The sequence below is a fragment of the Pseudophryne corroboree genome, chromosome 2, assembly GCF_028390025.1.
Source record: "Pseudophryne corroboree isolate aPseCor3 chromosome 2, aPseCor3.hap2, whole genome shotgun sequence".
NCBI lineage: Eukaryota > Metazoa > Chordata > Amphibia > Anura > Myobatrachidae > Pseudophryne > Pseudophryne corroboree.
Window position 1 is genome coordinate 958731834 of NC_086445.1, and position 72089 is coordinate 958803922.

Below are 72089 nucleotides of genomic sequence, written 5' to 3' on the forward strand. Positions count from 1 at the left end.
TTGCCTTCGCCGCGCTACTAAGCTCTGATCGCACAGAAGAGGATGAAGAGGAAGAAGAACTGCTATACCCCCTGTATGAAGAGGAAGATGCACTCCCCCAACTTATATCAGAATCTTCCTCCAACTCACCTGAAGTCCCGGACACAGACGGTAATGCCTCCCCTTCAACTAGGCCGTCATCAAGGTCCTTCCCTTCTGCCGAGTCTGAAAAAGATGGAAGAGCCGCACCAGAGGCCGCAGCCCCACTGGCGGAATTTGAAGCCAACGAATTCCCCCTGGGGTCCCTAACACCGTCGGCCGTCGTGTTGCCCCCTAGTAAAGCTGTGGCAGCTCCTAAATTGCGGCAGGCTTCCAAAAACTGCGCCATGGCAGGGCCGGAAGTACCAGGCACAGAAATGCTATCCACCAGCGAAGGCACCGCATGAGCACTCCCCGTGGACACGGCCGACATAAAAGGCGCCAACGCAGCGGCCATAACTGACACCGCCGAAGAAACGGCAGAGGGGTCAAATGCCTCGGCTGCACTTACTGCAGCCCCTGCCCCAGCACCTCTGCCTACACTACGCTGTCCTGCCTGCCTCATAACAGAACTGGAGCCCCCTACTACCTGATCCCTTGCTCCCCCTCCTACTCGTTCCGCTAATGCGGACTGCCTAGGCCCCACCCCCCTTCCAACTGGTCCCAGCCCATTGCCGCCAGCCCTTGACTCCCCAGCTGCACTGTCTGCCTGGGAGCCTCTCCTGCCAGAATGTGGAGAGCTCCCAGGCAAACTCCCATGCTCACTGGCTGGCTGGCGCGCGCGTGCCCCCGCACAGCCATAGCACCGGAGGACCGGCGGCCACTGTGCCTCTGCCCGGCACCACCCGTCCCCGCAGCCAGGGATGCCTCCGCACCCCTGACTGAGTGCTCCACTGAAATGCGCCTTGCGCGTACAGGTACAGCCGCGCGCACCCGCCCCGCCGCGGCCGGAGAGGGAGTCCCGCCAGCGGGCTTCCCCGCTGTACTCCGCCACCGGCTGCGTACCAGCTGCCTCTCCACTTCCCCCTCACCACCACCCGCTGCCCCGGACTGATCGTCCGGAGCCCGCGGGAGCAGAGGGGGAGAAACAGCGCTACGAGCCGCTGCGCGCCCCCATACACGGGCACGCGCAGCGCCGCTGCCAGCACCACTCGCTGTGAGCCCAGGCCAAAGGGGGATGCCAAACTGGAACCTGGAGAGTCCAGGTAATGGGCAGGGGTCCGGGGCAGACGCTGGGGACGGGACATAGCGGCCAGAGAGCTGCTCTAACCTACCTAACTAGCCACCTAAGCCTAACTCCAACCCTCACACTACTCAAGAGGCTGACCCAGCCCCCTCACCAGACTAATCATACCACTAGCCCACCCCTACACTCTATTCCTATAGGACCCTATAACTTCCATTTCTAAAGCTCAAAAAACAGGCCTGACCCCAGCCTATGGGGGTTTAACCCACTCCTTTCCTATACTGTCAATTTGTTTCCTAACTTTCAACAATGTTTGGCTGCGCACATATCCATCTATTACAGTAGCTCAACATCACTATTTTCCTGTGCAGGGAGAGAGGTAAAGTACCAGCCAATCAGCTCCTAACTGCCATGTTACAGGCTGTGTTGGAAAATGGCAGACTCTGGTTGGCTGGTACTTTATCTTTCTCCACTATACCTCTCTCCAAGACTTAGTAAAATAGACCCCTATTTATTGTAAGAAAGGTGTACAATCCAATTGTAAGTCGTGAGTACAGAAAAATTGTTATCCGAATCCTTGCAAAGACTATATATATATATTCTATATAATATATATAATATATATAATATAATATATTTCTGCATATTAATCAAATCATTTTTAATTACCTCTTTTTATAATCATATCAAACCATTCCCCATGCTTTCCGTCTCTGAACCCGCTCTATGGAGGGGATTTTATTACAAAAGATGTGCAATTGCGATGTGTGACTGCGCATATCACTCGGAACTACTGTAGCTCAACTTCGCAAATTTCCCTGTGTGCTATGGGGTGTAAGCCAAATTTTGCAATGCTGGGAGTCATGAATGCTGGCAATATGGTCAGAACTACCAGAAACTTATGCCCATCGCTCCAAATTCCCAGACCTAAATTAGATATGTTGTTCATATATTTTGGAACCCAAAACTTGGCCCTCCAATTAAAGTTTAGGCTGTAGGATAGAAGAGGATACGTTAGTAACACTGAGATTGTTAGAACAGTGGGGTAAATTTACTAAGATGGGAGTTCTATTTAAGATGGGATGTTGCCCATAGCAACCAATCAAATTCCAGGTATTATCTTCTAGAAGGTGCTAGATAAATTAGAAATAGAATCTGATTGGTTGCTATGGGCAACAACCCATCTTAAATAGAACTCCCATCTTAGTAAATTTACCCCACTGTGGGGGTCACTCCGAGTTGATCGCTCGCTGCCAATTTTCGCAGCGCAGCGATCAGGTGAAAAAATGGCATTTATGCGCATGCGTATGGGCCGCAATGCGCATGCGCGACGTACGGGTACAAAGCTCTTTGTGGTTGTGCTCAGGTTCTAGAGAAGTTTTCCTTCGCACTGACGGCCGCAAGAAGATTGACAGAAAGGGGGCGTCTCTGGGTGTCAACTGACCATTTTCAGGGAGTGTTTGCAAAAACGCAGGCATGTCTGAAAAAACGCAGACGTGGCTGGGTGTTCGCTAGCACATATGAATTTTTTATTAAGTTATTTTTAACTAATGCAAGCCAAGGTGAGCGCTGAACTATTTACATCCTGACATTCATACATCTCTCTTATAAGTGGTGTCCTGTAGTACATTCACTTACAGTTCACAGCAGCTACCAGCTTGATAGGTTACGTGGGAAATCAGCGCAGTTCTTATATAACCATTCTTCAGCTAGTCAGCCTGGGAGCGAGAACAGCAGCTTAAGTGGAAGAAACATTGTGGTGCTGGTGGGTAAGAGTATAATCAACAAGTACTCTTCTTTCTTGAAAGTAAATAAAAAGAATTAAGCACAGGCCTCTATACTAGTTCTACCATCTGAGGCTAGTTTCGATAAATAATCCCCTGGGTTCTATAACAAAAATACGACTTTTTAAACATGGGGCGAGGCTAATGAGCGTTCTATGCCTTCTTCACAAACAAAACATTCGTCAGCCAGCCCTTGGGCAGATGTACAGTAGAGCAACGTTCTCTGTTTAAACATATGTGCTCACTCTAATTAAAGGCTGTCATTGGTGTATTTGAAACACATTAGCTGTATATTAGATCTGTCTGCAAATTAAGCTCCTTTACATTGCTCACTTATGGAAACAGCCATTTAGGCTAATCAGACGATAACAAACTCCCAGGCTAATCGTATTGTTCCACCCATTTAAAAATCAAAGCGTTGTACAAACATTTTGTTCTTAGTTTAAATCAATATGTGTATATAAAAAAAAATATTGTCATAAAAAAATGAAATTGATGTTACCTGTAATTATCAATTAACACAAATTGAAAATGTAGCATTGTTGAGAAAATGCACTGGGAGCCGCCATGCATATTCATGTCGCATTAACGTTAACGGGCACAGATGTGCTATTTTTATATCAGGGGTTTACTGAGGTTGAGCTAATGGTTTCTGATTTTTTTTTCTTTTCTCGTTAAAAAAAAAAACCTTAAATGATGCTACAAATTGATACTAATAAATTAGTATATACATAAAAGAAGTTTCAATTTCCGTGCTAAAAGCAAACCATTACGCGCTGCATAATGGATTTCAGAAGGCCAACTGATAAGTGGTTGTATTCAAATATTTTCTATTGGCCTTTGTGCTCTTATCTTTCCAGAAGCAGCACTGAATATAACTGCAGTTTTCCCACTAACCTTTGCCATTACATCGTCAGCGGTAAATGGGTGACCATTTACACGGCCATACTTTTTTTAATTACTATTTTCTGAGCTGCGGTTCAGATAAAATGCCCAATCATTACAAAGAGAGGAACTTGATAAAGCTTTGGAATGTTGCTCTCTCTTGTCTAGGAAAACTAAGTTCTTTGACACAATAGCAAATACTTTCATAGAAAAAAGAGAAAATGCGGGTGTACACTCCAAACATTAAGAACACTGGCAATCAGAACAATTATAATAAACTACGCAATTTAACATGGAGTAAAACTGAGCATCATTATATGGGCAAAATATGGGCCCACCTACCTCGGCCAGGTGGCCTCATCAGGTGGGTCCCTAACATTACAAAGGTTCAAGTCCACTTGCCAGATTGCCAGTGTTTTTTAGTGTTTGGAGTGTGCACCTGTATTTTCTCTTTTTTTCTATGTGTCACTACAAGTCTCAGCATGGCCGTACCTCTTATTATGTTTAGAGTGTGCAGTCCAGCCCCCCTCCCTCCCTTTGAATACTTTCATAGTAAATAAAAAAATCCAGATAGCATCATCATTTGCATATTTGACTTAGCAGCTGCGAATGCCAGGACCGTAACTAGGGTGTTGCGTCATGTGCATCCACACAGAGTGCAAGACAGGGGAGGGCGCTGGCATAACACAGCAGCTACTCGCTGAGATCAGTGCTCCTGCTCAGGAAAGCAGGGATAAAGTCAGGAGGCACATTCTGTTTGTTTCCCCCCTTTCCTCTTATGAACAAGCAACATGATCTACATGTAGCAGCTGGCCCCTCCCTTGTATCAGTAAGAAACCTAATTCTATTTGTACTGTACCACTATTGTGGATCTCTGGATTCTCCTCTCTCTCTACCCCGCATCTGTCCTTCCTTTTACTGCTTCTCCCTGTCTCCACCCTTCCCGTACCTCTCACTTCCCCTACACCTCTCCCCTCTACACTCTGTCACTTTCACTCCACCCCAGTTTTCTGCCACTCCTGTCCCAACCACCAGCAGCCAGTAATAAACAGGCAGCCTGCACCAGCAGCAGACAGAGTCAAACTAAGAGGAGCCAGCCCCCAGTCTACAGGACTCACAGAGTCTGTGAAAGTAAGTGCAGCCTGAGGGAGGGAGAGGGTGGGGGGGTTGGATCTGCTGCGTGGGTGGTGGAGGGGGAGGCACAGAATGTGTGATGCTTGATTTGGAGAGGTAAGAGCAGCAGGGGAGCATGAGGTGAATCACTGAGCACAGACCCTATGGAGTGTGTCTTGTATTGGGGTACAGGGGAGCACACAGTATGGGATGTGGGAATCAGGGGAACACGCATTAATTTAACACCCACTGCCTCTCCCTAGTCACCCACTGCTTCCCCCTAGTCACTGTCTGCCTCTCCCTTGTCACCTAGTGTCTCTCCCTAGTCACTGACTGCCTCTCCCTGTTAGCCTCTACCTCGCCTTGTCACCCTCTGTCTCCATCTAATCACCTACTGTACTGCCTATCCCTAGTCACCCTCTGTCCCCCACTGCCTCTCCCTAGTCACCTAGTTTATCTCCATAGTCACCTAGTGTTTTTTTCCCTAATCACGTACTGCATCACCCTGTTACCCTCTGCCTCTTCCTGTCACCCTCTGACTCTCCCTGTCACACTCTGACTCCCTTGCCACCCTCTGCCCCCCACTGCCCCCTTCTCTGTGTCTCCCTCTGCCTCGCCCTAGTCACCCATTGCCCCTCAATAGTCACCCACTGCCTCTGAGTATGCATTACGGAGGCGTGCATCAAGGTCACACCCCTTCTCAATGAAACCACACCCCATTTTGGAGCATTTGCTGTATCTATTTAAATTATGGGGTGGGGGGCTGTACCAATGCTCTTTGTTGCAAAAGGCACCAAAATATTTAGTTACACCTCTGGCAAATGCATTTGCGTACATCATCTCTGAATCAGGCACACAGTCCACTCGGTTTACATTTTTACAGTGTGCTGAAGACTGAGAAAGCTGTACCTGGAGAATCTGTTATATATTTATTCAAAAACATGAATTAAGGGACAATTAGCCATTACAATATGTCTACTTTATAAAGTAAAAAAAAAAAGTATGTTATATGCTGAGGTTTATATATAAAATATATTTAATATTCTTCTTGTTCATCATCTTCTTTTACATAATAATGCAGATAATGATCTGTTCAGTCAAATTTAGCACCCAATATGAGGCAGGCAAAGGAAACCTGCTAAAATAACTTTAATAACAGTTAGGAGGTAAAGCAAAAAAAGGAGCAATTCTCTGCTTTGTCTCCATGTTGCAATGCAGGTGGGGCAGATGTAACATGTGCAGAGAGATTTGGGTGGGGTGTGTTCAAACTGTAATCTAAATTGCAATGTAAAAAAAAAGCTGTCTAACATTTGCGGGCTACATGCAAAAGTATCCAGGATTTACCCTGCACAGAAAAAATATAATTGTATTTGCTCCCCTTGTATAACTACATGGTTTGTTACAGACACAAAGTTACTTGTTTTTTTTTTTTCGTTTGTTTGTTTTTTTGCTTTACTTACAAACATGAATCAGGGCATTGCACTTCAACATGGGGGTATATTTACTAAAATTCGTATTTTTCCGAATGAGGTTAAAGTTCAATCACGAATGACATCGAAAGTGTAAAATTGCAACTTTTTGAATTTATTACGACTAATTTACTAAGCTGTCGTATTCTGCATTTTCGTATTTACCGATGTCGATGTCATTCGTAATTTTTTGGCAGTGTTTTACGGGAGTGAATTGTAAAACACTGCCGACTTTAACACAATGAATCTCGGCCGGATCTGTGAGATCCCTGCTGGCCTTCATTGTGCACCTTTCGTAAAAAATAAAACATTGTTAAAATTAAAAAAAAAAATGCGTGGGGTCCCCCCTCCTAAGCAAAACCAGCCCCGGGCTCATTGAGCCGGTCCTGGTTGAAAAAATCTGGGTAAAAAATTGACCGGGGTTCCCCCATATTTAATCAACCAGCACCGGGCTCTGCGCCTGGTCCTGGTTCCAAAAATACGGGGGATAAAAAGTGTAGGGGTCCCCCGTATTTCTGAAACCAGCACCGGGCTGGTTTTTTGGCAAATTTAACACTTTCCCACCCCTTCCCACTGATAAACATGCACGGATCTCATGGATCCATGCATGCCTATCAGAACACGGTAAAAAAAAGCAGGTCTGTTTTATTTTAGCACTTTTTCACGATTGGTATTTTTTCACGGCAGTGTTTGGCTATTGTCGGCAGTGTTTGTGAATTACACTTTTTAGTAAATGACCGAGTTCTACCAAATTACAGGCGTATTTGACCGATGGTGTATTCATTCATATTTTTTTTCTTGGACTTCCAAAAAAATACGAATGCCCTCATCACTGCCGTGATTTGAGTTTAGTAAATTCCCGAGATGACACTTTGAAGAAAAAACACCATCTCGGTCAAAATCGGGACCTTAGTAAATATACCCCATGGTTTGTTCCAGGAGCAAATTACTCCTCTCTCTGTCTCTATGTAAGTTCCATATTAGCTTTTGGTTTGATTATTGATTTTCAGCTGTCAGAAAGTTTGCATTCTTTCTAATATACTGTACTTCATAGAATTTATGTTTAATAAATATTCAGTTTATATTTATAAAGGGCTGTATAAATGGTAAGCAAAGCAGTGGCTTATAAAGGGCAAATACTGAAATTTCTAATTTACTGAACCTTTATTCATATTAATAGATATCCAAACACACTAGTCTTAAAACGACATCCAGAGCATGATGTATTGGTGTAATTCTTCATTAAAGGTACACTAACCCTATTTATTAATTAATTTATTTATTTATTTTTGACATTCCCATGTAAATAAATGTGTATAAAGATTTTTTGAGCTGGGGAATTTATTGTACTTGGACTCGAGCTTATTGTAGGAGCTGGACTGGAAGCTACATGTAGGAAGCTGGGAGGCTTTATTAAGTATTAGGTTTCTCAGCATGGAGTAGTAGTGAGGAGTGTACTAGGTACTGGACAGGAGGCTTTTTGTATAAGGACAGGGTAGAATGGACATAGCTGGGACCAGTAATGCATAGTGAGTGACCGGACTGGAACTGGTAATGCATAGTGAGTGACTGGACTGGAACTGGTAATGCATAGTGAGTGACCGGACTGGAACTGGTAATGCATAGTGAGTGACCGGACTGGAACTGGTAATGCATAGTGAGTGACTGGACTGCAGCTGGTAATGCATAGTGAGTGACCAGGCTGGGACAGCAATGCATAGTGAGTAACCAGACTGGAACTAGTAATGCATAGTGAGTGACCAGACTGGAACTAGTAATGCATAGTGAGTGACCGGACTGGAACTGGTAATGCATAGTGAGTGACTGGACTGCAGCTGGTAATGCATAGTGAGTGACCAGGCTGGGACAGCAATGCATAGTGAGTAACCAGACTGTAACTAGTAATGCACAGTGAGTGACCAGACTGGAACTAGTAATGCTTAGTGAGGGACTGGACTGGAGCTGGTAATGCATAGTGAGTAACCAGACTGGAACTAGTAATGCATAGTGAGTGACCAGACTGGAACTAGTAATGCATAGTGAGTGACCAGACTGGAACTAGTAATGCATAGTGAGTAACCAGGCTGGAACTAGTAATGCATAGTGAGTGACCGGGCTGGAACTAGTAATGCATAGTGAGTGACCGGGCTGGGACGGTAATGCATAGTGAGTGACCAGACTGGAACTAGTAATGCATAGTGAGTAACCAGGCTGGAACTAGTAATGCATAGTGAGTGACCAGACTGGAACTAGTAATGCATAGTGAGTGACCAGACTGGAACTAGTAATGCATAGTGAGTGACCGGGCTGGAACTAGTAATGCATAGTGAGTGACTGGGCTGGGACGGTAATGCATAGTGAGTGACCAGACTGGAACTGCATAGTGAGTGACCAGACTGGAACTAGTAATGCATAGTGAATAACCAGGCTGGAACTAGTAATGCATAGTGAGTGACCAGACTGGAACTAGTAATGCATAGTGAGTGACCAGACAGGAACTAGTAATGCATAGTGAGTGACCAGACTGGAACTAGTAATGCATAGTGAGTGACCAGACTGGAACTAGTAATGCATAGTGAGTGACCAGACTGGAACTAGTAATGCATAGTGAGTGACCAGACTGGAACTAGTAATGCATAGTGAGTGACCGGGCTGGAACTAGTAATGCATAGTGAGTGACCGGGCTGGGACGGTAATGCATAGTGAGTGACCAGACTGGAACTGCATAGTAAGTGACCAGACTGGAACTAGTAATGCATAGTGAATAACCAGGCTGGAACTAGTAATGCATAGTGAGTGACCAGACTGGAACTAGTAATGCATAGTGAGTGACCAGACTGGAACTAGTAATGCATAGTGAGTGACCAGACTGGAACTAGTAATGCATAGTGAGTGACCAGACTGGAACTAGTAATGCATAGTGAGTGACCGGGCTGGAACTAGTAATGCATAGTGAGTGACCGGGCTGGGAAGGTAATGCATAGTGAGTGACCAGACTGGAACTGGTAATGCATAGTGAGTGACCAGACTGGAACTAGTAATGCATAGTGAATAACCAGGCTGGAACTAGTAATGCATAGTGAGTGACCAGACTGGAACTAGTAATGCATAGTGAGTGACCAGACTGGAACTAGTAATGCATAGTGAGTGACCGGGCTGGGACGGTAATGCATAGTGAGTGACCAGACTGGAACTGGTAATGCATAGTGAGTGACCAGACTGGAACTAGTAATGCATAGTGAATAACCAGGCTGGAACTAGTAATGCATAGTGAGTGACCAGACTGGAACTAGTAATGCATAGTGAGTGACCAGACTGGAACTAGTAATGCATAGTGAATAACCAGGCTGGAACTAGTAATGCATAGTGAGTGACCAGACTGGAACTAGTAATGCATAGTGAGTGACCGGGTTGGGACGGTAATGCATAGTGAGTGACCAGACTGGAACTAGTAATGCATAGTCAGTAACCGGGTTGGAACTGGTAATGCATAGTGAGTGACCGGGCTGGAACTGGTAATGCATAGTGAGTTACCAGGCTGGGACGGTAATGCATAGTGAGTAACCAGACTGGAACTAGTAATGCATAGTGAGTAACCGGGCTGGGACGGTAATGCATAGTGAGTGACCAGACTAGAACTAGTAATGCATAGTGAGTAACCGGGTTGGGACAGTAATGCATAGTGAGTAACCGGGCTGGGATGGTAATGCATAGTGAGTGACCGGGCTGGGACAGTAATACATAGTGAGTGACCGGGCTGGAACTGGTAATGCATAGTGAGTGACCGGGCTGGAACTGGTAATGCATAGTGAGTGACCGGGCTGGAACTGGTAATGCATAGTGAGTGACCGGGCTGGAACTGGTACTGCATAGTGAGTGACCAGACTGGAACTAGTAATGCATAGTGAGTGACCAGACTGGAACTAGTAATGCATAGTGAGTGACCGGGCTGGAACTAGTAATGCATAGTGAGTGACCGGGCTGGAACTAGTAATGCATAGTGAGTGACCGGGCTGGAACTAGTAATGCATAGTGAGTGACCAGACTGGAACTGGTAATGCATAGTGAGTGACCGGGCTGGAACTGGTAATGCATAGTGAGTGACCGGACTGGAACTAGTAATGCATAGTGAGTAACCGGGCTGGGACAGTAATGCATAGTGAGTAACCGGGCTGGGACAGTAATGCATAGTGAGTAACCGGGCTGGGACAGTAATGCATAGTGAGTAACCGGGCTGGGACAGTAATGCATAGTGAGTAACCGGGCTGGGACAGTAATGCATAGTGAGTAACCGGGCTGGGACAGTAATGCATAGTGAGTAACCGGGTTGGGACAGTAATGCATAGTGAGTAACCGGGTTGGGACAGTAATGCATAGTGAGTAGAGATGAGCGCCTGAAATTTTTCGGGTTTTGTGTTTTGGTTTTGGGTTCGGTTCCGCGGCCGTGTTTTGGGTTCGAACGCGTTTTGGCAAAACCTCACCGAATTTTTTTTGTCGGATTCGGGTGTGTTTTGGATTCGGGTGTTTTTTAAAAAAAACACTAAAAAACAGCTTAAATCATAGAATTTGGGGGTCATTTTGATCCCAAAGTATTATTAACCTCAAAAACCATAATTTACACTCATTTTCAGTCTATTCTGAATACCTCACACCTCACAATATTATTTTTAGTCCTAAAATTTGCACCGAGGTCGCTGTGTGAGTAAGATAAGCGACCCTAGTGGCCGACACAAACACCGGGCCCATCTAGGAGTGGCACTGCAGTGTCACGCAGGATGTCCCTTCCAAAAAACCCTCCCCAAACAGCACATGACGCAAAGAAAAAAAGAGGCGCAATGAGGTAGCTGTGTGAGTAAGATTAGCGACCCTAGTGGCCGACACAAACACCGGGCCCATCTAGGAGTGGCACTGCAGTGTCACGCAGGATGTCCCTTCCAAAAAACCCTCCCCAAACAGCACATGACGCAAAGAAAAAAAGAGGCGCAATGAGGTAGCTGACTGTGTGAGTAAGATTAGCGACCCTAGTGGCCGACACAAACACCGGGCCCATTTAGGAGTGGCACTGCAGTGTCACGCAGGATGTCCCTTCCAAAAAACCCTCCCCAATCAGCACATGATGCAAAGAAAAAGAAAAGAAAAAAGAGGTGCAAGATGGAATTGTCCTTGGGCCCTCCCACCCACCCTTATGTTGTATAAACAAAACAGGACATGCACACTTTAACCAACCCATCATTTCAGTGACAGGGTCTGCCACACGACTGTGACTGATATGACGGGTTGGTTTGGACCCCCCCAAAAAAGAAGCAATTAATCTCTCCTTGCACAAACTGGCTCTACAGAGGCAAGATGTCCACCTCATCATCACCCTCCGATATATCACCGTGTACATCCCCCTCCTCACAGATTATCAATTCGTCCCCACTGGAATCCACCATCTCAGCTTCCTGTGTACTTTGTGGAGGCAATTGCTGCTGGTCAATGTCTCCGCGGAGGAATTGATTATAATTCATTTTAATGAACATCATCTTCTCCACATTTTCTGGATGTAACCTCGTACGCCGATTGCTGACAAGGTGAGCGGCGGCACTAAACACTCTTTCGGAGTACACACTTGTGGGAGGGCAACTTAGGTAGAATAAAGCCAGTTTGTGCAAGGGCCTCCAAATTGCCTCTTTTTCCTGCCAGTATAAGTACGGACTGTGTGACGTGCCTACTTGGATGCGGTCACTCATATAATCCTCCACCATTCTATCAATGTTGAGAGAATCATATGCAGTGACAGTAGACGACATGTCCGTAATCGTTGTCAGGTCCTTCAGTCCGGACCAGATGTCAGCATCAGCAGTCGCTCCAGACTGCCCTGCATCACCGCCAGCGGGTGGGCTCGGAATTCTGAGCCTTTTCCTCGCACCCCCAGTTGCGGGAGAATGTGAAGGAGGAGATGTTGACAGGTCGCGTTCCGCTTGACTTGACAATTTTGTCACCAGCAGGTCTTTCAACCCCAGCAGACTTGTGTCTGCCGGAAAGAGAGATCCAAGGTAGGCTTTAAATCTAGGATCGAGCACGGTGGCCAAAATGTAGTGCTCTGATTTCAACAGATTGACCACCCATGAATCCTTGTTAAGCGAATTAAGGGCTCCATCCACAAGTCCCACATGCCTAGCGGAATCGCTCCGTGTTAGCTCCTCCTTCAATGTCTCCAGCTTCTTCTGCAAAAGCCTGATGAGGGGAATGACCTGACTCAGGCTGGCAGTGTCTGAACTGACTTCACGTGTGGCAAGTTCAAAGGGCATCAGAACCTTGCACAACGTTGAAATCATTCTCCACTGCGCTTGAGACAGGTGCATTCCACCTACTATATCGTGCTCAATTGTATAGGCTTGAATGGCCTTTTGCTGCTCCTCCAACCTCTGAAGCATATAGAGGGTTGAATTCCACCTCGTTACCACTTCTTGCTTCAGATGATGGCAGGGCAGGTTCAGTAGTTTTTAGTGGTGCTCCAGTCTTCTGTACGTGGTGCCTGTACGCCGAAAGTGTCCCGCAATTCTTCTGGCCACCGACAGCATCTCTTGCACGCCCCTGTCGTTTTTTAAAAAATTCTGCACCACCAAATTCAAGGTATGTGCAAAACATGGGACGTGCTGGAATTTGCCCATATTTAATGCACACACAATATTGCTGGCGTTGTCCGATGCCACAAATCCACAGGAGAGTCCAATTGGGGTAAGCCATTCCGCGATGATCTTCCTCAGTTGCCGTAAGAGGTTTTCAGCTGTGTGCGTATTCTGGAAAGTGGTGATACAAAGCGTAGCCTGCCTAGGAAAGAGTTGGCGTTTGCGAGATGCTGCTACTGGTGCCGCCGCTGCTGTTCTTGCGGCGGGAGTCCATACATCTACCCAGTGGGCTGTCACAGTCATATAGTCCTGACCCTGCCCTGCTCCACTTGTCCACATGTCCGTGGTTAAGTGGACATTGGGTACAACTGCATTTTTTAGGACACTGGTGAGTCTTTTTCTGACGTCCGTGTACATTCTCGGTATCGCCTGCCTAGAGAAGTGGAACCTAGATGGTATTTGGTAACGGGGGCACACTGCCTCAATAAATTGTCTAGTTCCCTGTGAACTAACGGCGGATACCGGACGCACGTCTAACACCAACATAGTTGTCAAGGCCTCAGTTATCCGCTTTGCAGTAGGATGACTGCTGTGATATTTCATCTTCCTCGCAAAGGACTGTTGAACAGTCAATTGCTTACTGGAAGTAGTACAAGTGGGCTTACGACTTCCCCTCTGGGATGACCATCGACTCCCAGCGGCAACAACAGCAGCGCCAGCAGCAGTAGGCGTTACACGCAAGGATGCATCGGAGGAATCCCAGGCAGGAGAGGACTCGTCAGAATTGCCAGTGACATGGCCTGCAGGACTATTGGCATTCCTGGGGAAGGAGGAAATTGACACTGAGGGAGTTGGTGGGGTGGTTTGCGTGAGCTTGGTTACAAGAGGAAGGGATTTACTGGTCAGTGGACTGCTTCCGCTGTCACCCAAAGTTTTTGAACTTGTCACTGACTTATTATGAATGCGCTGCAGGTGACGTATAAGGGAGGATGTTCCGAGGTGGTTAACGTCCTTACCCCTACTTATTACAGCTTGACAAAGGGAACACACAGCTTGACACCTGTTGTCCGCATTTCTGGTGAAATACCTCCACACCGAAGAGCTGATTTTTTTGGTATTTTCACCTGGCATGTCAACGGCCATATTCCTCCCACGGACAACAGGTGTCTCCCCGGGTGCCTGACTTAAACAAACCACCTCACCATCAGAATCCTCCTGGTCAATTTCCTCTCCAGCGCCAGCAACACCCATATCCTCCTCATCCTGGTGTACTTCAACACTGACATCTTCAATCTGACTATCAGGAACTGGACTGCGGGTGCTCCTTCCAGCACTTGCAGGGGGCGTGCAAATGGTGGAAGGCGCATGCTCTTCACGTCCAGTGTTGGGAAGGTCAGGCATCGCAACCGACACAATTGGACTCTCCTTGTGGATTTGGGATTTCGAAGAATGCACAGTTCTTTGCTGTGCTGCTTTTGCCAGCTTGAGTCTTTTCATTTTTCTAGCGAGAGGCTGAGTGCTTCCATCCTCATGTGAAGCTGAACCACTAGCCATGAACATAGGCCAGGGCCTCAGCCGTTCCTTGCCACTCCGTGTCGTAAATGGCATATTGGCAAGTTTACGCTTCTCCTCCGACAATTTTATTTTAGGTTTTGGAGTCCTTTTTTTTCTGATATTTGGTGTTTTGGATTTGACATGCTCTGTACTATGACATTGGGCATCGGCCTTGGCAGACGACGTTGCTGGCATTTCATCGTCTCGGCCATGACTAGTGGCAGCAGCTTCAGCACGAGGTGGAAGTGGATCTTGATCTTTCCCTAATTTTGGAACCTCAACATTTTTGTTCTCCATATTTTAATAGGCACAACTAAAAGGCACCTCAGGTAAACAATGGAGATGGATACTAGTATACAATTATGGACTGCCTGCCGAGTGCAGACACAGAGGTAGCCACAGCCGTGAACTACCATACTGTACTGTGTCTGCTGCTAATATAGACTGGTTGATAAAGAGATAGTATACTCGTAACTAGTATGTATGTATAAAGAAAGAAAGAAAAACCACGGTTAGGTGGTATATACAATTATGGACGGGCTGCCGAGTGCCGACACAGAGGTAGCCACAGCCGTGAACTACCGCACTGTACTGTGTCTGCTGCTAATATATAGACTGGTTGATAAAGAGATAGTATACTCGTAACTAGTATGTATGTATAAAGAAAGAAAAAAAAACCACGGTTAGGTGGTATATACAATTATGGACGGGCTGCCGAGTGCCGACACAGAGGTAGCCACAGCCGTGAACTACCGCACTGTACTGTGTCTGCTGCTAATATAGACTGGTTGATAAAGAGATAGTATACTCGTAACTAGTATGTATGTATAAAGAAAGAAAAAAAAACCACGGTTAGGTGGTATATACAATTATGGACGGGCTGCCGAGTGCCGACACAGAGGTAGCCACAGCCGTGAACTACCGCACTGTACTGTGTCTGCTGCTAATATAGACTGGTTGATAAAGAGATAGTATACTCGTAACTAGTATGACTATAAAGAAAGAAAAAAAAACCACGGTTAGGTGGTATATACAATTATGGACGGGCTGCCGAGTGCCGACACAGAGGTAGCCACAGCCGTGAACTACCGCACTGTACTGTGTCTGCTGCTAATATATAGACTGGTTGATAAAGAGATAGTATACTCGTAACTAGTATGTATGTATAAAGAAAGAAAAAAAAACCACGGTTAGGTGGTATATACAATTATGGACGGGCTGCCGAGTGCCGACACAGAGGTAGCCACAGCCGTGAACTACCGCACTGTACTGTGTCTGCTGCTAATATAGACTGGTTGATAAAGAGATAGTATACTCGTAACTAGTATGTATGTATAAAGAAAGAAAAAAAAACCACGGTTAGGTGGTATATACAATTATGGACGGGCTGCCGAGTGCCGACACAGAGGTAGCCACAGCCGTGAACTACCGCACTGTACTGTGTCTGCTGCTAATATATAGACTGGTTGATAAAGAGATAGTATACTCGTAACTAGTATGTATGTATAAAGAAAGAAAAAAAAACCACGGTTAGGTGGTATATACAATTATGGACGGGCTGCCGAGTGCCGACACAGAGGTAGCCACAGCCGTGAACTACCGCACTGTACTGTGTCTGCTGCTAATATATAGACTGGTTGATAAAGAGATAGTATACTCGTAACTAGTATGTATGTATAAAGAAAGAAAGAAAAACCACGGTTAGGTGGTATATACAATTATGGACGGGCTGCCGAGTGCCGACACAGAGGTAGCCACAGCCGTGAACTACCGCACTGTACTGTGTCTGCTGCTAATATAGACTGGTTGATAAAGAGATAGTATACTCGTAACTAGTATGTATGTATAAAGAAAGAAAAAAAAACCACGGTTAGGTGGTATATACAATTATGGACGGGCTGCCGAGTGCCGACACAGAGGTAGCCACAGCCGTGAACTACCGCACTGTACTGTGTCTGCTGCTAATATAGACTGGTTGATAAAGAGATAGTATACTCGTAACTAGTATGTATGTATAAAGAAAGAAAAAAAAAACACGGTTAGGTGGTATATACAATTATGGACGGGCTGCCGAGTGCCGACACAGAGGTAGCCACAGCCGTGAACTACCGCACTGTACTGTGTCTGCTGCTAATATAGACTGGTTGATAAAGAGATAGTATACTCGTAACTAGTATGACTATAAAGAAAGAAAAAAAAACCACGGTTAGGTGGTATATACAATTATGGACGGGCTGCCGAGTGCCGACACAGAGGTAGCCACAGCCGTGAACTACCGCACTGTACTGTGTCTGCTGCTAATATAGACTGGTTGATAAAGAGATAGTATACTACTAATATTATATATACTGGTGGTCAGGTCACTGGTCACTAGTCACACTGGCAGTGGCACTCCTGCAGCAAAAGTGTGCACTGTTTAATTTTAATATAATATTATGTACTCCTGGCTCCTGCTATAACCTATAACTGGCACTGCAGTGCTCCCCAGTCTCCCCCACAATTATAAGCTGTGTGAGCTGAGCACAGTCAGATATATATATACATTGATGCAGCACACTGGGCTGAGCAGTGCACACAGATATGGTATGTGACTGAGTCACTGTGTGTATCGTTTTTTTCAGGCAGAGAACGGATATATTAAATAAAACAAACAACTGCACTGTCTGGTGGTCACTGTGGTCGTCAGTCACTAAACTCTGCACTCTCTTCTACAGTATCACAGCCTCAGGTCAATCTCTCTCTCTCTCTCTCAACCCTAATCTAAATGGAGAGGACGCCAGCCACGTCCTCTCCCTATCAATCTCAATGCACGTGTGAAAATGGCGGCGACGCGCGGCTCCTTATATAGAATCCGAGTCTCGCGAGAATCCGACAGCGTCATGATGACGTTCGGGCGCGCTCGGGTTAACCGAGCAAGGCGGGAGGATCCGAGTCTGCTCGGACCCGTGAAAAAAACATGAAGTTCGTGCGGGTTCGGATTCAGAGAAACCGAACCCGCTCATCTCTAATAGTGAGTGACCAGACTGGAACTAGTAATGCATAGTGAGTAACCGGGCTGGGACAGTAATGCATAGTGAGTAACCAGACTGGAACTAGTAATGCATAGTGAGTAACCGGGCTGGGACAGTAATGCATAGTGAGTAACCGGGCTGGGACAGTAATGCATAGTGAGTAACCGGGCTGGGACAGTAATGCATAGTGAGTAACCAGACTGGAACTAGTAATGCATAGCGAGTAACCGGGCTGGGACAGTAATGCATAGTGAGTAACCAGACTGGAACTAGTAATGCATAGTGAGTAACCGGGCTGGGACGGTAATGCATAGTGAGTAACCAGACTGGAACTAGTAATGCATAGTGAGTAACCGGGTTGGGACAGTAATGCATAGTAGGTAACCAGACTGGAACTAGTAATGCATAGTGAGTAACCGGGTTGGGACAGTAATGCATAGTAGGTAACCGGTATAGCGCAGCAGAGACACCACAACAGAAAACACAGGAATCTGCTGGACCAGGAGGTCGCCTGTAAAATTGACACTGTATTGGCAGCTACCACTTGTAAAGAAAGTATTTATATAGGCTCTCGAGTGCTCTAATTGGCTGCCAGGGTCAGCTGTGCAAAGGAGGGATTCCATTAATTCCCAAAAAGGCGGCACCCATACACCGGCGACACCTATCCCAGAATGCTGACTGCCCGACCTATAGGAGGGAATGCAGGTAAGTCCTGGACACTGGGGAGCATCTAACAGCAGAGAAGACGACTGTGCTGCTGTGAGTAACTGAGCTTGCTGCTCTGAGGTGTGACATTTTTACAATATGTTTCTATGTACAGTGTGTACTAGTGCATGCTACACATAGCTTATTTCAAGCACCGCTATTCATAAGAGCTTAACTTACAGTACATATACAGTATAATCAGAGGGCTAGAATGTTAACAGAAGCACCATGGTCCTTCATTTTAAAGTTACAGCGACACAAATACACAAAGAAAACTCAGATTCTTCCTTTTTGTTTCATGCCGTATAATTCAATTACTGCTCACCATATTCTTACAGAGTAATTGTACCGTTACGCATCCTGAACTGCCCATTACTCACATTATAATATATCACACATCTACTGTAGTTGGCAATAATTGAATAGAATTTTTTAAGAAAATGGCTTGTTTAATGATTGGTTGGCAACCATGGATGTTTCCAATGGTGATGTTTTTGCTAATCGATCCCAGCAATGCCACCATGGCAGGCTTGTTTCCGATGGCTGCTTTCTGATGGCTGCTGATGTCACTCTTGCCATGTAAACCAGGAAGGAAAAACTCTGTGGGGGGTGTTGTGTGTAGCGTGGATCGTACATGGTCTGTGAAGGCTCTTCTTCTTCCTGTCACAGGACGGCAGAGGAACAGGGAACCCCCAAATACCCAATTTTAGGCGGACACCAGAAAGTAAAGTGACAGTTGAATTTATTGATCTGGAACACTTCATCACTGGAAACTTTTCAAATGCACAGTAAAGGGGTCAATAACTGGTGCAATATAAAGTGATCTTTCAGTTGTGTAAACCAATGTGGGTAGCAATACAGTAATACAGTAGTACTCTGGACCATGGGGTCATTCCGAGATGGTCGTAGCTGTGCTAAATTTAGCACAGCTATGATCATTCACACTGACATGTGGGGGGACACCCAGCACAGGGCTAGTCCGCCCCGCATGTCAGTGCCGACCCCGCCCCCCCCCCCCCGCTGAAGTACAAAGGCATCGCACAGCGGTGATGCCTTTGTACTACAAGGGTAACTCCCGACCAGCGCAGCTACTCGACGCTTCCCGGCCCGCAGCGGCTGCATGTGACGTCACACAGCCACTGCGGCCCGCCCCCCCCATTCGGTCCGGCCACGCCCGCGTTGGCCGGACCGCGCCCAGGAAACGGCGGCCAAATGCCGCCGTCCCACCCAGCGACCGCCTTTGCCTGTCAATCATACCATCTGGCATGCACCGGCGCACTGCGGCACCGGCGCATGTGCAGTTCTGAACCGATCACACCGCTGCGATAAACCGCAGCGTGCGATCGGGTCAGAATAACCCCCCCATGGCCATTACAATAGGCAACATAATTGGGTCTTACTTTAGTTAGACTATGCATCTCAATAAAGCAGTATACAGATGTGTCCCTTTAAGTCTTTGCCTACGATGCCTTCAAAGAAAGCGGCATGCCGTGGTTTTCGCAGGCGCACTGCGTATGCATGCTTCCTGATTGGAAAAACAACTGCATCTGTACGCTTGCAGGCAGCAGGACTAGGTCTCTCCCGCTCCCTGCGAATGCAGGGGGAACATTGCGGCAGCTCATGGGAACGGGTAGCAGCAGTTTAAGCACACTAGGAATCGTCAATCAAGGGGAGCATGCATTCGCAGACAACCGCGATTATTTGCATGTGAAAGGTGTTGGCAGAGTATTGCGGTGCCTAAGTTTAAAACTTAATGAGTTTAAACATTAATGCAGGTTTATTCAATAAACACACAGGTGACTTGGATGTATAATTGTAATAAGCAATTTGCCCCTTATATCAGACAAGGTAACACAGCATTTGTAGCAGTACTTAGTCTGTTTGTTCTGGCTGCGATATCTCAGCAGACGTTGTCTCCGGTGGTAAGGGACGGAGGACTGCACAGCCGTGCAGTCTGACTCCCGCTGTGAAGAAGGTGCGCCGCTCGGTTCTGTGACAGCTCAGGAGGCGCAGTACATGCAGGAACACTGTAAGTCTCTCACTCTATTCACACACTCAGCACCGCTCCCGGTCCCAGCTCAGCACGCTTACTCACTCTCTAAGACGGAGGATTAGAGCATACTCACACTAAGTTCCGTTTCCGAGAGACTCTGGTACAAGGAGACCAACACTAGGGGATGTGCCTATAGGCTTCTATGGTAGAAGGAAACAGGCACAGAGCGCATCATCTACTAACAAAAGGGACATGCGGTGCAGGTTCTGTCGATGCAAACGCATCGCGGGATCGCCATGCCATGCAACAAAAATTACCAAAGACATGTACTGTGCATACTTATAATTACTGTCACAAGACAAGAATATGGGTAACCACATAAAAGACCTGGTAATGCCACAGTTCAAGTACATTCACAAAATATCATAAATAAGACTCACTGATGATGAGCTAATGAAATTTGAATAAATGAATAACTCTGTACAGTACGTGCAATCCATCCCATAAAGGTTCCTAACTTTTGTACAATGACTCCTGGTATGGAATGGGTGAACTGGAAGATCTTCATTGGTCAGCTCTTGCGTTAGTGCACATAAAAGTGGGGAGCAGGTGGTAACTGTGAACTAAGTAGCTCAGTATTGATTGAGTGTCTCTGTACGTAGAGGCAATGGTCATTCCCTTAACTCCAGTGTAGCAACAAAAACTGTAGGTTATGGTCCCAGGGATAGTGCAACTATGGGCCTAATTCTGAGTTGATCACAGCAGCAAATTTGTTAGCAGTTGGGCAAAACCATGGGAGTAATTCCAAGTTGATCGCAGCAGGAAATTTTTTAGCAGTTGGGCAAAACCAGGGCCCTCATTCCGAGTTGATCGCTCGCAAGGCGATTTTAGCAGAGTTACACACGCTAAGCCGCCGCCTACTGGGAGTGAATCTTAGCTTCTTAAAATTGCGACCGATGTATTCGCAATATTGCGATTACAAACTACTTAGCAGTTTCAGAGTAGCTTCAGACTTACTCGGCATCTGCGATCAGTTCAGTGCTTGTCGTTCCTGGTTTGACGTCATAAACACACCCAGCGTTCGCCCAGACACTCCTCCGTTTCTCCGGCCACTCCTGCGTTTTTTCCGGAAACGGTAGCGTTTTTAACCACACGCCCATGAAACGCCGTGTTTCCGCCCAGTAACACCCATTTCCTGTCAATCACATTACGATCGCCGGTGCGAAGAAAAAGCCGTGAGTAAAAATACTATCTTCATTGTTAAATTACTTGGCGCAGTCGCAGTGCGAATATTGCGCATGCGTACTAAGCGGAATTTCACTGCGATGCGATGAAATATACCGAGCGAACGACTCGGAATGAGGGCCCATGTGCACTGCAGGGGAGGCAGATATAACATGTGCAGAGAGAGTTAGATTTGGGTGAGGTGTGTTCAATCTGCAATCTAAATTGCAGTGTAAAAATAAAGCAGCCAGTATTTACCCTGCACAGAAACGAAATAATCCACCCAAATCTAACTCTCTCTGCAAATGTTATATCTGCCCCCTCTGCAGTGCACATGGGGGGTAATTCCAAGTTAATCGCAGCAGGAAATTTTTTAGCAGTTGGGCAAAACCATGTGCACTGCAGGGGGGGGGGGGGGGGGCAGATATAACATTTGCAGAGAGAGTTAGATTTGGGTGGGTTATTTTGTTTCTGTGCAGGGTAAATACTGGCTGCTTTATTTTTACACTGCAATTTAGATTGCAGATTGAAGTCACCACACCCAAATCTATCTCTCTCTGCACATGTTATATCTGCCTCCCCTGCAGTGCACATGGTTTTGCCCAACTGCTAACAAAATTCCTGCTGCGATCAACTTGGAATTACCCCCATGGTTTTGCTTAATTGCTAACAACAAACTTGCTGCTGCGATCAACTCAGAATTACCCACAATGTAGGGTGTTAGTGCTGCTGGCAATCTAACACAGTATTGCAGAAATTATGTACATCAACATTGTCTCTTTTTCAGTGATTCAGAATGCAATTATTTTAAATTGCTCTATATACACTGCGGGTTAATGCAGGTGTCTGTACTTGCTGCACAACTTGAAAGTTCAGTGTTTATTGGGGGACAGCCTTACTGCAGGCAGTGATGGCTGGATAAATGTCTCTGCACTACAACACACAGTCTCTTAGTTGTAGAATGTGCAGTTGTATAGGAGAGGGGTTAAACTGTGTCCTTGACTGTTAGCTCAGTGTACACTTGTGTGAAGGAGCAGCCCAAGTTGGATACACATGAGGGTTGGATACACAGACCTGTTTCATGTCGCTCTTGTGGCTGTTCAGTGTGACTCTGCCTCTCCTGCTGTCAGCATCATCCTCACTGCAGCTGCTTCTTGACATCTCTCTCCGCATTCACTGCTCACCAGTTACATCATACTTGCAGACTCTCTGCAGTGGGGCCTGGGCACTTCTCCCTGCACCCGCATCTTCCTCTCTCTGCCAGTGATGGTCCAGCTCTCTCTCAGAGCAGTGTCTGTCCTGCTGCACATGGCCCCTCTCAGCAGCCACTTCAGCCTGTCCTCCTCAGCAGCATCTTATGCAACACACTCCGAGCTCTGAAACTCTGTCCCAACACACTGTGCAAGCCTGCAAATCTGCCCAGCTGGACCCACTAGTTTGGGTTCCCGCTGGGTCTTCCTCTCTCCCATGCATTTCCTTGTAGCATCGGCTGGTGTCTGCAGGGTCCTAGAGCCCGCAACAGCCGCATCTGTAGCAAAGCTCCTTTGTACATGCCCACTAGCATACCATCGATGGTTAACAGAAGACATGTGATGGCAGCAACAACTCAATGACGCCATTTCAATTGCAATCACCATACATCCATGCTCATGCCAACTAGATGCATACGATTGAATACGATCCCTTGTAATAAAGGAGGGGAACAAGCACAGCCACTGTACAGTAAGTATGTATTATCACAAAATGTGCCCCACGATGACCACAAGAAAGACAAATATGCTCCTGTAAATAGGCAAATCACTGACAGGTGCTTGACCGCTGAAATTCAGATGATTTTTTTTAAAATTATTGTGTTTATGGAGAAATCCTACATTATTTTATTATACCTTTATCAACAGAGTGAGAGGAAGAGAGAGTATCTGTTATGATTTACCTATGATAATTTTCCAGCTATTTGTGATCTTAGGCTATTTATTCTGTGTTATTGTCTATAATATTTTATTATGCCATTTTTTTCTATCATTTATTGAAGATGTGCCCTTCTCTCTTATCTTATTGGGAATCTCTCCAATCCAGGTCTCAGTCCACCTGTCCTGCTAGAAATTGTGTTTCCTGCACTGGCTTGCTAGTTCCTGGAGGAAGTGATTGTGGATTCTTGACTACCGTGATTTTCAGTCCTGGGGATAAATGTAACAGCCTCTGAGTTGCCGTAGGTGCGGAACTTTGTGAGTCTTCCTGTTTTTTTGAAGCAACAATCATTTGCAAGGCAAAGTAGTTTTTTTTAAATTTTTTTTACCTATATCAAAATGCGAGAATCAATTAGTTCAATAAATCGATCTTCTGTAATAGTGAAATCAAATTGATAAGGCATAACTATTACCAAGTCTTATAAAGCAGTGGTTCTTAACCTCAACACTCACAAAAGGTCATGTTGTGAGTATTTCCATCTGTGGAAGTTGTGGGGATAATTACTGACTCAGCAGCATAGTTTAATTCACTTGTGCATTATTTATTTTATAACTTTTTACAGTAAGTGCAGAATATTCCGTTGCACTTTACAATTGTAACAACAGTATTAGAACTAGGTAATAACATGCAGAGTTAGAGGTACAGTAGGAAGGCAGAAGACATCCTGTCTTCACCAAGGTAGCGCACAGCACTGCAGCTGTGCGCCATTGCTCCTCAGCACACTTCACACTTCGGTCACTGAGGGTGCAGGGCGCTAGGGGGGGGCGCCCTGAGCAGCAATAAAAACACCTTGGCTGGCGAAAATACATCACATATAGCCCCCAGGGCTATATGGATGAATTTTAACACCTGCCAGATTCCACAGAAAAACGGGAGAAAAGGCCGCCGAGAAGGGGGCGGAGCCTATCTCCTCAGCACACTAGCGCCATTTTCTCTCACAGCTCCGTTGGAGGGAAGCTCCCTGGCTCTCCCCTGCAGTTACTACACTACAGAAAGGGGTTAAAAAAGAGAGGGGGGCACTAATTAGGCGCAGTATAACAATACAGCAGCTATAAGGGGAAAAACACTTATATAAGGTTATCCCTGTATATATATATAGCGCTCTGGTGTGTGCTGGCATACTCTCCCTCTGTCTCCCCAAAGGGCTAGTGGGGTCCTGTCCTCTATCAGAGCATTCCCTGTGTGTGTGCTGTGTGTCGGTACGTTGTGTCGACATGTATGAGGAGGAAAATGAGGTGGAGGCGGAGCAATTGCCTGTAACAGAGATGTCACCCCCTAGGGAGTCGACATCTGAGTGGATGAGCTTATGGAAGGAATTATGTGAGTCAGCTCTTTACAAAAGATTGATGACATGAGACAGCCGGCGACTCAGCCTGTGCCTGTCCAGGTGTCTCAAAAGCCATCAGGGGCTCTAAAACGCCCGTTTCCGCAGATGGCAGATACAGACGCCGACACGGATACTGACTCCAGTGTCGACGATTAAGAGACGAATGTGACTTCCAGTAGGGCCACACGTTACATGATTGAGGCTATGGAAAATGTTTTTACACATTTCTGATAATACCAGTACCACTAAAAAGGGTATTATGTTGGGTGAGAAAAAACTGCCTGTAGTTTTTCCTGCATCTGAGGAATTAAATGAAGTGTGTGATGATGCGTGGGTTTCCCCCGATAAAAACTGTTAATTCCTAAAAAGTTATTAGCATCATACCCCTTCCCGCCAGAGGATAGGGCACGTTGGGAAACACCCCCTAGCTCACACGCTTGTCTAAACAGGTGGCACTACCGTCCCCGGATACGGCCGCCCTTAAGGAACCTGCTGACAGAAAGCAGTAAAATATCCTAAAATGTATATACACTCACACGGGTGTGATACTGCGACCAGCAATCGCCTCAGCCTGGATGTGCAGTGCTGGGGTGGCTTGGTCGGATTCCCTGACTGACAATATTGATACCCTAGATAGGGACAGTATATTACTGACTATAGAGCATTTAAAAGATGCATTTCTATATATGCGTGATGCACAGAGGGATATTTGCCGACTGGCATCAAGAGTAAGTGCGCTGTCCATTTCTGCCAGAAGAGGGTTATGGACAAGACAGTGGTCAGGTGATGCTGATTCCAAAAGGCATATGGAAGTATCGCCTTATAAAAGAAAGGAGTTATTTGGGGTAGGTCTAACAGACCTGGTGGCCACGGCAATGGCTGGAAAATCCACATTTTTACCCCAGGTTGCCTCTCAACATAAGAAGACGCCGTATTATCAGGCGCAGTCCTTTGGGCCCCATAAGGGCAAGCGGGCAAAAGGCTCCTCATTTCTGCCCCGTGGCAGAGGGAGAGGAAAAAGGCTGCAGCAAACAGCCAGTTCCCAGGAACAGAAGCCCTCTCCCGTTTTCTGCCAAGTCCTCAGCATGACGCTGGGGCTTTACAAGCGGACTCAGGCACGGTGGGGGCCCGTCTCAAAAATTTCAGCGTGCAGTGGGCTCACTCACAGGGGACCCCTGGATCCTTCAGGTGGTATCTCAGGGGTACAAATTGGAATTCGAGACGTCTCCCCTTCGCCGTTTTCCTAAAGTCTGCTTTACCGACGTCTCCCTCCGACAGGGAGGCGGTATGGGAAGCCATTCACAAGCTGTATTCCCAGCAGGTGATAATCAAGGTACCCCTCCTACAACAGGGAAAGGGGTATTATTCCACGCTGTTTGTGGTACCGAAGCCGGACGGCTCGGTGAGACCTAATTTAAATCTGAAATCCTTGAACACTTACATACAAAGGTTCAAATTCAAGATGGAGTCACTCAGAGCGGTGATGGCAAACCTGGAAGAAGGGGATTATATGGTGTCTCTGGACATCAAGGATGCTTATCTCCATGTCCCAATTTACCCTTCTCACCAAGGGTACCTCAGGTTTGTGGTACAGAACTGTCACTATCAGTTTCAGACGCTGCCGTTTGGTTTGTCCACGGCACCCCGGGTCTTTACCAAAGTAATGGCCGAAATGATGATACTCCTTCGAAGGAAGGGAGTTTTAATTATCCCTTACTTGGACGATCTCCGGATAAGGGCAAGATCCAGGGAACGGTTGGTAGTCGGGGTAGCACTATCTTAAGTAGTGTTGCGGCAGCACGGTTGGATTCTTAATATTCCAAAATCGCAGCTGATCCCGACGACACGTCTTCTATTCCTAAGGATGATCCTGGACACAGTCCAGAAAAAGGTGTTTCTCCAGGAGGAGAATGCCAGGGAGTTATCCGAACTAGTCAGAAACCTCCTAAAACCAGGCCAAGTGTCAGTGCAGCAGTGCACAAGGGTCCTGGGAAAAATGGTGGCTTCCTACGAAGCAATTCCATTCGGCAGATTCCACGCAAGAACTTTCCAGTGGGACCTGCTGGAAAAGTGGTCCGGATCGCATCTTCAGATGCATCAGCGGATAACCCTGTCACCAAAGACAAGGGCGTCTCTCCTGTGGTGGTTGCAGAGTGCTTCATCTTCTAGAGGGCGCAGATTCGGCATTCAGGACTGGGTCATGGTAACCACGGATGCCAGCCTGCGAGGCTGGGGAGCAGTCACACAGGGAAGAAATTTCCAGGGCTTGTGGTCAAGCCTGGAGACATCACTTCACATAAATATCTTGGAGCTAAGGGCCATTTACAATGCCCTAAGCCAAGCAAGACCTCTACTTCAAGGTCAGCCGGTGCTGATCCAGTCGGACAACATCACGGCAGTCGCCCACGTAGAGAAGCTGCAAGGATTTTTCGCTGGGCGGAAAATCATGTGATAGCATTGTCAGCAGTGTTCATTCCGGGAGTGGACAACTGGGAAACAGACTTCCTCAGCAGAAGTCTTCCACATGATTGTAAACCGTTGGGAAAAACCAAAGGTGGACATGATGGCGCCCCGCCTAAACAAAAAATTGGACAGGTATTGCGCCAGGTCAAGGGACCCTCAGGCAATAGCTGTGGACGCTCTGGTAATACCGTGGGTGTACCAGTCAGTGTATGGGTTCCCTCCTCTTCCTCTCTTACCAAAAGTATTGAGAATTATAAGACGGAGGGGAGTAAGAACTATACTCGTGGCTCCGGATTGGCCAAGAAGGACTTGGTACCCGGAACTTCAAGAGATGCTCACGGAGGACCCGTGGCCTCTACCTCTAAGAAGGGACCTGCTCCATCAAGGACCCTATCTATTCCAAGACTTACCGCGGCTGCGTTTGACGGCAGGGCGGTTGAACGCCGGATCCTGAAGGAAAAAGGCATTCCGGATGAAGTCATCCCTACCCTGATCAAAGTCAGGAAGGATGTAACCGCAAAGCATTATCACCGCATTAGGCGAAAAATATGTTGCGTGGTGCGAGGCCAGTAAGGCCCCGATGGAGGAATTTCAACTAGGTCGATTCCTGCATTTCCTGCAAACAGGAGTGTCTATGTGCCTAAAATTGGGGTCCATTAAGGTTCAAATTTCGGCCCTGTCAATTTTCTTCCAGAAAGAACTAGCTTCAGTTCCTGAAGTTCAGACGTTTGTAAAAGGGGTACTGCATATACAGCCTCCTTTTGTGCCTCCAGTGGCACCTTGGGATCTCAATGTAGTTTTGGGGTTCCTAAAGTCACAATGGTTTGAACCACTTGAATCTGTGGAGTTAAAATATCTCACATGGAAAGTGGTCATGCTGTTGGCCCTGGCCTAGGCCAGGCGCGTGTCAGAATTGGCGGCTTTATCCTGTAAAAGCCCTTATCTGATCTTCCATTCAGACAGGGCGGAATTGAGGACTCGTCCTCATTTTCTCCCTAAGGTGGTTTCAGCGTTTCATCTGGACCAACCTATTGTGGTACCTGCGGCTACTAGTGACTTGGAGGACTCCAAGTTGTTGGACATAGTCAGGGCCCTGAAAATATATGTTTCCAGGACGGCTGGAGTCAGAAAATCTGACTCGCTGTTTATCCTGTATGCACCCAACAAGCTGGGTGCTCCTGCTTCTAAGCAGACTATTGCTCGTTGGATTTGTAATACAATTCAGCTTGCACATTCTGTGGCAGGCCTGCCACAGCCAAAATCTGTAAAAGCCCATTCCACAAGGAAGGTGGGCTCATCTTGGGCGGCTGCCCGAGGGGTCTCGGCTTTACAACTTTGCCAAGCAGCTATTTGGTCAGGGGCAAATACGTTTGCTAAATTCTACAAATTTGATACCCTGGCTGAGGAGGACCTGGAGTTCTCTCATTCGGTGCTGCAGAGTCATCCGCACTCTCCCGCCCGTTTGGGAGCTTTGGTATAATCCCCATGGTCCTTACGGAGTTCCCAGCATCCACTAGGACGTCGGAGAAAATAAGAATTTACTTACCGATAATTCTATTTCTCGTAGTCCGTAGTGGATGCTGGGCGCCCATCCCAAGTGCGGATTGTCTGCAATACTTGTACATAGTGATTGTTAACTAAATCGGGTTATTGTTGTTGTGAGCCATCTATCCAGAGGCTCCTCTGTTATCATGCTGTTAACTGGGTTCAGATCACAGGTTGTACGGTGTGATTGGTGTGGCTGGTATGAGTCTTACCCGGGATTCATAAATCCTTCCTTATTGTATACGCTCGTCCGGGCACAGTATCCTAACTGAGGCTTGGAGGAGGGTCATAGGGGGAGGAGCCAGTGCACACCAGGTAGTCCTAAAGCTTTACTTTTGTGCCCAGTCTCCTGCGGAGCCGCTATTCCCCATGGTCCTTACGGAGTTCCCAGCATCCACTACGGACTACGAGAAATAGAATTATCGGTAAGTAAATTCTTATTATAGCTTACTTTTCTAAACAGAAGCTTTTTCCTTCCGAAGTGGGCCAGAAGCTTGGGATGCAGGTAATTAGATACTGAAATCATGGTGGGACCTCCAAGTGGTAATGCACCATTTTTCCAAGTCTTCTAAAGCTCACAATGATGTCACTTTATTTTACAAATTAGTTATGGACATTCCAGTTTCAAAGATATAAATCTGCCTTTAAACAGGGAAACACACTTAGATAACTTTTAGTAACTCATATTACATAGGTGTGGTAACTTTTTCTCTTTTTTTGCTGTTACCCCTACATGATGATATCAATTATACAAGTCTTTACTTCTCATTGATTTACTTAAGATAAGAAAAAGCATATTACATACACATCTGCCAATTGTATGTGGTCTCCTCACAACTGACACGTTTAGTACAGTTTTTGTTTTGTTTTCCCTTCTGAAACAGAGATTCTGTTGTTACTAAATCAAATCTCATCAGAGCATCTCAATTTTTATCTTTACTGTACTCCTTAATTGACTTCTTAAAGAGACAGATTAAAAATACTTTATATATTCATACAATGTACTGTAATTATAATGAATAATTGATACAATATTAACAATAATCAGTCAAAATGGAGACAGACAGACAAAAGTTGATCCCAACTTTGATGTCATTTCCACTGCATTGGATGCATGGATCTAAATGAGTATATTTGAGTATAGACAAAACAGATACTATATCAACTCTACAAATAACATGGAAATAACATGCAAATTATGGTTCTTAGCGCATACAGTATATGACAAAACATGTGATCCCATCCACAATGTCAAGGCAAACCCCATCAGATGGATCCCTATAATTACTAGTGCTATTACATTATGTCAATGTTACTAATGTTAGGGACCAGCATCTTCTTTTTCTTGCATGTCCCTGACATGTGCAGTCAGGGGCTGACGGTTGAGCCTCCCCGATCACAGTAACTCTTTCCCATCCCGTTTCATAGCAAGACCTATGGAGCCTATACTTGCTATATTCTAATCGCCATGTACTTAATCATATGTTAACTACAGTATGTAGGCAAATAGTGCAAACGTTAGATCATTTTATTATTATTATTACAATTTATTTATAATGCCCCACAAGTGTTTCATAGCACCGTACATACAACACACATTAGAACAATACAGGGTATATATAACTTAACATCACAGAAAACTAAAAGAGAGCACAGGTAACAATTAGCACCACAGCTCTCAGTACACAATACAGCAGAGATGTAAGGAAGCAAAGGAGTAACCGGCATACTACTGGGGGCGGGTAGCCATTGACAGAGATGAACAGTCATGAGCAGGAGGAAATGCAGGTATAGACAGTCACTGAGTAGGAGAGAGCTGTAATTGAGGTGCAAGAAAAGCAGGCTGTGAGAACAGCAGGGAAGAGGGCCCTGCTCCGAGGAGCTTACAGTCATAATAGCTAAGATGCACAATAATTTGCATATATGCAATTTAATTTACAGTTCACCTCTATGATTAGGTCACGCCCAAGGGCCCCGCCCATCTCTCTATGGCCCTAGGTGGAGGGAGAGGGCCCTATAGCAACTGCATCTACTATAGCTATGCCCTAACTTCCACCAATGAAGAGTGCCATTGCCAAGTGATCATAGCAGCTTTGCTGATGCCAGGAAAGGGGCCCATGCATATAGCTCCAGCCAATTTGGCAGGAGGCAAAGGTACATGCACATGACACTGTTTTGCTGATTTATAATAAAGATCAGGGCCGGCTCTACCATTAGGCAGCTGTCTAGGGTGCCGGGATCTGGGAGGGGCACCACTGAGTTTGCCTATCACAAAATTAAGGCTGTTTCTGAAAGCCTTAATGCAAGTGAATGAAAGTACTTGTCGTACTTAATGCAAGTGGTGGCTGTGGAACTTATTAATCATACTTTCGTCTGAAGGGCTTGGAAGTTGCTACTGTTGGTGGTTGGGGGCAGTAGGCTGAAGTTTTGCCTAGGGTACCGAGAAACCTTGCACCGTCCCTGATAAAGATATAACTGTTTTTCTGTTTTTTGCAACCATGTAAAAGAAGGGCCTGGAAATTATAAACTAAGCATGCTACATATCACATGGGGGTCCTGGATTTCCACTGAAGCATTTGTAGGGCATCAAACCAGATAATACTTTGTTCCACCTTCATTTTCTCTCCACAACGCAGAGTCTCCGTGTTCTTTTTCTTTTTTATGTCCATAAACATTTGAGCCTCGATTTTTGAATCATTTCCAATCAGGAGTATTTTAACCGTCCACTCTCTGCCGTTACATCTCGTCAGTGAAGACCACGCAGCGAATCCACAACCAGACTTTATGTTCCAGATGCTGTAAACATATTTAAAGCGCAGTACACACTTTTGTACATAGCTACATGCAACAATATTGAAATAAAGTCCAAGAAATAAAACTACAAAAGTAGGCGGAAATAAAGAAGAGGAATGGGGAGAATGGAAGTGAATGGAAGACTGAAGTTGATGAAATGCAAATGAGTCTCTTCTCAGACAGCTGGTGGCTTCAGCGTGACACGTTTGATGAATGGCCCTTAAACCATGAGCAGGCTTCAGGCTCCAATTCAGTGTCAGAATGGGAGAAGCGGGAGCACTGCCGGATGCTTCCTTTAATTAATGCAACACTCCTGCATTAGTCAGGACAATGGCGATAAATGGAAAAGAACTGATATCACTGGTAATATCTGAAATCTTTCAACCTTGAAGCTGTGCTGCTTTAGCCAAAAGCTGCACTATCGTAAAAGGTTTAATTGTATTTGTAATGTACCAGCGCACCATGACAAACCCTGGCTGATAATGCAGGCAGCTTTGGGTGCTCCGATGATAAATGAGAATAATGTGTGGCATATAGGAAAATGCAATGTAACCAAAGACAAAGGAAGAAGTGACTGTGCTTCTCTGATAGGAACGGCCAATGTAATTCTAGGTGCAGAGATATTCTGACTTGATTTCCAAAAAGGGTGTTCACAAAATTAATCTCACTGACAAAACTGAGATTTACTGCTCCACTCCCTCTCTTGTGAATATCTGGTTCTAGAGGAGTCTGCCAATGCAGTCAACCAAGAGACAGCATTAAAACCAAATAAATCAAAGACATGGGCCAAGGCTGTCACTAATTGCAGATCAGAATAACAGGTGCTCCTGAAACACATATAATTCATCCAAAGAGGAGCAAAACTAGTTACAGCCAAGTAAGATTGCAACCTGAGGAGCTCAGTGTTTTAGGAAGGCAGGCAGAAACGATGCTGCGTCCTGTCCTCCTCAGCCAGTATTAATATTTGCATGAAATTAGCAATGCTTACGCCGTTTTATTTTGCCTTGTGTAAATGTTGATGACATGGGTGAGAGAATCATTTTATGATTACGTGGCGATAATGACAACAAAGCATCTGCTCAGACAGATTTTCTGCGCACACGTTTGTGCCAAACGTCCTCTACTCAATGCAAGAATGTGAACGTTTATTTTCACATTGTGACACTGTGCTTACTATACATTCCTTTAGCAATGGATTTGTACAGAGCACCGCAATGAATCAATTACCTTTTTTTTTGCTGTAAAACAGGATATTGGGGCAGATGTATTAACCTGGAGAAGACATAAGGAAGTGATAAACCAGTGATAAGTGCAAGGTAATAAAGGCAGCAGCCAATCAGATCCTAACTGTCAATTTACATATTGGAGCTGATTGGCTGGTGCCTTTATCACCTTGCACATATCACTGGTTTATCACTTCCTTATGCCTTCTCCAGGTTAATACATCTATCGCAATTGTTTGCAATACATTTCTTGTGTAAGGAAGAGCAACTTATTTATGGTAAATAATGAGGATGGGAGATTTGGATGGGAGAGGAAGGTGTATGGTTTAACAAGGTGTGGGAAATCGGGTTGCGGTCGTTAGGTCGACATGCATTAGGTTGACATGCATTGGGTCGACCACTAAAGGCCAACATGCACTAGGTCGACAGGGTGTCTAGGTCGACAGGTTCATTAGGTCGACATGTGCAAGGTCGACAGGTCAAAAGGTCGACATGAGTTTTTCACAATTTTTTTCATTTTTTGACCTTTTTCATACTTTACGATCCACGTGGACTACTAATGGGAACGGCAATCTGTGCCGAGCGCAGCGGTAGTGGAGCGAGGCACCCTGCCCGAAGCATGGCGAGCGAAGCGAGCCATGCGAGGGGATGCGGTGCACTAATTGGGGTTCCCCGTCACTGTACGAAGAAAATGACACCAAAAACAAAACCAATGTCGACCTTATGACATGTTGACCTAACGACACTGTCGACCTAGTGCATGTCACCCATTAGTGGTCGACCCAATGCATGTCGACCTAATGTGCGTCGACTCGACCCAACGACCCATACCCGGGAAGTCAGATCCCAGGCATATGGTATACACTGCTTAATAGATGATAAAAAGCAACTGTAGACAAATATATGCTGTATGACAGTAGTTCCCAAACTTACTAAATCCTTAGAGTACCAGAATTTTTTTCACGGCACCCCTAGGCCAAAAGTTTCTTTTTGTGAAATTCAGAAAAAAAACAACATTAAATTAAGTAAATTATGTTTATATGTTTGTCCTTAGGGTTAGTTATGTGTGAGGGACTGGACTGACTTCTGTTTGTCCACATATTTTATGAATGGAGCCACAATCCCTGTGGTTTTGCCTATTACATTGACCATACATAATTTGACTTGGTCCTAGACCATCAATCCACGGAACCCCTGCAAGTGCCCAGAGGCACCCAAGGGTGCAGTGGCACCCAGTTTGGGAACCACTGCTGTATGGTATACATATGTTTTTTTGATGAACTTGGATACTAGTACTCCAGGAGGTATACATTGTGTGTATGTAGATTGGGGGTTTGAGTACATTTAGCAAATGGTCTATATTTAGTTTTATTTTTGTTGGGATCGTACACCATTGCCTGTAAGATCTTGTAAGCACTTTCTACAAGTGTTGACCTTTTAGCGATACAACTGGCCAACCAGAGGTGAGAGTATTATGGGAAATATTTATTTATTTTTTTAGCAGTTATCCTGAGTTTAACATGTGTGTTTGATAAGTTATTGAGTAATTAGTGAGATCTATGTTCCCTGGTAACATCCAGATGTATAGAAAGGGTTTGATACCAAGTTATGCCGATTTATCTAACTGGAGTTACCATGATTACATTGTGATTCCAAGTAATATTCACGTGATCTGGATCTCCCTCCAGTATACCTCCTAACATTTTGGAAGGAGGTCTCAGGACATCTTGCGCGTGGTCACACTTCACACCCCTACTGGGTGTCACATTGGGGGCTTGGTCACACTTAACACTCTTGTTGCCACCTACGTTGGGAGTGTGCCTGGCTCTTCCCGAGCTGCAGGGCTGCCCCCAGCCTCTCTCTACACTATTTACATGCCACACACAAGCATGGGGGAGAGATTGTCCTCCCATAATGTGACCCGTGGGTGGGATGAAGGAACAGTGCTCAAAAAGTGGGGCTGTTCCGTCATAATTGGGAAGGTTTGTAGGTATGCAAGTGGGTAGATGTATACTTTTACTACAGTATTGAGATTTTCCTGTCCAATATAAAATCATTAAAACAGCATTGCATTTGATGAAGGGTGATGGTGGCATATAAACTGCTATGGTTTTCAAAAAATAGTAGGCATTGCAGTTATTATAGGTGTTAGGATTCAGCTCAGCCGTCCTGAGAAATGTTTCCTTATAGCTGTTAGAAGGATGCACAATTCAATGCATAAAGAGCATTATATGATGTGGAAAGATTAATCCCAAGGTATTTCAGTTTGTATTTTCACCATCAGAAGCTAAGTAATAGAAGGTCAAGAGCATGAAACGTAAGATGAAAGGGTAGAACCTCAGATTTAGACTAGTTTATCTTGTAGCCTGAAATGTGACCATATTTATTTAACGCATCATATAAGATGTAGGGGATTTGAGAGTGTGAAACATTGACCGTGAAAAGAGATATCTTAAAATTTCAAGCTTTAATTCCTGTAATGTCAGTATGGTATAGAGAGCATTTAACCAACCCATGACAGTGTCCCTGGGTAGAGATAGATGTCTATGGGCAGTTGACATAAATGCTTATATTACCCAATGATGTTGGCTTCTAGTACAAGAATAACAGATCGTATGGATAACACCTTATCTGACAATTATTATGGTATTATTAGGTATTGAGATACTCTAAAACTGCACAAAATTGTTTTGCCGCCACTCTGCGATCCTTTCGTTCACACTTCTGCTAAGCTACAATACACTCCCAGTGGGAGGCGGCATAGCATCTGCACGGCTGCTAAAAACTGCTAGCGAGCGATCAACTCGGAATGACCACCATTGTGCCTTATTATAATTAACCAATGCTGGGAATACTAGCACTGGTGATGCATTGAAATGGCACTGATGATTCCATTTGAATGTATATATCTCTGATTTCTCTTTTCAAGAATAAAACAGCTACATAATGGGGGTAAGATGCAATCAGGGAGATTGCTAGACTCTTTAAGGAGTCAGGGAGATTGTTCCTAATTCAGGGAGTCTCCCTGACAATCAGGGAAAGTTGTTAAGTATTGTATTGTATGCTCCAAGGGCCTAATTCAGACCTGATCGCAGCAGAAACACTTGTTATCTAATGGGCAAAACCATGTGCACTGCAGGGGGGGCAGATATAACTTGTGCAGTGAGATTTAGATTTGGGCAGGTTATTTTGTTTCTGTGCAGGGTAAATACTGGCTACTTTATTATTACACTGCAATTTAGATTTCAGTTTAAACACATCCCACCCAAATCTAACTCTCTCTGCACATATTATAAATGCCCCACCTGCACTGCACATGGTTTTGACCATTAGACAACAATTTTGCTGCTGCGATCCGGTCTGAATTAGGCCCTCAGAGCCATCTCTAATTTATTTATTCATTCATTGTTATTTCTCTTACGTCCTAGAGGATGCTGGGGACTCCGTAAGGACCATGGGGATAAACGGGCTCCGCAGGAGACATTGGCACTTTAAGAAAGACTTTAGGTATGGGTGTGCACTGGCTCCTCCCTCTATGCCCCTCCTCCAGACCTCAGTTTACTACTGTGCCAAGAGGAGACTGGGTGCATTACAGGGAGCTCTCCTGAGTTTCCTGTCAGAAAGTATTTTGTTAGGTTTTTTATTTTCAGGGAGCCTGCTGGCAATAGACTCCCTGCATCGAGGGACTGAGGGGAGAGAAGCAGACCTACTCCTGTGAGTTTCAAGGCTCTGCTTCTTAGGCTACTGGACACCATTAGCTCCAGAGGGATCGGTACGCAGGTCTCACCCTCGCCGTCTGTCCCAGAGCCGCGCCGCCGTCCTCCTCACAGTGCCGGAAGATAGAAGCCGGGTGAGTCTGAGAAGAAAAGAAGACTTCAAAGGCGGCAGAAGACTTCATGATCTACACTGAGGTAATGCACAGCGGTGAAGCTGTGCGCCATTGCTCCCCTACACCTCACACACGGCAGTCACTGTAAGGGTGCAGGGCGCAAGGGGGGCGCCCTGGGCAGCATATAAACCTCTTTTTCTGGCAAAAATAGGTATATATAGTAGTTGTGCACTGTATATATAATGAGCCCCCGCCAGTTTTCAGTATATTTGAGTGGGACAGAAGCCCGCCGCTGAGGGGGCGGGGCTTCTCCCTCAGCACTCACCAGCGCCATTTTCTCCACAGCACAGCGCTGAGAGGAAGCTCCCCAGACTCTCCCCTGCTTAACCACGGTGAAAGAGGGTTTTGAAGAAGGGGGGGGGGGCACATAATTTGGCGCATTTATAGATGTACAAACAGCGCTACTGGGTAAACATATATTTATATAGTGTTTTTTCCTGGGTCATATAGCGCTGGGTGTGTGCTGGCATACTCTCTCTCTGTCTCTCCAAAGGGCCTTGTGGGGGAACTGTCTTCAGATAAGAGGATTCTCTGAGTGTGTGGTGTGTCGGTACGCGTGTGTCGACATGTCTTAGGTAGAAGGCTTTCAGGGGGAGGAGAGAATGAGTGTGGTGTCTCCATCGACAACGCCGACACCTGACTGGATGGATATGTGGAAGGTTTTAAGTGCTAATGTAAATTTATTGCACAAACGATTAGACAAAGCTGAAGCTAGGGAACAGCCAGGGAGTCAACCCATGTCTGTCCCTATGTCGCAGGGACCTTCGGGGTCTCAAAAGCGCCCACTATCCCAAATTGTAGACACAGATACCGACACGGATTCTGACTCCAATTGTCGACTACGATGATGCAAAATTACAGCCAAAAGTGGCTAAATGTATTCGATATATGATCATTGCAATAAAAGATGTTTTGCATATCACAGAGGAACCCCCTGTCCCTGACACGAGGGTACACATGTATAAGGGAAAGAAACCTGAGGTAACCTTTCCCCCCTCACATGAGTTGAACGAATTATGTGAAAAAGCTTGGGAATCTCCAGACAAAAAACTGCAGATTCCCAAAAGGATTCTTATGGCGTATCCTTTCCCGCCAACGGACAGGATACTGTGGGAATCCTCCCCTAGGGTGGACAAGGCATTAACACGCTTATCCAAAAAGGTAGCGCTGCCATCCCAAGATACGGCTACCCTCAGGGACCCTGCTGACCGCAAGCAGGAGGTTATCTTGGAGTCCATTTACACACATTCTGGTACCTTACTCAGACCGGCGATTGCGTCGGGCTGGGTTGTAGCGCGGTAGCAGCATGGACAGATACCTTATCAGCGGATATTGAGACCCTAGATAAGGATTCCATTTTACCCTAGGGCATATAAAAGATGCGGTCTTATATATGAGAGATGCTCAAAGAGACATTAGTCTACTGGGTTCTAGAATCAACGCGATGTCCATTTCTGCTAGACGAGTCCTATGGACCCGGGCAATGGACAGGTGATGCCGACTCAAAGAGGCATATGGAGGTTTTACCTTACAAGGGTGAGGAATTGTTTGGGCAAGGTCTCTCGGACCTGGTCTCCACAGCTACAGCTGGTCAATCAAATTTTCTACCTTATATTCCCTCACAGCCTAAGAAAGCGCCACATTATCAAATGCAGTCCTTTCGATCACAAAGAAACAAGGAAGTATGAGGTGCGTCCTTACTTGCCAGAGGTAAGGGCAGAGGAAAAAAGCTGCACAACACAGCTAGTTCCCAGGTACAGAAGTCCTCCCCGGCCTCTACAAAATCCACCGCATGACGCTGGGGCTCCGCTACAGGAGTCCGCCCCAGTGGGGGCACGTCTTTGAGTTTTCAGCCACATCTGGGTTCACTCACAGGTGGATCCCTGGGCAATAGAAATTGTTTCCCAGGGTTACAAGCTGGAATTTGAAGAGGTGCCTCCTCGCCGGTTTTTCAAATCGGCCCTACCAGTTTCTCCCCCGGAAAGGGAGATAGTGTTAAATGCAATTCACAAATTGTATCTTCAACAGGTGGTGGTCAAGGTTCCCCTGCTTCAACAAAGGAGGGGATATTACTCAACCCTATTTGTGGTCCCGAAACCGGACGGTTCGGTCAGACCCATTTTAAATTTTAAATCCCTGAACCTATACTTGAAGAGGTTCAAGTTCAAGATGGAATCGCTCAGAGCGGTCATCGCCAGCCTGGAAGGGGGAGATTTTATGGTATCTCTGGACATAAAGGATGCATACCTTCATGTTCCCATTTAGCCACCTCATCAGGCGTACCTGAGATTTGCGGTACAGGATTGTCATTACCAATTTCAGACGTTGCCGTTTGGGCTATCCACGGCCCCGAGGATTTCACCAAGGTAATGGAGGAAATGATGGTGCTCCTGCGCAAGCAAGGTGTCACAATTATCCTGTACTTGGACGATCTCCTCATAAAAGCGAGATCAAGAGAGCAGTTACTGAACAGCGTGTCACTTTCACTGAAGGTGTTACAGCAACACGGCTGGATTCTCAATATCCCGAAGTCGCAGTTGGTTCCTACGACTCGTCTGACTTTCTTGGGCTTGATTCTGGATACAGACCAGAAAAGGGTTTATCTTCTGATAGAAAAAGCTCAGGAACTCATGACTTTAGTCAGGAACTTATTGAAGCCAAAAAAGGTGTCAGTGCATCACTGCACTCGAGTCCTGGGAAAGATGGTGGCATCATACGAAGCCATTCCCGTCGGCAGGTTCCATGCGAGGACTTTCCAATGGGACCTATTGGACAAGTGGTCCAGGTCACATCTACAAATGCATCGGTTGATCACCCTGTCCCCCAGAGCCAGGGTATCTCTCCTGTGGTGGCTGCAGAGTGCTCACCTTCTAGAAGGCCACAGGTTCGGCATTCAGGACTGGATCCTGGTGACCACGGACGCGAGCCTCCGAGGTTGGGGAGCAGTCACACAGGGAAGAAACTTCCAAGGTCTTTGGTCAAGTCAAGAGACTTGTCTTCACATCAACATCCTGGAACTGAGGGCCATATACAACGCCCTACGTCAAGCGGAGACCTTACTGCGCGACCGACCAGTTCTGATCCAGTCAGACAACATCACCGCAGTGGCTCATGTAAACCGCCAAGGCGGCACAAGGAGCGGAGTGGCAATGGCGGAAGCCGCCAGGATTCTTCGCTGGGTGGAAAATCATGTAAGCGCACTGTCAGCAGTGTTCATTCCGGGAGTGGACAACTGGGAAGCAGACTTTCTCAGCAGACACGACCTGCATCCAGGAGAGTGGGGACTTCATCAGGAAGTCTTCGCACAGATTGCAAGTCAGTGGGGACTGCCCCAGATAGACATGATGGCATCCCGCCTCAACAAAAAGCTGCAGAGGTATTGCGCCAGATCAAAAGACCCTCAGGCGGTAGCTGTAGACGCTCTAGTGTCACCGTGGGTGTTCCAGTCGGTCTATGTATTTCCTCCTTTTCCTCTCATCCCAAAGGTGTTGAGAATAATAAGGAAAAGAGGAGTACAGACAATTCTCATTGTTCCAGATTGGCCACGAAGGACCCGGTATCCGGATCTGCAGGAAATGCTCACAGAAGATCCGTGGCCTCTTCCTCTACGACAGGACCTGTTGCAACAGGGGCCCTGTCTGTTCCAAGACTTGCCGCGGCTGCGTTTGACGGCATGGCGGTTGAACGCCGGATCCTAGCGAAAAAGGGCATTCCGGATGAGGTCATTCCTACTCTGATAAAGGCTAGGAAGGACGTGACCGCTAAACATTATCACCGTATATGGCGAAAATATGTTGTTTGGTGTGAGGCCAGGAATGCTCCTCCGGAAGAATTCCATCTGGGCCGTTTCCTTCACTTCCTACAAACTGGAGTGAATTTGGGCCTAAAATTAGGCTCCATTAAGGTTCAGATTTCGGCCTTATCCATTTTCTTTCAAAAGGAATTGGCTTCTCTCCCAGAAGTACAGACTTTTGTAAAGGGAGTGCTGCATATTCAGCCTCCTTTTGTACCTCCGGTGGCGCCTTGGGACCTTAACGTGGTGTTGAGTTTCCTTAAGTCGCACTGGTTTGAATCACTTAAAACAGTGGAGTTGAACTATCTCACTTGGAAAGTGGTCATGTTGTTAGCCTTGGCTTCGGCTAGGCGAGTGTCGGAATTGGCGGCTTTGTCTCATAAAAGAGATTTTAAACCTACCGGTAAATCTTTTTCTCGTAGTCCGTAGAGGATGCTGGGCGCCCGTCCCAAGTGCGGGCTACTTCTGCAAGACTTGTATATAGTTTTGCTTACATAAGGGTTATGTTATAGTTTTCATCGGTCTTGGACTGATGCTATGTTGTTTTCATACTGTTAACTGGTTAGTATATCACAAGTTATATGGTGTGATTGGTGTGGCTGGTATGAATCTTGCCCATGGATTAACAAAAATCCTTTCCTCGTACTGTCCGTCTCCTCTGGGCACAGTTTCTCTAACTGAGGTCTCAAGGACGGGCATAGAGGGAGGATCCAGTGCACACCCATACCTAAAGTCTTTCTTAAAGTGCCCATGTCTCCTGCGGAGCCCGTCTATCCCCATGGTCCTTACGGAGTCCCAAGCATCCTCTACGGACTACGAGAAAAAGATTTACCGGTAGGTTTAAAATCTTATTTTACTTACTATATATAGTATGGGGATATTCCGTTGTTCTTTACAACATTATTTCCTTTTCCACTTAACACATCTACAAATCATTTTTTTTAAATAAGTCTTTATTAAATTTACCTCAATTGTAATGTTTTCTGGTTGTTATCTTGCAGTTATGTGTAGTGAAAATCTGTCTGCAATGTTAATTCTTATTCCTTAAATTACAAGGTCAGAGACAGTATAAAATATAAGCTAAAGATTAATTAGCCTTCTCATGGCAATTAACAGATACTCTGCATTGACACAATAAACTTTTGTTTGTGCAGCTGAATTGTTTTTTTGTTTTTTTTAGGAGGAGTAGTTTTATAAGTTGCATGGTACGTAAATTAAACAGCACATCAATCTACTAAAGCCATTCATTTAATTGAAAGCCTTTGGAGAAACCTTGCCTCATTGTGCTAAACTTGGAAATCAAGTGTCCTCTGTTAATTTTGTCTACCCTACTGTTCACACAAACAGGCAATTTTAATAAAACGAAGATGGAATGTTCATTTTATGAGGGCTTGAAAAATGACTAGTGGCAGAATGAGTGTCCTGTGTACAGATACAGTACTTCTGCACCTATGCTACTGTACTCTTGCTACACAGTATAGAATTATAAAAATGGAGCAAAATTTAGGGGCCCATACATCTAACCTCTAATCAGGGCAATTTTCCTGTTCTACAGGGGATAATGAATTACAAAAACCCAGCATTTTTGATTTGCCGATTGAGAGCAAAAAATTATCTGGATCGGTGAGTCAGGTATTTTTAACATTTTGAATTTGCCCAATGGATCGCCGATCATCAATAATATCCGCTAATCGGCAGATAGTATCCCTAATTGACAATTAACAGATTAGTTAAATTGAATGTCTGATTAGGCCCTGCCTATCCCTAACCCCTGGTGCTGCCGGCCTTTGTTGATACTTACAGTAGGTAGTCCATTTATTTCTGTTACAGTCATTGCAGGTCATGAATGATGGTGTACTGTTTGAGTTCAATGTGTGAAGACCAGTGCGTAGTTAAAATGTGCTCACACAGTCTAGCATAGAGTGTTGTCTTATAATAATAATAATAATAATAATTTTATTTATATAGCGCTCTTTCTCCAACAGGACTCAAGGCGCTTTACAGATATCAAAAACAATGCACATGATACAGAGGATTTGAGTAATACAACAATAGATAAGCCACACAGACATAAAAGAAAACCTTAAGCACACAGGAAGCATAATGCAGGATTGGTGTAGGCATTTTTGGTAATAACTTCCAAGGGTTGTATATTCCACCCTCACAAGGTACCAGGTGCGGCAGCCATCTTGGGCTCTCAGCGTAGGATTACCCAGGGTGGAATAGTCCACCCCTAGAAGAGATGACACAAAATGGGGGTGATTTTACAGTCCTACAGTTCAGAGTAGGGTTCTATCAAAACCATCAGGCCTATGTATTTTTCATCCCATCCACAAGTGTACCATATGGGGCAGCCATGTTGGGCGCACTTTGAAGGTTACACTGTGGGAGGTGAGCCATACAAGGGCAAAGTTGGTATTGTTCAGCATGGAATACAGATATAATAGCACTAAGAAGAGTATAAATGAGTTCCATTAGTTTCAAGTGACATCATGCCCATCAGGCTATGTTTGCGTTATCAGCATATCATGGCCCTCATTCCGAGTTGTTCGCTCGTTATTTTCCTTCGCATCGGTGCGATTTTCCGCTAACTGCGCATGCGCAATGTTCGCACTGCGGCTGCGTCAAGTAAATTTGCTAAGAAGTTTGGTATTTTACTCACGGCATTACGAGTTTTTTTCTTCGTTCTGGTGATCGGAGTGTGATTGACAGGAAGTGGGTGTTTCTGGGCGGAAACTGACCGTTTTATGGGTGTGTGTGAAAAAACACTGCCGTTTCTGGGAAAAACGCGGGAGTGGCTGGAGAAACGGGGGAGTGTCTGGGCGAACGCTGGGTGTGTTTGTGACGTCAAACCAGGAACAAAACTGACTGAACTGATCGCAGTGGCAGAGTAAGTGTCGAGCTACTCAGAAACTGCTAAGACATTTCTATTCGCAATTTTGAGAATCTTTCGTTCGCAATTCTGCTAAGCTAAGTCTCACTCCCAGTAGGCGGCGGATTAGTGTGTGCGATGCTGCTAAAAGCAGCTAGCGAGCGAACAACTCGGAATGAGGGCCCATGTCCACTATTTTGCATGGTAATTCTGTGAACTTCACAGTATGTCTATTAGGTCCTGTTGCATTCAATAGAGATAAAGATTACAGAGGTAAGGAGCAATGTAAGGATCAGTGAGCAGTCTTCACAACAGTAGTACAGATAGTCAGAGGCATTCATGGTAGATGTTGGGTCAATGAGTCAGGAATGTACATAGCGAGAGTGATCACCAAGGAGCTGGGATGGTCGTCATACTGTAGATAGCTGAGATCACACATGGGAAGACAGATCAGGAGTCAGAGGAATGCTGGGTCAAGGCTGAGACACTAAAAAATCTGTCAGCTTGTGCAACTAACGGCAAGATTTATTAACCCGCTAGAATGCACGGGATTGGCTGCAGACAGGGAATGGACAGTAGGCTGATCTGAGCATGCTCAAAGTTTATTCATAGGATACAGTGTGGAGAGCCTTTTCAACACAGAGACTTGAAACACTTGATGCAGCTCATGGACTAGTAGCTATTAAATAACTGGTATTATAATTTACATTTAACTATATTACTGTAAGTATATTTTAACTCCGCTCCCCTTCTATGAACTCCCCTTTTTCATCCTACACACCGCTGCATTCTTATTTTTCATTGGTCAAAGCCGTGCTGTAGCTCATTATCTGGCATCTGACTCAGCAGGATCCCTTGAGTACATATTTGACTTTAGATTAACAAAAAAAAGTTACACGGCGCTAGGTCTCTCTAGTATGGAGGGTGTTCTAGCACTGCAATCTGTTTCTCTTCCAAAAACTGCTTCACAAAGAGGGCTGTGTGGGCTGGTGCATTGTCTTGATGGAGGTTGAAACCATTTTTTTCCACAAATCTGGCCTCTTTCTTCTGATTCTTTCCCGCAAAGTGTCTAGAACATTTTTGTAGCGATGTTGATTCACTGTTGCGCCTTCTGGTACCCAGTCTGATATAAAGAACACAATTAACATGGCTATGAATTTGGATTTGCTTTGATGTGCTTTCTTCATTCTTGTTGATGATGGTGTTTCCCAGTGCATGGACTGCCATTTTGTCTCAGGATTGTACTGAGACACATCACAGGTAATTATTTTACCAAAAAAATGTAAATCTGCTTGAATTTGTTCCAAAATGTCTGTACAAATTCACTTTCAATTTTCTTTCTGCTCGGCAATGAGAAGCCTTGGAAACATCTTTTGTCATGTCAAGATCTTGATCTAACAATTTATTTGTCAATATTTCTGCTATCATTCGGATGCTGAGTCGACAATCAATTTGAACAATTTTCTCAAGTTTTTCCAAATTTTCGTTTTGATTTTATTGTGCAAGGCATTCCGGGACATTCATCATCTTCCAAATCTGCACGACTGTCACTAAATCTTTTGTGCCATGCAGACACACATGCACATGACATACAATCTGCCTCGGTTAGCATACAGAAAGATTTGTCTGCGTTTTGTTAAATTTAACTAAAAATTTACTCTACTTTTGAACTAGGTATTTTTACGACACACCCGAGAGACACAACTTTTTCTAACGCTGTGTGACACCAAACTACCTGTATGAGAGGGGTGAAACTTGCAAACTATTTTGGGATAATCCAAGGTCAATGTTCCCCCACTCCCTTTTAACTCATGCAGTATGGTTAATTTATATAAATAGAGTCTTGTTATTTAATAGCCCACCTTGTAGGTGAACCATGGTATCTGTGGGCAATCTCAGAATTAAAAAAGCCCAATTTAATGTACAGCCAACTTTTGAGATGAATGTTCTGGATATAAGTTTTCAGCGAAGAGCCAGACCTTTTATCCGCTTAATTAACACTAGGAACCCTGAGGTGTTCATCTTGTAGACTTGCGGGGCATTTTGCAAGTTACGTTGTATCTGAAGTAGCTTATTGTAGGGATGAAAAACTGCAGGCAATGAGCAATCAGACATGGTGGTTGGTTAGAATTTTGTCAGTGATTAACATAATGGTGTAGAAAGGACTCTGTTGGAGCAGTGGATGGAATTATTATACTCTGATTCAGCTGTTAGTAATAACTATGCACAGTTATATTGTTGGTATTTACCAAAGCTTTTCAGGTACTGTTCCAGAGTGTAATTGACATGGACTATTTGCCCATAACACTGAAGATAGTAGATATAATGGGCCTCCAAAAAGTAAAGTTGAGATGGATTCCTCAGTCGGAGACAATGTCCTCTGGACACGCATGCAGTTGATTTGACAAATGTGTAGTTTGCAGAGACATGACTAAGCCTTGAAGTGTAACAAAATGTGCCTGTTTTGAGAAGTTATCCACAAATACAGATATAGTTCAGGATCCCAGAGACTTTATGTAATTCGGCAAGAAATTCCATTAAGATGGAAAATCATGGTCCAGGGGAACAGGCAACAATTGCAAATGTCCAATTAGGTGCTCTCTTAAAGTTTTCATTTGGTTATATGTAGGTCAAGCCCACACATATTGTTGAATAATTAAACTCACAGATGGTCATCAGTAAAGTTGCTAGATTTTGCATGTTTTATGGTCCTTTGCATGTTTTATGGACTCCATAATGCCCTGCCACATGGACATCACAATAACAATTGAAGCGCAGAAGTTAGAATCATGTGTCTAGATTAGACAACCAAATCCCTAAAACAGCATCCAGCTACCTTATGGACCTAGGTGGTTTTCTTGGGCAGAAAAGCAGGTATGGGAACCACAATGCTGGAAGAATTCCATATGAACTGTCTTCAGTAGCTTGCAAAATTCACAAAACGGTGGATACAGGCCACAGGTCAATGCCTTGGTTTTGACTGGATCTATCCAAGTTCTTGTGAGGACACTATTAATTCCTGTAAACTCCATTGTGTCCTTATCAAAAGTACAGTTTTCTTGGCTGGCATACAGGAGATTTTTGTAAAGGTTTTGCATAGCAATTTGAATGTGCTTTCTGCATTTCTGTAGCTAAAATCTTTCATGATGACATCTAAATAGACAACCACAAAAAGGATGCATCAAATGTTTAAATATGTGAATAGTCAACTGGATCAGACTGGACACTTGCGTCGGACATGGACTCTCTCTTGGCACCTAGACCAGTAAGTAGATGCTTCACTCTGGAGCCCACAACATCACTGCTCCACTGACCACAACTTTGTCACCCTCTATGACTGCTCACCCTCTGTTGTTGTTGTTGTTGTTGTTATTATTATTACAATTTAGTTATAAAGCGCCACAAGTGTTTTGCAGCGCTGTACATACAACACACATTAGAACTATAAAGGGTATACAGAACTTAACATACCAGAAAAACTAAAACAGAGCATATGTAACAATTAGCACCACAGTTTTCAGTACACAAAACAGCTAAGATGTCAGAAAGTAAAGAAGTAATCTGCATACTACTGGGGGCGAGCAGCCATTGGAAGAGAGGAACAGTCACGAGCAGGAGGAAATGCAGGTATAGACAGTCACTGAGTAGGAAAGAGCTGTAATTGAAGTGCAAGAGAAGAGGGTTCTGAGAAAAGGAGCTTACAATCTAGGGGAAGAGGGAGATAGAAAGGGTGATATGAGGTACAAGCAGGTGGAAGGTGGACTGGTATCAGGAAGTAATCGAGGCACGGATGGACAAGGCATGAGGATGGGAGAGCGGCCTCAAGACTGGGATGTGCGGAAGGGTAGGCTTTGATGAACAGGTGAGTTTTCAGTGCCTGTTTGAAGCTTTGCAAGGTTGGGGAGAGCCTAATAGAGCAAGGGAGCTTGTTCCAGTGAAGAACATTTGCAAAATCTTGGATTCGCGCATGGGATGTAGTGACCAGGGTAGACGTGAGGCGACGGTCATTGGCTGACCACAGTGAGCGGGCGAGACGATGTAAGGAGATGAGGTTGGAGATGTATGGTGCAGTGGAATTAGAAAGGGCCTTGTATGTGAGGGTGAGGAGTCTGAAGAGGTTCTGTGGGGGAATGGGAGCCAGTGCAGGTTTTGTCGAAGTGGAGTGGCAGATGTGGAATGGCTGGAGAGGAAGATAAGTCTAGCTGCGGAGTTAAGAACAGATTGGAGTGGTGCGAGATTGGAGAGTGGGAGACCAGTGAGGAGAATGTTGCAATAGATGAGCCCTGAGATGACTAGTGAGTGCATAATAAGCATAATCGCACTCTGATAGAGCAATGGCCTGATGCGAGCAATGTTGCGTAGCTGGAACCGTCAGGATTGAGCCAGAGATTGGATGTGGGGGGTGAAGCTACAGCTATAGCTACATTTACTTTATAGAAGCACTCTCCTCTGCCATCACTAGAGTCTGTGGCTGCATTCCCTTCTATGGCAGTGTCTTTCTTTATACAGTAGCTGTCCTTCTCTTCTCTAATTGCTTTCTCCTTTATAGCCCCAGGCTCTCTCCACTTGACCTGCACCATGTATTCTGTAGCGAGTAATGGTCTGACAGGACTGTCCAAGACCACCAACTCCTCATTCCCTTTTTTTCAACTGTCAGGTCCCATCTTTCCAATACAGATGAGCACAGGGCCTTATAGTGACCCAGTACTGGCACAGTGGTTGGTACTTGAAAGAGTATCCTTTGCTGATACACTGCAGTACATTTCTGTCACAAGAAGCCAACAAGGATTCCGCAAAGTGTCTATACAGCCAGGCAAATATCAAATGCGGAATATAATCATTCTCCAATGTATATTTCTGGTGGACAAATAGGTGCTTTTGTGCATAATTAAAAGTTCTGGGTATCTGCAGTGTTTCTGGAATGTAAATGACCCCTTTTATGTGCTTATTGATTTTTTTTTATATGGAAACATAATTTAAAAAATAATGTTTAGACATAGTGGTAAATTGTATTTCTTATGTGTAAGCTGAATGTGATACTTTATTCACAGTCTTTTACGTTATTTTGTTGCCATGTTGCACTTTGTCAGCGGCCTTTAATTTCACAGTTCCAACAGAAACAATTTTATCTTGGCTACTAAATTAGAAAATGTCATTTGGATGTGTGACTTTTTTCTTTGCTCACGCTGTAAACTAGATGAAATTGATATAGCGTATAATTCCCTTACATTTCTAGCTCAACAAATGTTGTTACTATCTAATAAAACATTTTTACTGTTTAATTAATGCTTCTAAAATAATCTATAGGAGGTATAAAAACTGAATGGTCAATATTCAAATTAGTATTCCTTAAGGGTTGTTTTTTTTATTAACGCACGAATATTTTATATCTGTGTTATAAATTGGAGACATAATTACTATGACTATACTGGGAAGAAGAAGTTGTGTTTGTGTTGAAGTCCTAATAAATAAAATATATTTATAACAGAAATATAACTGTAATTGTGTATGTGTGTGTTTGGGGACCAATATACCTCAAAACGTCTATATTTAGTCTTCTTTTAATAATTAGTCGTTCAACTTTGCTTACAGCTAAATGATGTTATATTACTATATTTACAGACTAGCATTACTTATGTATTTTTTCACCTAATCCTCTCCCACCCCAAACTAGAAAATAACTGCCTGATTTTCTGTCCAATAGGACCTGCCCTTGATTGGACGAACTGCAGAATGCTAAGTGGAGGTGCCCATTAAGTCATGTTATGTAATGCAAAAATCCCTGGAGCCTCTTATGGATGGTGCATTTTTCTGTGATAGCAAGAATTAGATAAATATTACAGTTTCACAAGTATACTAAGGTAAATCAGTAATTTACAAATGGAAAGCATCTCCATATAGCTAAAAAAAAATCTTAAATGTTCTCTCTTGCTAGACATCTGGGTCTGATTATAATGATCTGTGGGTTGGTCAGTAGAAGGGTTGATGCATTTAATAGATGGGAGTTGGGCAAAAAAACAAACACCAGGGATGGCCATTGATGGGTCTACCATTGATAGTCTACATTGATGGTGCTATAAGTGTTTTGCATCAATAGCTCTAAATAATCAGTGGGAAACCATTGATGATTTAAACTGCATCCCTGCTCTCAGTCACAGAAGCGGCATTGGGTAAGAGAACCATTGGAAGATGGAGCTAAGCACAGCAGGCTGGGGGGAATTGGTCCATCTCTGTCATTGACGGTGGAGAACCTTTGAACCTCCATCATCAATGGGAGAACCATTGTAATTCGGTGGTAAATCATCGCTGGATACGAACTATGGCCATTATGCACATCGAGATCACACCAGTCTTCTTCTTAGTCCACCAGTCTTCTTAGTCAACCACTTTTCATCTTAAACAGTAGAAACATTGGGTACACCAGTGACACCAAATGCTCAACTTTCCCTGGTCAGTCATGTGTCAGTGATTTCAGCCTTCATCTCCTAGCCAGTTGTTTGGCCTTTATACTGAATTTTATGAGCTTTAATATTTTCCATATTAACCTTCTGAATCCCAGCACCACGAAATTGCTGCTTTTCTTTTGTGTATTCCTCTGTATATTGTACAGTACTGTGTGTGTTACATAAACACAACTGACCAATGAAATTACAGTATTTTTATCTATTGTTCAAGGATGCTGAATGGAAAAAAAATACTATTATTCTTTATACTTATTTGGGGATTATTAAAAGCACAGACTTAAAATATAGTTAAATTGCAATATGTTCAGACCAAGCAGTGGTGTACAGGATGACTCTCTCATACCCAAAATTGCGAAATTAGAAATATTCCGAAATAAGTCATTTTTGGACTGAAACTGTGACACCTTTGTTTTCTGATGGCTCAATGAACACAAAGTTTGTTTAATGCACTAAATTTTTAGAATTATTTATAAAATGACCTTCAGGCTATCTATATAAGGTGTATATGAAATATAAATGCATTTAATGTTTAGACCTGGGTCCCATCCCTAAGATACCTCATTACGGTATGCAAATAACCCAAAATACAGAAAAATCCATAATACTTCTGGTCTCATGCATTTCAGATATATAGGTATTTTGGGAGCACGATGTTTGATGCACATGGGTCCCTGGTGGTGGGGAGGTGTCTGCGCTGATCATTCTTCACCCATCGCAATGTTTCCAGGTGATACCTTTGGAAATATGGAGCCGATACCGTATTTCTGAAAAAATAAAACTCACCAGAAATATGATGCATAGACAGAAGGTAGCTAAGACATTGGCATGTTGGCAGACCTCTTGTTACCTTTTGTGCTGGCACAGTATATTCGGCAAGTCGATGCCCCGAAGATTTGCTCTTGGACCCCCCTCATGGTTTGCACGGATCTCACTTCATAGACGCAAACAGTCAGATTTTGCAGACAGCACACGCGCAGGTATGGCTTTACACAGATGGCATGGCCTGATCTGTGTATCTGTGAAACTGGATGTTCCTAGGCTGGAACTGGGAAGTAGAATAGTGATCACACAAACAACACACTGACTTGTGGGAGTGTTGTTGGCAGAGCTGGATTAAGCCTTTGGGGGGGGGGGGGGGCCTCTGGGGGGCCCTAAATACCAACATTTTTGGATAGAGGGATCGGATTATACTGTGCATACACAAGTCACATGCTCATTTTACTTCGCGCTTGGCCCCCCATTAATCCGGGGCTCTGAGTTTGGGTCATGAATCAAAAGCTCCTTGCAATTCTGAGCTGTGCATATATTCAGTACCTCTCACAAACCTCATCCACTCACTGGTCATCTCCAGATAGGACTACTGCAATCTCCTCCTATCTGGCCTCCCTCAAAAATGCCTCTCTCCACTCCAATCAATCCTCAGTGCTGCTGCCCATCTCATCTTCCTCACCAAACGTACTACATCCACATCCCCTCTCTTGCAGGGCCTTCACTGGCTACCCTTCCCATTCAGGATCCAGCTCAAGCTTCTCACACTCACCTATAAAGCCCTCACCCACTCTTCGCTCTGCTAATGCACGCTGTCTCTCCTGCCAACGGATTACCTCCTCCCACTCCTAACTACAAGATTTTGCACGTGCTGCTCCCTTTCTCTGGAATTCTCTACCTCTCCCCATCTGACTCTCCACCTCTCTACAAAACTTCAAACGGGCTCTCAAGACCCATTTCTTCACCAAACTCAGCCAACTCTTCTCCTAACCCTCTTGTCTATGCTCACTGTCTACTCCTTCTGTGTCACCCCGGTCTGTTAGCCCCTCACCTTTTAGATTGTAAGCTCGAAAGAGCAGGGGCTTCTTTCCTCATGTGCCTTTCCTTTTCTTACTTACACATCTTATATTCCATACTCCCTTTGATGGCACCTAACCCCGGGTTTTCTATACCTGTCCTGAACTTGAACTGTAGGTGCTGTTTTCTTGTCTGCTCATTTATGTACTGTGTAATGGGCGCTGCGGATCCTTTGTGGCGCCATATAAATAAAGGATAATAATAAAATAATAAGGGAAGTCAGTTTCTGACGGATCTCTGGGCCCTAGCAATGGGCTGCTGCCCTTGCACATCCTAATGATGACAGTTGCGACGGCTGGTGTAAAATCAATGGGCGGCACTGGTTTATGCTTGCACACACACGATCCCCTGCATTAATTAAACGGAATCTCGCATAAGCATAAAGTAGTAAATCAGGCTTCTGCAGATGCCCCCAAATACAACCACTTAAAGTGCGACACAGAATCAGCCCATATGTCTTTAAACGCCCCTGCCACCAAAACAGGTCTTCTAATGATATGCATAGATTAAGTTTTTTGCTTTTATCAAAATTATTCTGGGTAAAGTTTGCTCCAATCTCTTAATGAATACTTTTTTGTAACTATCTAATTAAACAGAAGCACTTTGAACCTAGTGCATATGTTTTGAAGTTAAGCAACTAAGACTTTTGATTTAATTTTTTAATGCATTTTAAATTGTCTTTTTTGCTGTCTGTCTAATAATATTATAATAGAAAATCAATCATTTCAGTGAGCTGAATGTCATAAATCGATGAATGGATTTTTTTCTTAATATCCTGGCTATCTAGATGAGTAGAGCTCATAAACAATTCTAGTCCACTTGAGGCGGGTGGCAAGGTCTGGTCACTGAAACAATGCATCTCGTTCCCGAATGTTAATCATCTACTTCTTAGGTCTGCAGCGACTGAGAGTTCCACTTGTATTGATTTTGCGCATAGATAATACAGTTATGAATGGGGGGAAGCTCAGCTCTGTGCACCCTCTGTAAATCTGCAGATGATAAGTCTCTACGTAGGCAAGGACAGGGCTTGCCAACCACTTTCTTTAAAGTATAATGCCCTAAATATGGGAAAATAGTTTTGTCTTAAAGAGTACTTGTAACCAGGGGCAGTGTTCTACTAATGCAATCTAACGCTAGTTATCCAGCCCTTTTAACACCATTTGGCTGGTTTATATATGACCGTACACAACGGTACACAGCAGGAGTGTGAAAATATACAAATGTCACGGTTGCTGAGTTTTGTATTGAGACACCCACTGGCAGCATCTCATATCCGCGCTTGTGCCCAAAGAAGCAACCATCGGTCGCAAATCGCACTATCATCGACCATCTGAATAACCCTATACTCTTGCAGCATGGCTGTTGGAAGTAAGATATCGGAGACATTTCTACTTTATACGGGATTGCAGTTGCAAGCTGACACACCCCAAAAACGGTCGCTACACGTCTGCATTTGAGTTGCCGCTCTCCAATACCGCACACAAGCCCTCCCTGACTGTCAATAACTTTGCAAATAAATCGTTACTGCAACCGGCATCATAAGAAAATTGTGTTGCATTCGCAGTGGCACCTTATCAGACTAGATAAGCATTTCTTTTGTAGTATTGTAAAAGAAATATAGATGTAGTCTTGCTCAACTTTGCACAATGTGTACACATATGCATAACACTATGAAATATTCCAAAACATAAAATATACATCTTTACGTGACTTCCAGTAGTTATAGATGTGTCCTTGTACACCAATCCTTTATGCACTATATGGTATGAGGGGATGCGGTCAAGATCCCGCCGGACGGAATCCCGGCGGTCAGAATACTGACACCGGAATCCCGACCGGCATACTCCCGACATATTCTCCCTCTGTTGGTGTCCACGACACCCATTGAGAAAGAATAAATTAGTGTGCCGAGCGTAGCAAGGCACCGTGCCTGCAGCATGGTGAGGCCAGCAAGCCCGCAAGGGGCTGCATTGCGCTCGCCCCCCTGTCGGGATTGTGCCGGTCGGGATTCCGGTGTCGGGATTCCGACCGTCGGGATCCCGTCCGGCGGGATTTCGTACTGATCCCGGTATGAGACACGTGGTGCGACATCATGGGAACTGATTTCTGGATGTATTTTTTCCTGAATTTAGCGACTCATTTCCTTTTTTGCCGCATACAAAAAGTCGCTTATAGTGTCCTAGGCATTTAGGATTAGGATTTTTGTTGCAGGTGAATTGGTAAAAAGTCGCAGATTAGGCGCAATGATGCATTGTGCAATGCATGGTGCTGCTGACTCATACTGGTCCTCAGTGTTTTGCGTTTTTTTTTCCCTGTTAGCATCTGAGTCCGTACCAATGCTGCATGCAATACCAGCGCCAGTGTCCAGGCTATCCATGCAATGTACTTCTGCTGATGCGCATATGACACAATATTTTGTGAAGGAGTGTGTGGAAGGAGGCATGGTGTGGCTTAGTCACAAAGTCTGTGGTGTGCCAAACGGGCCCAGAGAGGTTTGGATCTTGCCAGCCCACTCCGCTAAGTGAGAGTCCCACATACATCTATACAGAGGCGGATCTCCACCTGCTATGCTCACTTAAGCTTCTTCATTAAAAATCCGTCAAGGCTGGCTGACTTCTCCGGTCTTCCAGAAAAACAATAAAAACATATGTATATATATGTTTTTATTGTTTTTGTGGACGGTTTGCTATAAGCAATTTACCTATTAGCACAGGTGTCATCAATCACATAATTGTAAAGGGTATATGAGGTGTCTCTGGGCGGGTATCTGACGTCATTACCATGTCATTCGTCGCAGCAATCATCGCACAGATTACACATAATGACCACACACACAGGCACACACACACAGATACACACATACACACACACACACACACACACACACACATACAGACACAGATACACACATAGCCCCCCCCCCACAAACACACACACACACACACACACACACACACACACACACACACAGACACATTCTCTCTTACTCACTCTCCCTGTTGTGGCAGACAGCCAGACAGCCTGGTCCTGCATAGTCCCACCTCCTCCATTCTGGTAGCTCCACCTCCTTTTCATGCCCGAGTTCTGACACTGTCACAGGATGGGGGAGAGGAAACTGCATTCTTCAATTGAAAACGTCCCTTCCAAAATGGCCGCCGCCTGAGATGAGATAGTTATTAAAGATACTAGAGGAGCCTCCTCTAGTATCTTTAATAACTGTCTCCTATTAGGCGGCGGCCATTTTGGGAGTGACGCTTACAATTGAAAAGAACTATTAAAAACTATTATTAAATGTTAATGATTGTCAAGAAATGTTGCAATGGATAAATGTTTGCTTGTTCTTAATAGTGACAATTGTATGTGTTGGGTGGACAGATTAACAAGCCACACATGCATAGTTCAACAACTGAGTGCAATTAAGGTAATCAGCACAATGATTGGCTAGTCCTGCTATAAAAAATGATCCGACACTGCAGCTATGATATTCCTCTGACGAAACCGCTTGCCCCATTGGCTGAGAAACGCGTAAGGAGGGCACTTTTGTTTTGATCCCGTTGCCCGTAGTTTCTCCTGTTCATCTTGTGACCTTGCGGGGGGCCGTTTGACCAGGGATACAGCTGAAGCGGGACCTGGCTAAGGAGGTCCGCTCCCCGTGTAACAGGAGCCGCGACGGCCGTGAGTATCCAGCATCTCATACTACGGCTGGGAAAGATCAAAGGGGTCGTAGCATACTGCAGTACACAGCGCTCTCCCCCGTTTTTGGACAGATATCTGAGTAGTACCACAGAGACTGCGGAAATTTACTCTAAAGGGACTATTGTGTCCACACAATAAACTGTTGATATAATTTGGTCACAAGTAGACCTACGGATTGCTACTTAGGAAAGTTTTAATGGACGTTTATTTGGAGATAAGGGCACGGGATTGAAGTAATTGCACATTTTATGAATACTATTTTAACTGTGCTCCATGTGGAGTGTATTTAAATAAATTGATTATAATTTAATTGAACTGTATATCTTTGTTTTAGCGCTCTTTTAGAAGCTCTATTATATTTCTTACAATTGATGCTTGCAGAGTCCTCTCTCCCTCCTGTGACAGAGTCAGATCTCGGGTACAAAAAGGGGGTGGAGCAGAGCGGTGGGCGGATGGCGGCATGAGTGACTCGGGTCCTCTCCTCTCTGTTAGAGAGGCCGGGCCCGAGACTACTTTGCCCACAGCACCTGATGGCAGGCCTGCCATAACCAATTTAATGCCCTAGGCAAGATTTTGACTTGTGCCCCCTAGCACTGCCGCTAGTTCTGGCTTTGACCCAGCACCCTTCTCCCAACACAGCATTCATCACCCAGCAGCACAGATCACAGCAGCAGCCATCAACACCCATCACTCCTCAACCACAGCAGTCCTGATCCAGCACCCCTCACCCAGTACAGGACCTCTCATACAGAACCCCTCTCCCAGCAGCACAGATCACACCAGTTGTGCCAGCAACACCAATCACCCCTCACCAGGCCAGCACACAGCACCCCTCACACCAGTCAGCTCAGCTCCACTCATTCATACATGCTGTTCATGCCTGTGCTTGGTGGCTGGCAGGCTACAGGCAGTCAGTGCAGCCTGCTGGACTCCTCCCCCATGGGAGGAGGAGCTGATGCAGCTGGGCATGTGCAGCAGCCTCCAGAGTCCAGCGGCCAAGTTAGCTGCTGCCTGCTGCCCACTGTCCGCCTCCTCTCTGTCGGCTGCATGCTGAGCTGCCCGTTCGGAGCTGAGCTCCGATTGCGGTATCTAGAGCTAGTCTTCCTGCCAGGTTCAGCAAGTCGCTGTGCCCTGCCCAATTTTAATATGGCAAAATGCATCCTGCCCTTATGGCGGTGCTCTGTTAAAACAGCCTGCCCTCTGCCTTGCCTACTCGCGGGCCGCAGTGTCCCATGGGTGGGAAAAGTTGCGGTTTAGAACTCACTGGTGGTGAATAGATGCTGTGTGCATTAGCATGGTATCTATTCATATTGCTGGGAAAGAGAGGCAGCCCAGCGCCTCCATCACCCCCAAGAGTGATGATTTGGGGATGCACCATGAGGCCACGCCTCACCTCGATTGACAAAGATAAAAACACTGTCAAGGTGACTGGTGCCCTAAACCTCCACCGCTCACCACTGCCCACTGTCTGCTCCCCTACTCCTGGCTGCATGCTGAGCTGCCCTATCTGAGCGGTACCCAGAGTCGCCATCCAGGGGCCCCAAACCTTTGACAGCCCTAGGCGAGGAATGTCCTTAGACAGTGAAAAGTGCAAATACAGGTTGGAGACAGGTTGGACAGGGAATTCAAGTCAGATAAATAGTAAAAATATGGTGATAGATGGAGAGTGAGGGAGCAGACACACATGGGGAGGGGTTGAATAAATTCAGCGGTGGAACAGAGGGGAGTGGGGACACTACTTACATATTGTAGTTTGTAGGGAATGATGTGCATGCAGGTCTTGTTGTGTAGACACAAACAAGCGGATGACTCAAACTATGAACAGCCCATTTACTTCACCTGTGTTGTTGGTTTATAAAAGTCTAACAGGTACAGCCATACTCACTGTTGCATACACAGTGGTGATGAAGCTGTAAAGCGAAGTAAGGTTCTATACAGCTTATCAGCTGGTGCTTGTTTGTTGCTAATGGGTAGCGGTGCAGAGATGCCGGAACAGCTTTATATTGCAGGTCTCTCTGGAACAAAGTAGGAGACTTGTGTATCAACCACGCACTTCTTCTCACGGTCTTACTGCACTAAGGATCTACAAAATGGCTGCAGTATATGTGCAGTAATACTGTACATTACACTGGAAGACAGACCTCCCTAGGTTCTTGTGCCTGGCATATATGCACAGTGGGGAGTGCAGGAGCACACTGTTTTCTAAAATAGAAAGCTGCGCAGAGGAGGAGGAGGTGCAGTCTGTTAACAAGAAGCTGTAGAGAGGAGGAGTAAGTGCTGCCTGGTCTCTGTAAGCTGTGCAGAGGAGGAGCAGGTGCGGCCTGGTCTCAGAAAGCTATGCAGAGTAGGAGGAGGTGCAAGCTAATCTCTGGAAGCTGTGCAGAGGAGGAGGTGGTGCAGCCTGGCCACAGGGAGCTTCACATAGGAGGAGAAAGTGTAGCCTTCTCACAGGAATCTGTGCAAAGGAGGATGAGATGCATCCTGGTCAGGGGATGATGCGCAGAAAAGGAGATGGTGCAGTCTGGTCACATAAAGCTGTACAGAGGAAGGGGGGGTTTGAAGTCTGCTCACATGGAGCTTTGCAGAGGAGGAAGGGGTGCAGCCTGGTCGTAGGAAGCTGTGCAAAGGATGAGGAGGTGCAGCCTGGTTGGAGGAAGCTGCGTAGAGGAGCAGGAGGTGAAGTTGTGGTCATGGGGTGGGACAGAACACAAGAAGTTAGATTGCCTATGTAAATGGCTGTGCATTGCCTCTTTAAGGCTACAGGCAGCAAGTGCCCAAGTCTGTAAATATGCTGGTCATGTAATTTGGGAACCAGTGATCTATGATCTAGCCCACAGTTTATCATCAAACTCCCCCAAGATAAAAATATATGTAAATATCTTGGGGTCTGAGATAATAGAGTCCGGGAGCAAAATAAATCATCTAGCTTTTCTCACCTGCATACTGTATGTGAGCAAGGCCGTCTGAAGGTGTGAGATAGAGGTGATAGGGCCGGCACACAATGATTGGGTGTATGGCACATATTTTGTGTACGTCGAGTCCTGTTAATACACAGAAAAATGCATGAGAGTGACACACCCATCAAACATGCAGCCACAAACAAACGGTACTCTTAACAAAACTGGTTAAACACTTATTTGGATACCAATTCTTCAGGATTTTCTATTTTTTATTTTTATATTGGACATAGAGTTAAAGTCTTCTCTATCCTAATTTGCCGGCCTCTTACAAAGTGATTCCCAACTAGGGGGGTCATTCCGAGTTGATCGCTAGCTGCCGTTGTTCGCAGCGCAGCGATCAGGCTAAAAATCGGCACTTCTGCGCATACATATGGCGCGCAGTGCGCATGCGCGATGTACTTTCTCAAAAGCTGATGCAGTTTCACACAAGATCTAGCGACGCTTTTCAGTCGCACTGCTGATCGGTGAGTGATTGACAGGAAAGGGGCGTTTCTGCGAGGTAACTGACTGTTTTCCGCGAGTGTGCTGAAAAATGCAGGCGTGGCAGATACAAATGCAGGCGTGCCTGGGGAAACGGGGGAGTGGCTGGCCGAACGCAGGGCGTGTTTGTGACGTCAAAACAGGAACTAAACAGACTGAAGTGATCGCTAGCTAGGAGTAAGTCTCGAGCTACTCAGAAACTGCACAATCTTTTTTTGTAGCAGAACTGCGATCCTTTCGTTTACACTTCTGCCAAACTAAGATACACTCCCAGAGGGCGGCGACCTAGCGTTTGCACTGCTGCTAAAAGCAGCTAGCGAGCGAACAACTCGGAATGAGGGCCCAGGTGCCCAGCAAGTGACTTAAGTGACTCTCAAGCACATCACCGGGACCAGGATATGTGAGTGAATGTCTGGTCTAGCTCATTAGAGAGTTGCAAGATTGCCATCTTCATTGTTACACATTTTTCTCCAATCCGTCTGATCACAGTATAAATGAATAGGGTGAAGATCATTGTGCAGCAGCCCTGAAGTGGTTAAATACCTTTTGCAAAGCCAGATGGCCATTGTTCATATTGTACAGTGCTAATTCACGTGACGCCTATATGGCATAATGTGCCATTTATAGTAAAATGTAACAATGCGGAGGGCTCTGTGACTATATAAACAGGTCGCAAAACCCTGAGACGACTTGTTATTTATATACCGTTATGAGAAATGCATTTATGAATGGTATTTTGTGATCACTAACCGTGAATTAAATAGAACTGAATTTAATTTGAATGTTCCAGTGGAACAGAGCGCAGTCTGGAAGCTGCTAAGATTGGAACCCGAAACCAAATATAATAAAAATAAGTGATTTATTTGTCACTTATAAACCTGAAAGTGATCATTTGAAACTAACTCTATGCTAATGAGCGGATGTCTTTAACTAATCAAATAATTCCCACACTTGTTTTGCTTTTTTGAGATTATTTTCCAAAGGAGACAGTCAACAAGAACGGATCTGAAAGTGTCGTCTGAGCCTCTGCTTAGCCGGCGTTCCTATTGAACTGTAGGCATCCTAGTTGGTCATCCAGCACAACTAGCACTGAACTGTAGCTATCGGCAGAAAACAGGATGCAATGCTACGCTGCTTTTCATCTGCCTATCAAAGGAGAAGAATGTCAGGCAAATGCTATGGGTTCACAGAGAACCATATGTCACTGCAGACAGCAAACTATGGCTGAGGAATCACTGTGAGTATATTCCTGTACTATAAATGCATGCAGCCGCTATAATTCATACTGGCGTGAAACGCATAATGCAAAGCATACAGCTTCAGATTCCAGCTAACCCCTATAGGAAATAGGCTGCTGGATTTAGGAACAGGTTAGGGATCATGAAACAGGATACTTAGAAGAAGTCACCTTCATACAAACATGTGTTTTGTGTTCGGAGGCCTTTGTTTGTACCTCTACTCTATAGAGCACTTTCGAAGTGAGTGGGGGGCACAGCGCAGAGAGCAGAGGAGGGCACAGCGCAGAGGGGGGCACAGCGCAGAGAGCAGAGGGAGGCACAGCGCAGAGGGGGGCACAGCGCAGAGAGCAGAGGAGGGCACGGCGCAGAGGGGGGCACAGCGCAGGGAGCAGAGGAGGGCACAGCGCAGAGAGCAGAGGAGGGCACAGCGCAGAGGGGGGCACAGCGCAGAGAGCAGAGGAGGGCACAGCGCAGAGGGGGGCACAGCGCAGAGAGCAGAGGAGGGCACAGCGCAGAGGGGGGCACAGCGCAGACAGCAGAGGAGGGCACAGCGCAGAGAGCAGAGGAGGGCACAGCGCAGAGGGGGGCACAGCGCAGAGAGCAGAGGAGGGCACAGCGCAGAGGGGGGCACAGCGCAGAGAGCAGAGGAGGGCACAGCGCAGAGGGGGGCACAGCGCAGACAGCAGAGGAGGGCACAGCGCAGAGAGCAGAGGAGGGCACAGCGCAGAGGGGGGCAGAGAGCAGAGGAGGGCACAGCGCAGAGGGGGGCACAGCGCAGAGAGCAGAGGAGGGCACGGCGCAGAGGGGGGCACAGCGCAGACAGCAGAGGGGGGCACAGCGCAGAGGGGGGCACAGCGCAGAGAGCAGAGGAGGGCACAGCGCAGAGGAGGGCACAGCGCAGAGGGGGGCACAGCGCAGAGGGGGGCACAGCGCAGAGAGCAGAGGAGGGCACAGCGCAGAGGGGGGCACAGCGCAGACAGCAGAGGAGGGTACAGCGCAGAGGGCAGATGGAAGCACTGTGCAGAGAGGAAATTAGGGATATATGAGGCACTATGCAGTGAGGTAAGGCAGACAGCAGGCAGTGGGGAATGTTGCCCGGAATAAGGTGACTGGCAGAGGCTGGTGGCATTAGTATCACAGTCACCCTGCACCCACCTTGTCTATCTCCCGGACCTTCTCCACGGGGCTGCCCACCAGGACGCAGATCTCCAGGAGCCCGGAGGGCAGCGGGGAGTCCTCCATCTCCGAGGGTGGCAGAGACCACAGTGGGCATCACGGACACATGGGTCTCCCCCAGTGATGCTGGCCGGGGCTGCGGTGTGTGTGCCAGGGGCTCAGTGGGGCTGGGTGACAGCTGGTGACTGACCGGGCTCTCCTCCTCGACTGTCGCCGCCGCTGCTGACTGGTTGAGATGGGGTGCAGGACAGACGCCCGGGCATTACTTCCTGGTAACCGTCACCTCCCCCGAAGCCTCCCCTGCCCACCCTCTCCCAGTCCTACCCCGTCCTCCCCGGGGCACCGCAGTCTGCACTGCAGACATCAGACCAGAGGGGATGAATAGTGAGAGGAGGACTCTGATAACATTTGGGAACTGGGAGGGTAATGTCATGTGGGGGCAGGTGTGAGGAGGACTCCGGGGTAATGTCATAGCATCCTGTGGCCGGGCTCAGCCCAGCACAGGAGTCGGGAACCGCAGGGAGGCCGACGCGTCTGGCCTTGAAGATGGCGGAGAGGTATTTTGACAGATTTGTGACTCTATAATTGAGGCTCCGCCCAGCATTATCCACCCAGTCACAGAGTCACAGATCTGGGCTAATATATAGGAGATTGCGGAGACAATACCAGATTCTTATATAAATTGTCAAAATACATTTGAGATAATGATTAAATTGTGTATGAAAACATGTATACATTGGGGTACATTTACTAACATTCGTATTTTCTGAAAAATGGTTAAAGTTCAATCACGAATGACATCGACAGTGTAAAACTGTAACTTTTTGAATTGATTACGATGGATTTACTAAGCTGTCGTATTCGTATTTTTGGTGTTGTCCGATGTCGATGTCATTCGTGTTTTTCTGGTGTATAATGCGGCCGATTTGGTTGTTTTGCGGCCGTGTTTATTTGTTTTTTTTTTACGGCTGCGTCACATGTCTGTTACGGCAGTGTTTTTCCATTACTGCCGCGTTTTTTTCCTAAGTTTCGTTTTTGTCACTTGTCCGTGATTGGTTGTATTCGTGGTGGAGGAGTGTCTGTGTACTTGACTATAAATACGCCCCAAACCGACCGCACCTCGTGAGTTTAGCTAGTGGAGAGGAGAGAGGAAGGTGTTGTTGGTGTTGGAGAGTTCTGTGGAGTTTGTTGAGGTTTGGAGGCGGAGTTTTGTGATTGGTGAGTGCTGTACTGTGTGTGTAAGTTGTTTTGTCATACTTGTTGTTCTGTTATTTAAAAGTCTGTTTAGTTTTTTGTATTTTGTCTTTTCTTTTCGTCTATAGTCCTTGTTTGTGAGTGAGTGAGTGTTTGTTTGCGTGTGTGTGGTGTGTAGTGGTAGTGGAGGAGTGTGTTATTTGTTTTTTTTTATCTGTGTTTTTTGTGTTGTCTTAAGATTATGTCACAGTCAGAGGTGAGTGTGGTGGAGGAGGTGAGTGAGAGGGAGGAGGTGAGTGAGGTGGAGGAGGTGAGTGAGAGGGAGGAGGTGAGTGAGAGGGAGGAGGTTAGTGAGGAGGAGGGTGAGGTTGCGGCTGCGTTTTCTAGTGATACTGATAGTGATGGTGTTGTGGCTCCGCAGCCACGCACCACTACAAGGACGGGCCGCAATGTAAAGTTTAGTTACGCAGAAAACATGGCTCTGGTGCGGGAGCTGATGAAGCATCAGCGCCAGTTGGTGGGTTCAGATGCATCAAAGGTGTCGACCCGCAGGAAGAGTGTCCTGTGGGGGAAGGTTATTGCTGCTGTGAACAGTGAGGGTGTGGTGAGGCGGACCGAGGACACCTGTAGGAAACGTTTCTATGACATCAAACGCCGTGTGAAGGCCAAGATGGCTAAGGAGGCAAAATCTGCTCGGCAAACCGGGGGAGGACACCCCTTCCGAGCGTCTTATAAAGATTGGGAGGAGCCAATACGTTCGCTGATTCCGCCAGAGGTGGTTTCTGCACTTCATGTCCAAGATTCGGACCGCCCAAGTGCGGATGGTGAGTTTTTTTGTTATCTTTAATTTTTCACATCTGTGCTTTGTACTTTTGTTTTAAAATGTTTCCTGTGTGTTGGTCCACAAATGGGTTGGTGATGTAGTGCAGGCCAATCCACCCTGTGTTTTTCCATCTGTTGTCCAACTACAAGTCCCATCATGCCTGTTCTAATTTTTAAACTTATGGAATGTCAAATGTGTTGGTGGACATGCTGGGAAGTGTAGTTGCACTACATATTGAGAGACACAGGTTGTGGTTGCTTGGTGTATTGTGTGTGTTAGTTATGTTTTTGTACTAATTAGAATCAAATTATTAATAATGTTGGTTTTGTTTTTTTTTTGGTTTTTCTTTTTCCAGTTTTTTTTTGTTGTGCTTTTTCTTGAAATTATAAAAAATGGCCTTGTTTTGTGATGTTTTTGTATGTTGTTTTTTTTTCATTATATATTTAGCAAAACCAACTATTTGTGTTTGTAATTTTAGTGTAAAATTTAAAATCAGTTTTTAAAATCCTGCAATATTGTGTTTTGGAAAAGCTACGACATATGTGTTTTAAGTAGTCTAATTATGTTCATATCGCCATTCTTCTTCTTTGTACAGTACGCCAGAGAAGCAGCACATCCAGGCCACAGCCAACCCTGCCTAGAGCTGATGATGGTGGTAATGCAGGTAAGTTATTTCTGTACCCACATCTTAGCCATTAACATAAAACACAAGAAATGTAATGTCAATACTATCACACAGGTTCTTCGTCTGCTCCACGCACACAAAGGCCACAATCACAGGCCAGCCTTACTGTGGCTACAAGGCCACCCAAGAGGCCCCGTGTCCACGCTCCTACTGCTGCTGCTGCTCCTGCTCCTGCACCTGCATCACCCCCCCAAAGGCGCATCTCTGCAGTGGCTGCGGTGCCACCACTGGCACTTTTGGAAAGCCCCCTAAGTGTAGATCCACATTCCCCACAGTTGTCTGGTGAGTAATGTTTGTAATGTTTTTTTTTAATTTAGGTAAAACAAGGTGAAGGCATAAGGAACTGACAAAACACTGTTAGGTCGAAGATGATAAAGGCAGCAGTACAAAATTTTTTCTTAATTTTAGACTCAACATTTTGGACATGCTTGCCTTGTGTCATTATCACCTTGAACCTATCACTGCTTTAGAAATGACTTATACCTTCTCCAGGTATTGACATCTGCCCCAGTGTTAGTCTTGAAAAAAAAAAAAAACAAATTGTAATCAACTTTGATTTAATAATCCACTGCAAGCAGATGCTGTTAGCGTATTGTTATGATGATATGTGTGAAATTACAGTGTCCTGAAACACAAATTTAATACCAAAAAAATGCTCAACAACACTAAAAACATCAAAAAAAATGTTATTCAAAATTTTATCAAAAAAAACCCTAAAAATCCAAATCAATACATACGGCCAAATCCGACATTAAATAACCTGGTTAAGTTGTCAATTTTTGACAACAATCTTAGTGTACTTCTTTACTAAATCCACTGACTGACATGCCCAATGTCTGATTCTAATGTGGCAAACATGGTTCTATTTTTTGGTGTTGTGCCAAAGGAACCATCAGAATGTTGGATAAACTAACTTTGAGACATAAAAAAAGAGTACATGGAGTGTATACAATAATTTAAAATGTGAAACATACAATTGTCTCCATAAAATCACAAATTAGTAGTATCAGTTTTTAGCCACATCAATTCACTAAGAGGTAACCAACATAGTAAAGTTTAAGAAGTTAACCATTTAGCTTTTAAATGTATATTATGAAGTAATGCATGTTGCATGACAAATATTGTAAGACCAATGCTACATATGTCAAAAATATTTCCTGTGTCCCACCCCATACAGATCCGGCCATCATGAGTGACGAGGGCCAGCAGTCCCATGGCCAGGAGACGTATACTCTACACCTGCAGCCCATCGACCAAACACAGGCAAACATGACTGAGGACAATCCAGTCCAACCGCAAGCTTCTCAGACTCAACAAATGACCTCAACACCAGGGACAAGCCAAATTCCGCATGAGTTTTGGTCAAGTTGGGCCGCACAACAGGCACACCACTCTGCGTGTCTCAACACCCAAACACAACACCTGTCTAGTTTGCCCCATCATTTGCCTAAAGTTAGCCGCAACTCTGCCAGACTCATCGTGCAGGTGGGGCGGATAGCAAACACAATGGAGCAGATGAGGGCAGACAATTCTCAAATGCAGGCAACCCATCAGCGCATCATGGATGAGCAACTGCGCCAACACCAAACCCTCATACAGATTATCCAGCATAATCAAGTCATAAATGACAATTTGTCGCGAACCATTGCCAACAATACAGCCGCTTATACCCAGCTAACGGCCAGTTTAAATATTTTGAGCCAAAATTTTAGTGCAATGGCACAACAACATGTGGCCACAAGCTCAAGCACAACAACCCCGACCCAAACACCAGTACAATCACCAGTTCGACGATCAAGTCGAAGCCGCACCCACGAACAACCACAAGCCTCAGCACCCAGCACCCAGCAAAAAAAAAAGATAATCTGTACTGCACATCATATGCTGGCCAGTTGAAAGTAAAATATATGTGTTCTGAATATATTGTTCAGTAGTTGTCAATAAATTTGAAACAAAAAATATGTGTATTGGTTAATTCGCAACACCCAAACCCCAAAAACAGTAATGTATAGTCCAAGATGAATATTGTGACAGGGCGAGAGTGTGCTGTGTCAGGGTGTAGGGTCCGTTTGACCAAATCATACCGTGGAAAATCACTTAGAACATTTAGTGTGACCATCTGTATAACATGGTCAACATCAAGTTTTTTGCAGTTACATTGGACAATATAAACTAAAAAGCATGGCCAGCCTACTCGGAACATATACAACCTGCAGACCCAGTTGTTTTTCCTGCCTTGGTTTTATTGTAGCATCAGGAAGCAGTGACAAGTATCCTACAGCAAACAATACAGCAGAACCACACACAGTAGCAGCCATTTCAGATTGAGAGTGTGTAGAAATGTGTTGGCTCCCCTTTTAAAAGTACCAAACGTCAGGTGTGAGTAATGAACAATTGCCAACACATGTAAAGGGATCAGGGAGTGCCACGTTGTAGCACTCTCCTGATCAGCTGTGTGCTCCTGTCCTCACTGACAGGCAGCACACGGCACTGTTACAATGTAGCGCATATGCGCTACATTGTAACCAATGCGGTGAACTTTCTGCTCAGCGGTGACGTCACTTTAGGTCCACCGCAGGGAAGAAAGTTCCCATCATTGGTTACAAGGTAGCGCATAGGCGCTACATTGTAACAGTGCCGTGTGCTGCCTGTCAGTGAGGACAGGAGCACACAGCTGATCAGGAGAGTGCTACAACGTGGCACTACCTGATTGGCTGAAGAAACCCACTTAGGCAGAAGTCAAAGTGGGTTTCTGGCATTCGGGGAAAGGTGACCCATGTGCAAACATGGTTCCCCTTTCAGTTCGTGGTCGGGACACCGTTTTTTAAATTTTTGGAAGTACGTTGATTAACCCGGGATTTGCAGAGGAGGCTGGACCCCTGGATCTGGTGAGGCTAATTTCTACAACAGGTACCCTTGGATTCTAATGGACAAGAGGACCGACCTGCGTGGGAACTTAAGGTAAGTATGTATGTATGTGTGTATGTATGTAATAAATTTATACTTTCACGGTGTGTGTGTATTGTATTTTTATTTTTTTATTTTTAGTAATAGTACTACAGGTACCAGCGGCCCAGTTTTTCCGCCGCATGCTGATACTTGTGGTTCTCCAAGTACCAGCATGCGGGGGAGGCTTGCTGGGACTTGTAGTACTGCTACTAAAAACAATATCTTTTATTTGACAACAAAGCCTATCAGCCCTCCCATCCGCAGCCCATTGGATGGGGGGGGACAGCCTCGGGCTTCACCCCTGGCCCTTGGGTGGCTGGGGGGGGGGAACCCTTGATTGAAGGGGTCCCCACTCCCCCAGGGTACCCCGGCCAGGGGTGACTAGTTGGATTTTTGATGCCCCGGCCGCAGGGCACTATATAAAAGTGACCCCCGGCTGTGGCATTATCTGTCCAGCTAGTGGAGCCCGGTGCTGGTTTTAAAAATACGGGGGACCCGTACTCTTTTTGTCCCCCGTATATTTGGGCCCAGGACCAGGCACGAGGTGGCCCCCCTTTCCGGGCAAACTATCGGGACTGGGAGGAGCCTGTGCGGGCATTGATTCCTGGCGAAGTGGTGTCTGCTACTCATGTCCGTGATTCGGACCGACCCACGCAGGATGGTAAGTTTTTAAAGTAATATTGTCGTTAAAATGTCTGCAAAATTAATAATGTTTTTTATTTAAAGTTTTAAGGTTTATATATTTTTACCAAAAAAAATTGCAGGCCTATGCTCCCTTAAGGTGTGTTTGTGTTTTTTAAGTTTTTTTGGATCCTTGCAGTATTTGTTTTATTTTGTTTTAAATAAACATGTGCAGTGTTTTTTTTTAAATTTTTTGATTTTTTTTCGCATTTTTTGGCGTTAATGCTGGAACATGTGTGTTTGTTTTTTAAAAACAAGCTGCTTTTTTTCAAAAAGTTAAAAAAAAAGCTTGGCAATTTTTAAAACATTACACTATTTTTAAACTTGAAAGGACTGAATCTCTGCAATATGTGAGTCACAAATTGTTCTGCTTATAAATTTATTGTGTGCCACATGAAGTACATTTTGATATTCAACTCAAAATCAAAAATATAGAAGCTCTTAAGCTTAATTTTGTTGTGGCAACCAAACAAAATAGATGCTTACAGTACATTAATGGTTTTCACTGGGTCCTTTAAAAACAAACAGGGTAAAAATGTTGGTGTCACTTTTTCCACAGTCACACAGACCAGCCGCCCAGACAGGCCTCAGACCAGTCATGATGATGCCGGTATTGCAGGTAAGTCTTCACTGTAGTCACATATTCTGAAAACACATAGAAGTACAAAATATTAATTGCAAATTTTGCACCTAGGTTCTGCTTCTGGAAGCCGACCTCGTGTAAGGCGGCCATCACAGGTCTCGGGCCACTTACCCAGGAGGCCAACTAAGACCCGGCGTCTTGGCTCTGATTCAGCACCTCCATCATCCCCACCCAGGCGAAGGCTATCGGCAGTGTCACCCCAGCCACCACTGGCACTACTGGCGAGTTCGCAGAGTGATGAGCCCAGATCACCTCAGTTATCTGGTGAGTAAATTTTGTCAAAAAACACATAAGCAAGAATATACACAGTAGACTTTTGATGATGTTAGTTTGTTTGGAGTTTACATGTTTTCCACAACAATCAATGTGATGTAACGTCTTCAATTGCTCAAGGTGCTTTACTTAAAAGAAATAAGGTCTTAGTGGATGGTCTAGACAACCTAGTTGTATGAAAATATATGAATTGAGTATACATTAAGCACACACACGTTATCATTTTTCCAAAATATTAATCCAATTGAATTTGAGAACAAAAACCAAAAGCCATTATAGTATTCACACATCGCCCCTGTCCAGTATGTATATGGCTTACTTGCTCTGCTCCTCTGGACTATAGAGGTAAGTAGTCTATATCGTGGTGAGGGGAGGGAATCTAACAGTGTAATGTTGTGGAGGGAAGTTAGTTAGGTGAGGAATATGCAAATTTGACAATGTTTGCACCTGTGTTGGGTTTTTGTTTTTAAAAAGTTCAAAATTGGTAACGTAGACAAAAACAAGAGCTAATAATACCATAATGTAGTATTAGGAATGTATTAATGTGTTGCATTAGCCTTTGCCAAATTTAATCAAATCCAACATTGCATGTTGCCTACCCCATACAGAGCACAACTTGATGTCCGCCGACGACCAGCAGGGACCAGAACAACAGCCATCATTCACACTGCAACTTACAGCTGTTGATCCAAGCATTCCAATCCAGTTGCAGGATATACCCCAACCATCCAGCAGTCCCCAACTGGCACAAGCTCCGCCCCCAAGCCAAATTCCTGAAGATTTTTGGGCAAGTTGGACAAGCCAACAGGCCCAAAGCAAGGCAACCCTCACACAACATACACAACACCTTGCCAGTCTGCCCCATCATCTACCGCGTCTTAGTCGCAACTCGGCCAGACTAATAGTACAAGTAGGGAGAATGGCTACCTCAATGGAGCAAATTAGGGCGGAAAACAGGCACATGAATGGCAATTTATCACGCATTATAGATGAACAACAGCGACATCAGCAGGCACTCGTGCAGATAATACAACACAATCAAGTGGTGAATGAGGCCTTATCCAGGATAGTAGCCAGCCACACTGCTACAAACACTCAGCTGATTGCCAGTTTAAATAATCTGAGCAGCAATATTGCTATGATGGGTGCTCAGCAAGTTACCTCCAGCTCGGGGACCACAACCCCTGTTCAAACGCCAGTAACCTCCCCTGTACGGCGTTCTGCAAGAGCACGTGCCAGTGAGCCAGCACACACAAGAGAAAAAAAAAAAAGGAAACTTTTTGTTCAAAAAAATAAAAGAATTTGAATCCAAAACACATTCCTGTGTCCGTCTCAAAAATGTATGAAGCTGGTCTGTATGTATGGAGTTATGTTTTTCAAGGGTAATGACTGTAAATGTTTTTTTTTGCATCAACTAAGCACAATGGACACACCACTATAAACAACAAACAGTAAGTAACAAAACACACACTAGAAAGTAGAGCAAAGTGTTTAGTGAAGGATAATTACAGCCTAATAAAACTAACCTGAAAAATAACGCAGGATCACTTGTTGCCGTACCTGCCTCCCTACATTTGTACTCACACTGTCACCAGATGGTTCTAACTCCTCTGCTTGCTGACTGATTTCTCCCTCACCATGTGCAAGATCTTGACTTAAACACAGATTATGGAGAAAACAGCAGCAGAACACAATCCGAGTCACCTTTGAGGGACTATACAACAAAAGGCCTGCAGATTTATCAAGACACCGAAAACGTGACTTCAGCACCCCAAAACATCTTTCTATCACATTCCGCGTAGCCTTATGTGCATGATTATAACTGTGTTCAGCAGGAGAATCAGGTTGGGACAATGGAGTAAGGAGCCAAGAGTAGCAGCCGTAACCACCATCACCTGAAAAACAAATATAGTCAACATTAGGACATATGTTAGATTATTCGAACACCTCCTCCAAAATCTAGCCTGTGGTTAAAAGACATACACACATAACATTTTCAACATACCCAACAGCCAGCCATCAGGCATTTGTCCATCCTCAAATTTATCGAAGAGCGATGACTGACTGAGGATGAAGGAGTCATGGCAGCCACCAGGGTAACCTGCAACAACACTCATAATTTTTAAGTTTGCATCACAGACCACCTGGACATTAGTTGATTGATCCAGATGCCTATTAGTATAGATATACTGGCGGCCCTTAGGTGATCTCAGCTGAACGTGTGTGCAATCTATGGCCCCCAGCACATTGGGCATGCCTGCAAGCTCATAGAAAGCTACCCTGACAGCACTCCACTCCGACTCCTCAGTAGGGAAGCAGATTGAGGCTTTAATGTGTGGCTCCAACACATCCAAAACCTGAGTGGACATTAAAGAAGCTAAGGTGAGTGTCATGTTAGGTATTCTCTACAATACTGTGGTGTTTCAACTTCCAGAAGCAACACTTAGCCATAACCGCATAGGTTTTTTTAGACTCACCTGCAACAAATATCTTGAAAAGGTGGGCTGTGAGATCCCAATGACGTCGCCTGCCACAGCCTGGAAGCTCCCAGTAGCCATAAAGTGTAACACAGCCAGGAGTTTGTGTAGGCCTGAGACAGAGCGAGAGCGTGCTGTCTCAGGGTCTATGCCCAGTTTGACAAGGTCATACAGGTGGAAAATGTTGTTTCTATTTAGGCGGAACATCTGTATGACCCTATCATCGGACAATGCATTTAAGTTTAAACGCCCTCTAAATAAACGAGGCTGGCGCAGCCTCCGCGGAACCTGGACAACCTGTTGGCCATGTTCACTTACCTGGTCCTGATTCCTGGAAGCCTCATGGAGCAGTCTAACGTATCCCACAGCCAACAAAAAACCATTGCCACACACTACAGCCGCCATTTCAGAGTGAGAGTAGTTCATAATGTGGCTGAAACACTTTTATAGGCCCAAAAAATCAGGTGGGAGTAATGGATAATTAAGTTCACATGTAAACGCGGTTTTCAAAGGCTGGCGCGTTTTTTTTTAGCCAAAAAATGCGACTCGTAATTTTTTGCGCCCGCAATAGCATTTTCACGGCAGCAAATACAATTACGAATGGTTAGTAAATGACCGAGATTCGTATCTAAACAGGCGTAATTTGACCGATGGTGTATTCATTCGTAATTTTTTACATGAACTTGCAAAAAAATACGAATGCCCTCATCACTGCCGTGATTAGTGTTTAGTAAATGACCGAGATTGACCGAGATGACACTTTGATGAAAAAACGCCATCTCGGTCAAACTCGGGAGCTTAGTAAATTTACCCCATTGTGACTGTTTTGGCACATGTGCTGGGTTGTAAAACGTTTTTTTATCAAGTTTAAAATTATGCCCAACTATAAATGAAGGGTCTACTACGATATCCCATCTGTCGGGATCCCGGCGCCCGGCAGAGGGGCGAGTGCAAAATAGCTATTTATTCTCCCTCCAGGGGTGTCGTGGACACCCCAAGAGGGAGAATAGTTGTCGGTATCCCGGCAGCTGGATCCTGGCGGTGGTATGCTGAGCGCCGGGATCCCGACAGCAGGG

General features: G+C 45.2%; 1 long non-coding RNA gene across 1 annotated transcript; it reads left to right on the forward strand.

Annotated features, from left to right (window-relative positions):
- The first annotated feature begins 45117 nt into the window (after nucleotides 1-45117).
- On the forward strand, nucleotides 45118-50080 carry LOC134987181 (uncharacterized). The gene is made up of 3 exons (XR_010192892.1): nucleotides 45118-45211; nucleotides 46591-46694; nucleotides 49134-50080. It is a non-coding gene; the product is annotated as an uncharacterized LOC134987181 (long non-coding RNA).
- The last annotated feature ends 22009 nt before the right edge of the window (nucleotides 50081-72089 follow it).